Source organism: Hakea prostrata, chromosome 2, assembly GCF_041222555.1.
Source record: "Hakea prostrata isolate BN-2017 chromosome 2, UWA_Hpros_2, whole genome shotgun sequence".
In the NCBI taxonomy this organism is placed as follows: domain Eukaryota; kingdom Viridiplantae; phylum Streptophyta; class Magnoliopsida; order Proteales; family Proteaceae; genus Hakea; species Hakea prostrata.
Window position 1 is genome coordinate 21,014,812 of NC_142601.1, and position 72,089 is coordinate 21,086,900.

The 72,089-nt window shown below is 40.3% G+C and overlaps 3 non-coding genes across 3 annotated transcripts; all 3 read right to left on the bottom strand.

Annotated features, from left to right (window-relative positions):
- Window positions 1-28,514: 28,514 nt before the first annotated feature.
- LOC149024013 (signal recognition particle RNA) lies at window positions 28,515-28,815 on the bottom strand. Its single transcript, XR_016171960.1, has one exon.
- Window positions 28,816-46,673: 17,858 nt separating this feature from the next.
- Window positions 46,674-46,976, bottom strand: LOC149024014 (signal recognition particle RNA). The gene has a single exon (XR_016171979.1).
- A 7,527-nt stretch (window positions 46,977-54,503) lies between these two features.
- LOC149024015 (signal recognition particle RNA) lies at window positions 54,504-54,805 on the bottom strand. The gene has a single exon (XR_016171965.1).
- Between the last annotated feature and the right edge of the window lie 17,284 nt (window positions 54,806-72,089).

Genomic DNA, 72,089 nt, shown 5'->3' on the forward strand with positions numbered 1-72,089 from the left:
ATGGGTAAACATTTTGGTGGTCTCTATTACCTGTACTTACCTTCTCCTCCATCTTTTGTTGTCTCTGCTGCCCATGGTAGACATTTTGACCTTTGACATTGGAGATTAGTGCACCCTAGTTTCAGCTCAACGTCTTCTTTCAAGTGTTTGGATTCTAACATTTTATTATCAAATAAATGTACTTGTACTATCTGTCCTTTGGCAAAACACATGCGACTACTGTTTCCTAATAGCTTCATTTATACTTCCTCTTATTTTGAATTGTTACATCTTGATGTTTGGGGACCATATTGCTTAACATCTATGTTTGATGCCCATTATTTTTAATAGTTGTTGACGATTACTCATGAAGTACTTGGATATATTTAACGGCCTCAAAAAATGAGGTGAATCATTTCATTCTTCAAATTTTTGCTATGGTTCAAACTCATTTTAACACTCATATAAAATGCATTCATTCTGATAATTGAAGTTTTTAATGCACCCACCAATCAAGTTTTGGCCTCCCATGGTGTTCTCCACCAATCCAATTGCAATTCCACCCCTCAACAAAATGGAGTTGTAGAACACAAACACCGACATTTATTAAATAGTGCAAGAGCTTTATGTTTCCAAGCTCATTTGCCATTAGAATTTGGGGGCATTGCATTCTTACTGCTTGTTACATCATAAATCATCTTCCCATCCCTGTACTTCATGGTAAAACACATTATGAGGTATTTTTTAATAAGATCCCAACCTTTTCCCATATGGGTGTGTTTGGTTGTTTGTGTTTTGCTAAGAGCATGACTCGATTACATAAATTTGATAATAGGGCCTCTCCTTGAATTTTTATTGGATATCCCTATGGAAGAAAAGGTTATGACATCTTTGATCTGTTGTCCAAAAAGATACTAGTCAGTTGTGATGTTATTTTTCTTTATTCTTTCGTATCTTCCACATCTCCTGTTGGTTCCCCTGTGTAACCCTAACCCATTCCAGAAACTGCAATTGAAACCGATAGTATTTTCCACACTCTACCAATGGAACCTAGTCAACCCACACTTCCTATTTCCCCACCACCCATTGTTCTTAGTGATAGTCTGAAGCGATCACAATGGCCCCCAAGGTATTTACATGATTATGATTGTGCATTACCCCCATCCCAATCATCTTCATCCTATCATGGTTCAGGTACACCACACCCTTGTTTAATTTTTTACATTATTCCCATTTCTCCCCACCCCATGTTGCTTTCCTAACTTCACTTTCAGCTATTGTTGAACCTACAACATTTGTTAAATCAATAAAAAGCCAACAATGGCTGATGTTATGCAATTTGAAATTGTAGCCCTATCCAATAACATCAGTAGCTCACTTATTCCATTACCACATGGCAAAAAGCCCATTGTCTCTAAATGGGTTTATCACATTAAATAGAATTCCAGTGGCACCATTGAGTGTTACAAAACTCGTTTGGTGGCCAAAAGATACAATCAAATTGAAGGTGCAGATTATCATAACACATTTTGCCACACCCCATCTAGCCAGTTTCGGACATACCCCAATATTTGTGGGGGTGATAACACTAAAGGATCAATTTTACAGCCAATCCATAACAATACAATACCATATAACATAATCCAAGATCAATAGAATTAAAGTATCAAATAATAAAGTTATTACATAATCATAATCAAAGTTAATGAATTCGAAATCAGAGTGTAAAATAAAGAAATTGTTTAACAGCGAAAGTCTGAGTATTGTTATCAAAGAAAGTTAAGAGTCTAAGTAACCCCTGCTTAACAAACAACTACAAAATGTAACTAATCATGACTAAGGCAACTACTTCCTCCAACGACATCTCCAAAGCCTCAGAAGGGTTGGACTCGTAAGCACAGTCCAAGCAAGGACATAACTCTCAATGTACCTCTGTGTCCTCCCCCGCTGGTTCCTCATAGGACTCTATCAATGGGCTCCAGGAAAAAGGAGTCTTTATAACCTGTAGTAGAATCTAAGAGAAAATATATATAAATGAACGAGTTCCTTAGAATTCAATGAGATTAACATAATCATAAATCGCGCATCCGTCACACACATAAATATGTCATATAATATAATGAGATAATAAATTAATATGCAAGCATGATCCTAGATTCTAACAAATGTAGTCTCCATGGTAAACAAACATTAAGTCACAACATTAGCCTCCTCTAGGCAATCTCGTCACTCTTCCTCACGACACTCAAGCCAGTTTTTGGGTTCTTTGCGGCAATGGGATTAAGTCACATCATACTGTGGCTAGGGATTAGGTCAACATTCTCTCACCAACACCATTTTGTCTGAGAACTGACACATGTTAAGGATAAGTCTAGCCCAAATGCAAGGTCAATTATGTCTCGTGCTACATGTGGTCTAGATACCTTTCCTCATGCTTAGTGCCTTTTTGATCTAGTATTTTTCTCCACCTAGGAATTCTATTACTCATGGCATTCAAATTGTCTTTTGGAGTACCGTTCTTTAACCCTATGGTCATCCGCATATATTGGGGCAGATGCCTCTCATATCTCCTCATGGCACTCAAGCCATCTTTTGCATGCCCTATGAGGCCAACCCTGACATATGCAACTCTACCACTACATGATAACAGTGGCATGTACGACGCTCACAAGACCCAGCCACTGCCCATCACAAGTCACTCAACTTTAATACCAGGGTAGTATCACTCATCAAGGTTACTAACCAATACATTTAAACACTTATTGACCATGCACCTAGTGAATCTAAGTGGATGCATAGGCATAAGGAGTTTTGGGTAAATCCACAACTTCGGGTTGGTGTATATACATAATATTCTACCACCAAACTTTCAACACATTACATTCACAATCATCATAAATGAATCGAATAGTAATATAAACATAAACGTCAAATTACCTTTTATTTGTGCAAAGTCTCTCGCAATTCATAAGAAGATATTTGACATTTGAAATAACAAAAAATAGAATCAAGTCAAATACACAATATAGGATAATGTGTTCCTCACCTTTCAATGACAAGAATGATCTCCAAATGTCCAAGAAATCCACAAATTCAAGACTGTAAATAAGATACAAGCAGCTTAAAAAACATAAAGACTAAGTTAGGTTTAAGTTGGGAATCAAAACAAGTGTCATACGAATCCATCTCGGATAGGGGGCGACAAGTCAAGCCTCCCAGGGCATGTCGACCGCCCTTGGATGAGATCAAATTACTCTATTTTGAGCTCTTTTCAAAATCAACTCTTTTGTTTTTTTTTTTTTGGGGGGGGGGGGTTTGGACTTTAATCAAATAGTAGTATTATTCCAAAAACATCTTCCAAACATTCCAATTAGTTCTCAACAAAAAAAAAGCCCCAATTTGATTATCAGAGAGCAGCCCACGGGAATCTCAGAGAGGATGAATTGGGTTCAAATGGAAAAGATAACATGATTCATCACTTAATAGGTTTGGAAAACATAATGGGGAACAAGAATGAGCTTTCAATTCATCCCAACTTCTACAACTACCATCAATATTACAAACATCCATCATAAATACTATGAAAAGTAGTTGGAATGAAGGGTTTCTAGGTCTTTTTACCTTCACATGTAATTATCCTCCCAAATCGTGCTTTGGCATTGCTTCACATGCAAGAATCTCCCTAAATTACAAGGTCTTCTCCTCTCCCACGCTTTTAGCCTCCCATTAGCATTAAAAAATAATAATAATAAAAATAAAAAATAAAATAAAATTCAATTATGAGGTGAGAAAGCAACAAAATAGGGGTTTTTTTTACTCAAATTCTGAAAACTACCCTTTTCTCGGCAGGGGGCTGTTGGTCAAACCAAATCACCCGCCCCAACCAACTAGCCCTATATCTTTCACATGCTAAACCATTTTTGATGGGCTTCAAAGTGTAAAATCCTTTAAACATTTATAGATCAATTGTATACTTTGCCTTGGCATTGGAGTCCTCCAGCATTGGTTTTCGTGCATGCCATAATCTCCTTTTTATGCCTTCTGGATTGACTTTCTTTCTCCTCTTGAAATCAATTAGTGTGACCGGGTCTTCTTCTAGTTCATCCAAGTCCATAAGTTTGATTTTCGAACTTCCGGTCTCAACTCGAATGGTCCAAAGTTGCCTTCTACTTGCACTTTGGGTTTGTAGACCTGAAACGATGGGTTATCGAGTTAGGATTTTAGAGGATTCTATACATTTGCCCTTGTGGTGAAACTTGTAATTGTACTTGTCCTTCTTGCTCTTGCTACTATGTGGCTGGCCTTTACACCAAATGGATGTTCACAATGTGTTCCTCCAAGGAGATCTGGATGAAGAGGTTCACATGGTTCCCCCACCAGGTTATCGTCAAAAGGGGGAGAACCTAGTGTGTCGCCTACATAAGTCTTTATATGGACTCAAATAGACCTCTAGACAATGGTTCACTAAGTTCTCCACTACATTACATGAATTTGGATTCTCTAACCCCAAGTGGACCATTCTTTCTTCACATTGAGACATCAAGAGGATATTGTCTGTTATATGTGGATGACATTGTCATCATTGCTTCTAGCAATACTTTGATTCAATCTGTCCAAGTCATGATTCACCAACATTTTTACATTAAGGACCTTGGTACGTTCAAGTGTTTGGGTATTGAGGTTGCTCATTCTACCAAGGGACTTTATCTTTGTCAAAGGAAATATGTCATAGATATCTTATTTGATCGTGGGTTTATTGGCTCTCATCCCACCGATACACCAATGGAGCAAAATCTTAGATTGACAGATTTAATGGGTGATATTCTTGCTAACCCTAGCACTTATAGACGCTTGGTTGGTCAATTAATCTATCTAACTGTTACTCGGCCTTACATTGTGTATGTGGTAAACATTTTTAGTCAATTCATGGACCAACCAACCTCATTTAGATGTTGCTCATCGACTTCTACGTTATCTTATGGCTACCCCCGGTCGAGGCTTGTTTTTTTTCTATTGATTCAACACTTCACCCTTAAGCATATTGTAATTTAAAATGGGCCACTTGTCTAATGACTTGTCGGTCTACAATTGGCTATTGTACCTTCCTTGGATCTAGCCTTGTTTTGTGGAAGACAAAAAAACAACATACAATATCCCATTCTTCAGATGAGGTTGAATATCAGGAAATGGTTGTTGCCACATGTGAATTCACTTAGTTATCTTACCTATTATGTGACATTAGATTGCCTGTTCTCCATCCAATTCCTTTACGTTGTGACAATCAAGCCGCTCTCCACATTGCTGCAAACCCTGTCTTCCATGAGCGTACAAAGTACATCGAGATCGATTACCATGTTGTATGAGAGAAGCTCCAACTACGTCTTATTCAGCCAGTCAAAATTGCCAAAAGTCAACAAATCTCTGATGTTTTTACTAAATCGCTTGGGCGTGAACACTTTGACCAGCTTATATCCAAGTTGGGTGTTCGAAATCTCCATGCTCCAACTTGGGGGGAGTCTTAGCATGAAAACTCACGTCACTAATCTACCTTATTTGCCCCCCCCCCTCCAATCTGCTAGCTGATTGATGGTAAAAATTAATTTGCTTTATTTGCTCCCTCCAATCTGCCAGCTAATTGATTGATGGTCAAAATATAATTTATATTAGCTAGTTAATTGATTGATTCTACATCTTCCTAATTGACTGTAAATACTTTCTTTGTACATTTCATTTTAGACAGACATTTTTTGTATATCTTGAATATATATACCTCTTAAGGTATTGAAATAAAGTGTGTCAATTTACTATATGTATTCCGCCTCTCTTTATGGTTGATGTTTCCTTATTATCTTCCAAGTTTCTTGGCTTAAATTGTCTTACTTAATGGAATTGCTTTTTAGTTCTTGATATATAAGGAAACATCAACCATAAAGAGAGGCAGAATATTCCACCATGATCTAGAAAAGGATAAGTGACAGGCTCCCTTTGCTAAAAAGTTAGCAAAAATATTGCTATATCTAGGAATAAAATTGAAGTGCACAAAAGTGAAGTCATTAACAATCTTATGAATTTCAAAAACCAAACTATGATTTATCTAATCAAGCAATGAGTTAAAACCTTAGAAAGCAAGCACCACCGGTAGACAATCTGAAACTTGGATGTTTGAGACACCCAAAGATTTGCCTAATAATAGTCCATCTCTAATTGTCAAAAGCTCAATAAGTGTAGTAGAGCTTGCACAACCATTCTTGCAATGGGCAGCAATAAAACCTCCTTTAGCATCCCAAAGTATATGCATCCCTGACCTCCATTGTGAGTCTTGCAATCCCATGCTCCATCGACATAAATTTGGAAATATTCCACTTACTCCAATGGAGCATCCATACTAGGAGTTTGAAGGATTCTGACATGCAAGGGGCTATCAGTGGTGTTATAGATATCTTCACAAAGAGAAGCAAAATGATTCATGGAGTAGAGAACTGAAGCATCAATACCACAAAATAAAGCTTTATTTCTAGTATACCATATACACCAACATAAATCACTCCAAATTTGATTTATTCTATTTATGTCATCACAATCCTTAAATTTTTCTAGAATAAAATTAGTCCAATCATGAAAATGTGAGCCACAAAATTATCCCGTATCAAGCATTAAAGGCAAAAGTTCCCAACATGTTTTTGCATGTGGGCAAAAAAACAAAGGAAAAAAATCCTCTATTGTGCACATCTCCCTGCTGTGCACAGCAGTGTGGCACCACAAATTGACACGTGGCTTATTCTTAATAAACGGCTCAAATTAGAAGGCAGGGTTTTTAGTGAAAGTGACCCATCTTATGACCTGTTTTAACAAAAAAAAACCGTTTATTAGACCCGGTTCTAAATATGGTTGCCCAAGATTTGTTTCCAAGATTCTCCCATCGTTCCCGCAACTCCATCTTCTTCCCTCGATCTTCTTTCCCTCTCATTGTTGGATGTAATTTCTCTTGCAGGTAAGGTCTTCTCCTTTTGATTTACATATGTGGAATCCACTGTAGAAAGGTTCTTCTTCACTGAGAAAATTTTGCCACCAGAAGCGGCTGCAACACTTCCTTTGGATCTTCTTTTGGCCACCCAGATTTTGCAGGTTCTCTTATTTTTTTTGTTCCTGTTCTTGAAGTTCTTCTTCAAATCATGCAGAGATAATAGTGATTCATGAAGTAAGTTGACAATACATTTTGTTAAGATCAATGATACAACACATTCATGAAGCATGTAATCTTTTACTAGAAGAAGGAATTTCAACAATATTATATGAAGATTATGTTGCATGCAAAACTCAATTGAAGGGATGATACATTAAAGAAGATAGAACGAAGCATATTTCACCGAAATTCTTCTTCACTCATGATCTTCAATGAAATGGTGAAATATATGTTCATTGAATTCGTTCAAGTGATAACTTGACAGGTTTATTTACTTAGGCATTGCCTACTCCAAATTTTGAGAAGCTGATATATGATATTAGAGTGTCCGTCTTCAAAGATACTCAATGATGTTTTCATCAGGGGGAGTAAAATACGTGCTGCACTCTTTTTCCCTTTACTATGGTTTTGTCCCACTGGGTTTTCCTGGTAAGGTTTTTAATGAGGCAGCTACCAATACGTATTATTTAGATATGTATACTCTTTTTCCTTCACTAAGATTTTTCCCACAGGGTTTTTTCTTAAAAAGGTTTTAACGAGATTCATTATCTATTGATGGACATCCAAGGGGGAGTGTTATAACTAATATTTATTTATGGATATCCATTACCCCCAAAAAGATTGTACTTCCAATTAAAGATCTCAACTACCTCAGGATGCAATATTGGTGAAGATCACAACCATCTCATTACACAATGTTGGCAGTCAATATTTCCATTCTATGCACCTTCTATCTTGGGTGGCAATCTATCCTTCCATATCAAGATAATCTTATTGTGTGTGAGAATCATATATTGTATTTCTTTGTAGACTCTGGTATTACCATATCAGAGAAGATGCTAGTTCCATTATAAATATGTAATGACTAACTCAATAGAAGTGATGAACTGATCTTGTCTTTCTTCTTTGTATTCTGTATTTTCTCTTTATTTTATAACATTTCCCACATTTTTCTTTCATGATTTCTTAAAGTTTTTCTCCCACATTTTGACCTTTTATGCTTTATTTCAATATATATATATATATATATATATGTTATCTATATTTTAGTTCTTCTATTAATTTAACTAAATTTTTAATGTCATCCCACGTTAGAATGTAATAAAATAATTTAAAGGTGGGACCCACAGTGGGTCCCACATCGGCCCACATAATATGTATGGTAAAAAGACATTAACGCTCGTTCAACGGAGAGAGGTGATCCATATTCATTATTCGCCCCCCTAAATGTTTAATCCTAGCTTCACCCTTGCTTGCATGTATAAGTTGCCAAAAGAAAACTTTAAATTTAGGAATAGAGAGCTGCGAGAAAAACTTCCACCAAGCAGTAAATGCATTACTCAAGTAGGGATGCTTAGACAAAACCAACGCTTGACTAGCTAGCTTTAGATGTGAAAATTCCAGAGGATTACATATCAAATTTCCAAAAATCACTAGTTGTAGTAAGAGAGATAGAGGTAGTTAGATTAGCAATGGCAAATTCGAAGCAATTATTAATATCTAAAGTCAAGGCATGCTTGTTGTCCACCATCTCAGCAACATTGGTATCCCTAGGTAGAAGATCAAAGTTAATCTCACCAATCTTATAATTCGAAATACATACCCAGGGATCAAACCAGAGTGACATATCTTTGTGATCCCCCAAATATATGAAAACCATTTTTGCAAACTAAGGTACAAAGGAGCATAAGCTTCTCCAAGTCTTTGATCTAAGGCTTTTGGGTAATTTGAGGATTAAATAAGGAGGTGGATGGAAAATATTTAGCTTTAAGAATCTGACACCACATAGCATAGGGACTTATTAGAAGCCACCATCCCTGCTTCAGGAGTAAAGCTTTGTTAAAATTCTCCATCTTCCTAAACCCGAGACCTCCCAACTATTTGGGTAAGCAAGACTTATCCCAGGCAATGAGAGACAACATCTTGAGGAGGACCCTACCAAAAACATTGATAAATCCTATCCAGTTGTGCAAACAATTTTGGAGAAAGCAAGACAATTCATATGATACAAGTGGAGGGATTGGATTAGAACACCTCTTCCTGCACATGACAGGGACTTGGATTTCCATGTCGGGAGCTCCCTATGCATCTTAGCAAGTAATGGTTTGAGATCCTTAGATTTGGCTCTAGAAGGTTTCTAAATAAACAACATTCTTGTTCATCTCTTTAAACCCCAAGAGCTGAAGGAGTCCAGTCCTGTCTGCAAGAGCCACATTCCCACTAAAAAATGCCTCACTATTCTCCGAATTGATGACTTGGCTAGTAAGGTTAGAAAACAGTTGAATCACTACTTTCACAGCTAGGACATCCTCCTTATTGGCTTGACAAAAAAGGACAAAGTCATCAATGAAGAAGAGATGAGTAACCTTAGGGGCCCTCCTAGATACCTTAATGCCTTTAAAGAGATTCAATGATCTATATTCAACCAACAACCTAAAGAAGAGTTCCATCATTAGTAGAAATAAGTAAGGGCGGGGGGGGGGGGGTAGCCTTACCTAAGGCCATTGCTTCTAGTAAAACCCAACAACTTAATAGAGAAAGACAGTGGAAATTAGATGTTCCTGTCACAAGAGTGCAATATCTATGAGGGAACTAGATGTTGGATTTACTTATAATCAAACACTATAATAAAATGTATGGGTTGATCCACCGAAATACTAAACATATTTAAGGTAGAACAATCTAGAAATTAGGGTTCCTCATTGTTTTAAAATAAAAAAATTTAGGAAAAATTTTAGAGACACCCAAGAAAATTGGGAGCATAAATACCCTAAGACTATGCCAAATTGGCAGCGACTCTCCCCAAAGTGTTTTTTAAGTTTGTACCATAGTATACTCTGTTTAGCAAATTTTGTTTAGTCATAGTTAGATAATTTCATAATCCATATCTTGCACTTAATCTTTTGTGACTTTACAAAGTTCTCTTTTAAAAAACGAATTTTAAGTTTCATTTTCTTTCTTCCTCCGTTCATTATTTTATATTATAAGATATAAGATATGGAATAATACAACTAAGGGTTTATTCATCATTTCCTTTCGCTCATTAATGGTTCTAACAAAAAAGGTGGCCACTAGTATAGTTTTGGCATGTCTATGCTTTTAGCCAATTGTCTTGGTGTCTCGCTCTCTCGCTTATCTTCTTCTTTTTCTTAAAGGTCAGATCCATAGGAGTATTTTGATTCCTCTTAGTACCTTAATTTAAGCTTTTCTTGTCAGTTATCAATTCAAAAGGTAAAGTTTGGTTACACTATTACTTGAGATGGCCATCAAATTAGACATGAGCAATGCACTTGACAAATTGGAATGGAACTCTATAGAAAAAACTTTGAAAAGTTTTGGCTTTCCAAAAAAATGGACCAGGTGAATCATATTTTATATCTCTTTTACTAACCTCTCTATTCCTTTAATTTGTAGCTTCTCATGGACTTAAAATTCACAAGCAGGGGTGGTGGCCAAGTTATCCTGAGGTCGAGAGTTCGAGCCTCTCTCACCCCATTTTTTTATTTAAATTAGCAGTAATTTTCAACAGAAGCAATTTACTATTTGTTCTAATCTTGTTCTTTGAGAATAGGGTTTCAATTGGTATGGTACCAACTTTGAATATTACACCAAAAAAAAAAAAAAAAACTTTGAATACAAAAAATCAAAACCGTATACAACACCGCGGTATGCGATAAATCTGTTTAAACATGGTATCTAGTGTGATACAATTTTGGTATTTGTTATTAGTTCATTAAAATCCTAATGAAATTTCTATCAAACAATTGATAAAATATGATATTAACAAAGACATAATAAGTAATCTAATAAATAGAGACAAAACAAGTAAATCTAATAAATAGAGGCAAAACAAGTAAATCTAAGAAGAGGAGTGAAGGATGAAATGAAAAACTGTCACTTTTGTTATTAGTTCATTAAAATCCTAATGAAATTTCTATCAAACAATTGATAAAATATGATATTAACAAAGACATAATAAGTAAATCTAATAAATAGAGACAAAACAAGTAAATCTAATAAATAGAGGCAAAACAAGTAAATCTAAGAAGAGGAGTGAAGGATGAAATGAAAAATTGAAACAGGGAATTAGGGATAGGGTAAAAAGGTAAAGTATTTTAATTGTAAAATTACATTTTATATCTCTCAATTTGGTATGGTACCAATTCGGTACGGTTTCGGTACATAACGACGGTAGTCACGGTATGAGTACCTAAAACCAGAACCGTACCAAAGAAATTCAGTTTCAGTGCGTACAGTACTGAATTTTGAACGGTACAAGACGGTGCAGTTTTAGATGGCGCGGTTTGATACGGTTAAACAGTTTCGATACGCAATTGACACTCTCTCTCTCTCTCTCTCTCTCTCTCTCTCTCTCTCTCTCTCTCTCTCTCTCTCTCTCTCTCTCTCTCTCTCTCTCTCTCTCTCTCTCTCTCTCTCTCTCTCTCTCTCTCTCTCTCTCTCTCTCTCTCTCTCTCTCTCTCTCTCTCTCTCTCTCTCTCTCTCTCTCTCTCTCTCTCTCTCTCTCTCTCTCTCTCTCTCTCTCTCTCTCTCTCTCTCTCTCTCTCTCTCTCTCTCTCTCTCTCTCTCTCTCTCTCTCTCTCTCTCTCTCTCTCTCTCTCTCTCTCTCTCTCTCTCTCTCTCTCTCTCTCTCTGCATAAATGGATAACTTCATCTCTTGCTTCAACTAACAACTAACACCCCACTAACCTAGTTGAGTTTTTTTAACCAAATAGTAATTAGTTCAATTTCACAAGGGACTTTTAATTTTTTTGGTACAAAGGGGCTCTATTAACCAGGGGATAGGGATATTAATATGCTTTAGCAAGAGTCAAACTCACGACCTCTTCACTAAGAGGTGTTGGTTTCTCCACTAGAACAGCTCTGCATTGGCAATTTCAGTAGTCCAGTCCGAATAGGGTTTCTTTTGGGTTCCATTAATTACATCATTTTTTTAGCCCAAGCTAACTATTGTTCATATGAAATTGTCAGCTGTTAGATGTCCAATTTAATCATTCTTTTTTTTTTTTTTTTTTGAAGCTGGCGAGTTGATCTTATGTAGGGGAGGGAGAATATATTACTAATATATGTGCCGTTGGATGGGTGCAAACCCAAGACCTCTCCATGAGAGTTTGGATTGTTAACCACTCAACTAACCTACCATTGGCGAATTCAATTCAATTCAATCATTCTTGTTAGAATGTAATTTCAAAATAGCATGAGATGAGATGGCACTTTTCAGATGCATTATAATATTACTTTCTTTAATATTTAATTTACCTATACCATTGGAAGATTACAATGAATAGAGTCTCTCAAGATACACGAGAACTCAACAATAATTGTATAAGATTTTATCATATAGAAGTAAACCCTAAATTATAGAGAACTGCAGAGAACATTTAGTCCTTCATTTTGTAAAGCTAGAAGGAATGGTCTAGATTGAACAACAACTATATGGGTTAGGATCTATCATCTATCCTTGTGACATTTTAAATTATCAAAAGTAAAATTAGCTGCTAATTTAGGGGAGTCTATCTTGTTAATATTCAAAGGTGACCTTCGCTCCTGAATGAGTGATGGAGGTGACATTTGGATAGAATTATCACCATCCTGTTATACATCCAGAGACAATACTTTTCCTTCTTTCCTTCCTCTCCTATTCTTTCACTTGAAGACTAGAGACAAATTGAAATATGCAAAATCTTTGTTTCCCTAAAATTATAATAACTTATTATATGGTTTTCTTGGAAAAAAAATCGTCTGTTGTGCACATCTCTCTACAATGCACAGCAGCGCGGCAGCAATGAGTGACACGTGGAAAATCCAAATTGAATGGCTAAGATTAAAATCTCTCTAAAACTAGGGTTAAATATTGTAGATGATTGAGGGATCTGCACGCACACCAGAACTATTGTTGTAATCACAATACTCCTTTAGTGCTGAAACGTACATGAAGTACTTTCTTTAAGGTATTTAGACACCCCGAATTGTGCAATACGGGTTCTAAAAGTATCTTCACCCCAAGATCAGTCAGCCCAAACCTTTAAGGTTGCACCCCAGAAAGGTTTATTCAAGGTATAATCAGGTGATGTTCACTCTTAACAGAATAAGAGGGAGAGAGAGAGAGAGAGAAAGAGGAGGAGGAATTTTGTATGTCAAGAATGAGCACGAAATTGAGTTTATATAGAGCCCCAAAGGCTGTGAGGGTTCCTTTCAGCTCAACTCTCTTCAGCAAGGTACCTCCAGCTGACCTCCCTACAGGAGAGTGCCACTCAAATGGCATCTCCACATATTCACCCATAGTGGGCTTTCCAGCATGGGTTTAATAGCCCAAGTCCCAAGTCCCAAGTCATATATATAATCGTGGCAGGTTCACTATAGGGTTCAGGCAAATTAATAATACCTGGGCTCTTACTATATATAAACCATATAATCAGATCCTCTCAACCCGATGTGGGACTAAATAAAACCATGGATAAAAGACACAATTAAAATAAATAAAATATTTATATAAAGTTTTAAATATATTTACAACGTTAAATGGATCTAGTCTTCTACCCGCCATAAAAACCCGATTAAAACCTCTCTGTGTGCTCATCACTCGCTTCTCTTCTCTCTCTCGCATTGACAGGGTTTCACCAGAATCCTATTCTTCTCATTGGCTTCGAAGACCTTCAAGAGGAACTGAGAAAGAAGCAGTACCAGCTAAATACAATAATGTTGTTGAGAAAGCTTCGATCTGCAAGTTCGAAGGTGGTGTATGAAGGTAGAAACTCTTATTCCTTCAAATTCAAGGATAACAGCAACGATCTCCTCAAAATTTCTCTCTCCTTGCTCATCTTCTTTCTCATTGGGTTCCTTCTTCTCTACTTCTGCTTCTTCCCTTCCAATTCCAACACTCAAAGAATCATCCACACTGTTACTCATGGAAAAAAGCGATAGACTCTCTTACAAACACAGTAAAATATTTCTGTATAGTCGAGACCCCCGAATTCGTCCATTAAAGCAAGACAGTGTAGAGACAGTAAAATTATCGATCCATGGAACTCGATGAACACTAGAACTTACACGTTTCAATTGTCCAAATTCAAACCCTGAATTTATAGTATCCGTCATTCCACAATAAAAATCCACAGCGGATGAATTTCTGTAATGTACAGCACCTGAATTTCTCAGTGAAAGCAAGAGTTCAAAGGTAGAAACAGAGTAACATTGTTGGTTCGTGTAACTTCCACAACATAATCTCAGACCTGAACAGAATTATAATCACAAGTAGGCGGTGGAGGCAGATTTAAATCAGGAATCTCACTGAGAAAAAATTCAGTTCCTGTCTGCGATGGAAGTGTGCAAGTGTTTGTGTACGATCTGCCGGCAAGATTTAATCTTGACCTACTCAGTGACTGCCAGCACCTGAATGTCTACACCGATATCTGCCCTCACGTCCCAACCGCAAACAGGGGACTCGTTAGCCTCTACCCAACTTGGTTCTCAAATGGTCTTCCATTGCTTCGGCTTCATCTTCCTCAAAATCAAAGAGTCATCATCACCCACACCACAAGGGAATGTGAGAGCAAACCTCCCCACCGGAGACATCCTTGATCACATGCCATGGGAATTCACTGAAGAGTTCTTCCCAACATTCATGAAAAGACTCGGGTTTCTTTTTTAGGTAAAAAGACCCGGTTGAATTTTTATAAAATGGGTTTAGATCCAATAATTTAGGGGTTTTTAATCTCAACCGCATGTTTCGCATTTTCCACGTGCCACTCATTGCTGCCGCACTGCTGTGCACTGCAGAGAGATGTGCACAACAGACGATTTTTTCCCGGTTTTCTTTTGCACAAAGATCTTGTAATACCATCTTCATTTGATGACAACTCACATCACTAATCTACCCTATTTGCCCCCTCCAATTGGCTTTCCTTTGCACAAAGATCTTGTAATACCATCTTTATTTGATGAAAACTCACATCACTAATCTACCCTATTTGCCCCCTTCAATCTGCTAGCCAATTGATTGATAGTCAAAAATAATCTACTTTATTTGTTCCCTCCAATCTGTTAGCTAATTAATTGATGGTAAAAATATCATTTATGTTAGCTAACTGATTGATTAATTCTACACCTTTTTAATTGATTGTTAATACCTTTTTTTTGTACATTTCATTTTAGGTAGACATTTTTTGTATTTTGCATTTCATTTTAGGTAGGCATTTTTTGTATATCTTGTATATATACCTCTTAAGGTATTGCAATAAATGTGCCAATTTATGACCCAATATGCAAGTTTACGGTTTGAAATGTGACTAGTTAAAAAAGTCGTTCAAAGACTGCCATTCATAAGGCTTTTAAAAAGGGGTTTACAGGAGGGGTCCGGTGCTCGCTTAGTGGCAAAGAGGTTCACTCAACAATATGGGCTTGATTATGAGGAGACGTTCAGTTTAAACACCTCGACACTGGCATGGCACATTTCCCTATCTTTCTTTAAATTATGACTTCAAGATGATCTGAACTGTTCAAGATGAAATTACTTTTCGGCAGTGGTCAATGATGAAAAACTAGGTGCATTCGAGTAGAATTCTTCAGTGCTGCCGCACACCATACAAACTATGGTTTAGATCAAAATTTGTGGTCGAGAAAAAATATCGAACACTTGTTTCACTTCGTTTCGAATAAATGAGTTTCTTTTTGGTAGAATTTAACTGCGAAATGAGTTTTGATCTTGACTATAGGCTGCAATGCGCAACACCCAAGCAAAATCCGCAATTAAGACCTAAATACTATATGTAGTATATTTATTTTCACAATAACAACAAAAATACTTTTCCAGAACATATGTAGGACACTAATGAGTGTAAAAAGGTGACTATTCGATTGAGAAAACCAAATTTTGTTGGATTTTGTTTTAAAAATATATAATATAATATAATATACTATTTAGATAAGTTTCAAAATCATTAAAACTCTATCTCCCTAGTTTTGTTTTAGGACTCTTGTTTCTATAGGACTCTTCTGGATGTATATTAGGTAATTTAATTTACCCTATATGTTTAGTCCCACATCGGATGGAGCTAATGATTATATGATTATATAATCATATATAGCTCATAAGTGGGGTGTATGCTAGTAGAGAGCTATGTGTGGATCACACGCATGCAACGAGCTGGACCAAGTTGGGCGTGGTTGCGGTAGTGGTCCGTAGACCCTAGTCTAACCAAGCCATGGGGCACTATAATATTATATAAATATGTCTATAATGGGACTTGGGACTTGGGACTTGGGGTCGTGGGTCATGGATCTAGAAAACCTGATTTTGGGTTTTGCAGTAGGGAGGTGACTGATCATACAGTCACAACCCTTTGCAGGTGACCTTACGTACATGTGCAGCCCTCTGAAGGTGTCCATACGAGTCAGTAAATAGATGTTAAGCTCTGAACAAGATTCTATTTCGTTTTTGGTGAAAAACAGAATCTCAAAAATCTAGTGTTAGAAAATTCCTTCTTTTGTTTTCTTCATTCGGTGCTGTGTATTACCTTCGGATCTCCTTTGCAAGTAGACTCTGTTGGAGTGCTGCCTTCGGATTTAGGAGTTATTGTATCTTGGAGGTAAGAACGTCAAGGTCAAACCCAGGAGGATAAAGGGGGCGTTCAAATACCTTAAAGAAAAGTACGGTTCGTACACCTCAACTCACCCTGTGAAAGTTCGTGCTGTTTTCCTTTCGCTCATTCTACTACATTAGGGTAAGTGATTCTGACATAAAGAATACGTTATATATTTATTTCTTTTGATTCTGTAATTGGTCTGTCTGTACTGTGCCTCTGGTCTTCTGGTTCTAACAAATTTGGCACCAACTTGGATAGGGAAAACCACATAGCTCAACTTCCAACTTGGATAGGGAAAACCAAATTTGGCACCTCCTAATCCAACCCAACAAGAGTTGAACCAACATTCAATCAGCTTGATGCCCGGCTTGGTTACAAACTCATGCTATAAGGAGGCAACCATTTTGAAAGTTTTTCGATGTGGGACTCAAGAGCCAAACAAAATGGTAGGGCCTTTGTTGCTAGATTCCGCAATAGTATTTGCTTGCCTTAGGATAAACATGAACTAAATTATTTGAAAATCATCACGCAGATTGCAAGGAAGCAATGTGTGCACTTAATAGAAGCCAAATAACCTGGAATGCTTAAGCATTGGGTTGGTTGATGGGGTTTTTAAACTTTCTTCATGTTTTCAGTCTTTGTATTGTTGTTATATTAATAGGAGCGATAACCATGCATCAGATTGCTTAGCTAAAAGGTCTACTGTTTGAAATTTCTAAAGTTTGGTGGTTGTCCCCACCACCTTTCCTCGTAGATCCAACTTTTTCAGCTTTTAGCCATCTCACCTTAGAAAGATTAATATAAATGTTTATTAAAAATTACAGATTGCATGTTTTAGTGGGACTTAAATTCTGGATTGCACACTTTAGTATTTTAAATTACAGATTGCATGTTTTAATAATCATAAGTTGCCTAACATTCCATCTATGATTTTGTTAAGTCATGAGAAAAATGACCATATTACCCTCATAAAGTCAAATAACATGGATACCATTTTAAAACCCTCTCATACCCAACCTTTTTGGTAGGTGACAGGAATACTCTCTTCACTCATATTCTACCCATACCTCTCATATTTGGAATTTCTTAAGTTTGGTGGTTGTTCCCACCATCTTTCCTTGTAGATCCAACTTTTTCGGCCTTTAGGCATCTTACATTAGAGAGCTTAATATAAATGATTATTTGACCAAAAAGAAATTATCACTCATCTCCTCTATATCCTAAGAATGAATAGAAGCTCGGATGGGGGAGGTGGGGGTCCAGAGAGCTGCTTCATCGTATCAATGACCTCTTTGTTGTCTGACGCGATTCACAATTCTCTGTAACCATTGCGATTTGCATACACCATCATTGCATGACAAATAACAAGGGTGTCACCTTGAATTGTACTTGCAAATGAACAAAGAACTGTGTTTGTTTATTTCTTATATTAAGACTTGTGTTTGTTTATTTCTTATATTGATCATACAAATACAATATGGGTTATACCATTTCTTGCATTTATATGGTGGTGTGAGGTGGGAATTCAAACTATAGAAATACTCCTTTATCAAATAAAATAGACTTTACATAAGTTGATCCCTTCTGGAAATTAAATACCACGCTTATTTTTGAACACGAGTAAATATTAATTATTATTGCTATTTTTTCTTTTGTTAGAATAGGTAAGCATTTATTTCATTCCATTGATAATAATGGAACATGTAAGGACAAAGAGAAGTAGACCTATTCCATGCCCAATAATTATCGGTATGCAATGGGTTGGTCCCTTTTTTATGAGTATAATAAGTATTTTGTTCTTGGAAGTAATGTATTTTGATTAAGTTATTAATATGGGTAAATATCACTTACCTCCCCTCTTAGTTGGACAAATAGCACTTACACCCCCTCTTAGTTGGATAATATCACTTACCTCCCCTCTTACCTAGCAAATATATCAAACACCTCCCCTCTGTTAACTTTCTCGGTTAATTTAACTTTTATCGTAAATATTTTTCTAAAACCCCAAACTACCCTTGGCTAAAAATATTTTTTATTTTAAATCATAAATTACCGTAATCACCTTAACAGTTAAAATACTAAATTACAGCTTGGTCCGCTTAGCAAGGTTCTGGTATAGAAACCTTGTGGATGCAAAAAATCCCCGCTGGGAGACTCATCCACCACAGCCAGGTGTGCGACCCGGGTCGAACACCGGATTAGTCAAGGCAAAGCCTTGGAATCCGGGGTTGGCAACCAAAAAAAAAAAGGTAATTTTTAAAAACCAAAACACCTAAGTTAAAACCCAAATTATCTTTAATTATTAAAAGCCCAACATACCTTTTTTGTTTTTAAATAATTTATCAAACAATTAAAAAACCCAAAATAGTAGTACGTGTTTAATTTTATCAACATACCTTTTTTATTTTAATTGCATTTTTAATTTTACTTGATAGTAGTAAGTGTTTTTTTAATTATTTGATAATTTGAAAAAAAGAAAAAAAAAAAAAAAGGTATGTTGGGCTTTTAAAAATTAAAGATAATTTAGGTTTTAACTATAAATTTAGGTTTTAACTTTGGTGCTTTGGTTTTTAATAATTATTTTAAGTGAGGTTAATTTAGTATTTTAATTGATAGGGTGATTATGTTAATTTAGGGTTTAAAATAAAATATATTAGCCAAGGGTAGTTTGGGTTTTAGAACAATATTTAACAGTAAAAGTTTAATTTAACCGAGAAAGTTAACAAAGGGGAGGTGTTTAATATATTTGCTAGGTAAGAGGGGAGATAAATGATATTATCCAACTAAGAGGGGGTGTAAGTGCTATTTGTCCAGCTAAGAGGGGAGGTAAGTGATATTTACCCTATTAATATTAAATTAGGAGAAAATGTTAAATTAAGATAAATTTTAGTGCAAGTTTTTATTTCTCCCTTATACTTAGAGTCTATCTACTAAAATTTCCCTACTCTAACTTTCACATCTGATTCTCCCATAAAATTGGTGATCCCTAGTTTGAAGGGTCAAAAACAATAGATGAAGGGGAAGAAGAGAATGACTAAGGGAGGGGGAAGGTAGGTGATGAGGAAAGAATAAATAAACCAGAATCAGTTCGGTTTAAACCCAGTTCGATCAAAACGATTAGACCAGTTCGGTCCAAACTTAATCCGACCAGATCGGACCAAGTTAGACCGACCAAGTCAAGGTCGGTTGGATAAATATAAAGTTGAATACGAGAGGTAAGCCGCCGAAAAACCCCAGAACAACCACGGCCCCCCCACCGGGTGGCGCGGGGGGGGGGGGGGGGGGGGGGGGGGGGGGCGGGTCGCCCCCTCACACACACACAGAGAGGGGGGAAAGGGGAAAGGGGGAGGGGGGCAGGGGGGGGGGGCCGCTGTCTTTTTCTTTTTTTTTTTTTTTTTTTTTTTTTTTTTCTTTTTTTGTTTGGTTGGGTTGTTAGGCGGGCGGGGGGGGGGCGCCCCCCCCCCCCCCCCCGCGGCCCTCGCGCGGGGGGTTGGCCCCGGGGGGGGGGGGGCGGGGTTGGGGCGCACCGGAGGGGACAAGTAGGGTGGGCTAGATGTTTGTGGATGTTGGTAATACATCAAAAGTAATTCAATTCAATTAATTGATGGGGAAAAAATTCCTTACCTGGATTCGCTTTCCCTTACTTGAAGTATTCGCAGCGGAAGTCTAGATCCACGTTCTCGTTCCACCACCAAAGATTTACCGGCAAGATTCCACAATCATTGGGAAAGGGAATAATATCCACAACCCAAATGCCGTGGATGAATGGAATGAAGATCAAAAACTAGGAAAGAAAAATTTCTAAGCCTGCGATTCTAAGAGAGAGGGAGAGAGAGATGGAGCCGCCGTTTCTCAGAGATTCGCTCGTGCGAATGAATCACTCAGTTACTTACTCACTAATGCGGTGGTTACCAAAATATATAACCCTATTTTGTAACCGCCCTAATAGTGAGTTTCCAATATTGCCCTTGGGCATTTAATTTATTAATCAAATTAATAAATTCCAACAGCTCCCACTTGCACAAGGGCAAGTGTTAATCTTTCAATGTGTCCCGCACACACTTGTATATCCCAGATATACACATTCAATCTCTCTCGCTATGTATCCCGGATACATAGACCTCTTGTGTCCCGCACACACATGCATATCCCGGATATACATATATATTGATCTCTTCACTATGTATCCCAGATACATAGACCACCCGTGTCCCGTACACTAATATCCACAAGTCATACCGGCAAAATGGGTTGTGCGACCGGTGATATACCCGCACACGCGTGAGCCCCAAACTAGAAACCTTCCCGCAAGGCCGTAATGGCACATCACTCATAGAAACAAATCAAATAAGCATTAGTATAACACAGTGTCCTAGGTTTATTCAAACTCACCGTACTAAAGGTATCTCGATCCTCTCGAGAGATCACCTTCTTGTCCTTAAAATGTTCACTACCGTAACACATACAGCTTGGCGCCAAGAAACACTTTTTAGGGTGCAGTTGAATCAAACCTTTCCTTTCGCCTCTGCACCATCACTACACTTAGGATTGACTCCTTTCCCGGTAGTGCCCCTTTAGGTCGAATCAATCATGACCATAGGTAACACCCCAAAGTAGCCACATCAACCCTTCGTTTCATGATGTCGTCGAAAGTCACTAAGAACACTAATGGACCATAAGGTCCAGGACTCACACAATGAGAGGAGCAGGGATCCATCCTCTCATTTCCAATGATCGCTAAGCACACATAGTATGATATATGTGCTATGGTGGAGCATTCTATATACAATAGAACGTATGTCCATCTCAACACCATACAGGTCTTAGTCTAGTCGCAACCTCTTGCGCCTAACCCGAGTTTCTTTATTGTCGCCACCCTAGCGCCACATAAAGTACTCGCACTGCTCCTATAGGCAACATGAATAGTGGGAACATTCATGTCGATTCTCTTCACAATAGAGAAACTCATCTTGATTCCAAATCAAGGCGACATCATGATTATGAATTGACCTACACAAAGTCATTCACAATCTGTCTCATCTCTCGCCGCCTCCAAGGCGCCGAGGCGAATGCTCGTGTGAGTGAGCCATTCTCTTGCCTATTGACATATCTTGTTTTATGCTAGCAAAACACAATCACACAGAAAGTGAATAAAAAAAATGCTGGAATGAACTCATATTACTCATTAATAAGAAAGTCTCAGTACAAAAATAAGTCACAATCTACGCAAGCCCAAGGATTTTACATGAGAAATAAAAACATCCTTGGCTATAGGTTTGGTAAGAGGGTCAGCTACCATCAAACTAGTAGATATGTGCTTAAGTACAACTTTCTTCCTTGATGTAATGTCTCTAACAAAGTGATATCTCAACTGTATATGTTTGGTCTTCCCATGATACTTGGGGTCCTTGACATAGCTAAGAGCTGCCGTACTATCACAAGAGACAAGGGCAGCCTCTTTGGATGTCATCACAATCCCAAGATGTCGAAGGAATCTCCTCAACCAAACAGCCTCTTGAACCGCAGCTGAGCATGCCACATACTCGCTTCCATGGTCGAGAGGGATATACAAGCCTGCTTCTTGCTACACCACGAAATGGCCCCGCCATTCAGCAAGAAAGCATATCCGGAGGTTGATTTGCGCTCATCGATGTCTCCAGCCCAATCGGCATCACTATAGCCAACTAACCGCAAATCCGATCCTTGGTAACACAACATGTAGTTACTCGTTCCTCCGAGATATCTCAATATCCTCTTGACTCGTTTCCAAAGTTGCTCTATGCCCGGGTTTGATTGGTACCGACTAACCAAACCCACCGCATAACAAATATCCGGCCTAGTACACATCATAGCGTACATAAGGCTACCCACCGCACCGGAATATGGAACTCTTTCCATCTTGGTTTTCTCCTCTGGAGTCTTAGGACCCATATCAAGGCTCAAATGCAAACCCTTCTCCACTGGAGTATCAATTGGTTTGCAGTTGTGCATCTGGTATCTCGTCAAGACATTGTCAATATAGGTCTCTTGAGATAAACCCAAAGAATCTCTTTTGCCTATTTCTGACAATCTTGACACCAAGCACATAGCTTGCTTCACCCATGTCCTTCATATCAAATACGGAGGACAACCATTTCTTAATGGTTTCCAATAGCTCCTTGCTATTGCTAGCCATAAGTATGTCATCTACGTACAAAGTGTCGTAATGACATAATTATTATCGATCTCTTGGTGTAAACACAAAGTGGTCTTCCTCAAGCATGGAAAAACCATTTTCCATCATAGCTTGGTGGAAGCGCACATTCCACTGTCTAGATGCTTGCTTTAAGCCATATATGGACTTCTTAAGCTTGCACACTTTGCGCTCAAGTCCATGTGCTTCAAAGCCTTGAGGTTGATCCATATAGATCTCTTCCTCAAGTTCTCCATTGAGAAAAGCAGTTTTTACATCCATCCGATAAAGCTCCAAGTCCAACCGAGCAACAATGGCTAGTATGAGGCGAATTGAGGCAAACCTAACCACAGGGGAAAAAGTTTCCTCATAATCAACGCCCTCTCGTTGGGTGTAGCCCTTAGCCACTAAACGAGCCTTGAATCTCTCAATAGATCCATCCGCCTTTCTTTTGATCTTGAGAACCCACTTGTTCCCAATCGCCTTTCGGCTCCGGCGGCAAGTCAACCAAGTCCCGCACATGATTAACTTTCATCGACTCCAACTCTTCCTTTATTGCTTTTAACCATTCCTTTGAGCTTGACCCCGCAAGAGCTTCCTGCACGCTCTTTGGTTCATGCTCATCGACTGAAATCATCTCACAATCGATCTCTTCAGGAGTTACCATGTAGGCTTCATCCTCTATGTCGAAACGTCGACGAGGAACTAGCCCGCGCCCACTACGGCGCAAGTGCATGTCGATTGCTCACCGTCTAAGGTAGCTATCACATCTGCACTCCCACTCCCACTAGGATCTTCCGGATGAACCCCAAGTTCATTATCCAGAAATCTGAATCCCCGGAGTGACAAGACCACTATCTTGTATCTCAAAGAATTCCGATGATTCTTTGTTAACTCCCGAAAGAGATGGAAAATCATTCTCCAAGAATGTTGCATCCCTAGACTCAAGTTCCGTTCTCCTCTCACTCTCATCTAGTCCAATGAAGACATGGCCCTTTGAGGGTTCGTAAATATCTCACAAAGATACACTTTCTTCCTCTCGGGTCCAAGCTTTCCATATTGGTGAGAAGTAGAGTGAACATATGCCGCACATCCCCATGCGCGCAAGTAACTCAAATCTGCTTCCTTCCGGTCCACAACTCATATGGTGTGGAAGGAACCGATTTGGTTGGAACTCGTTGAGGATATAGGCCGCAGTCAAGAAAGCATCTCCCCAATAAGAGATGGGTAGATTTGCCCGCGCCATCATGGATCTCACCATGTCTAGCAAGGTTCTATTCCTCCTCTCAAAGAACCCCATTTTGCTGTGGAGTCCCCGGAATAGTAAGTTGTCTAGATATCCCCTTTTCATCACATAACCCTTTGAACATATCGGAGAGATACTCTCTTCCTCTATCCGTTCTAAGAGTTTTAATCCTTTTATCTAATCGATTCTCAACCAAGCTCATGAATTTCTTAAAACATTCCAGAGCTTCCGACTTATGAGAAATTAGATAAATGTGACCATACCTTGTATAGTCATCTATGAATGTGATGAAATAAGACTGTCCTTTTCTAGTATGCACATTCATGGGTCCACACACATCCGAATGGATAAGTTCTAAAGGAAGAGAGGCTCTCAAAGCCTTTTTAAATGGTTTTCTAGTTGCTTTTCCCGCTAGACATGACTCACAAAGTTGGCAAATCAGATAGTGAACCTTGGCCTAAGAGACCTTCTCTTGCCAACCCGTTCATCCTATCTAAGCCAATATGTCCTAGTCTAGCATGCCACAAATTAGAATCAATACACACAAGATTTTGGCAAACAAAAGCATTACTAGAATTAAATGAATAATCAATTGTATCCAATACAATGAAACCATTATCAAGAAAACCATAACCATAAACCGTATCACCCAGATACAAAACCAAAGAATTGTTTTCAAATACAACTCTAAAACCATGTCTTAAAAGATAAATAATAGAAACAAGATTTCGCCGAATGTCCGGAGCATACAACACATCATGGAGTAACAACGTCCGGCCACCTCGCAAAACTAATTTGCATGTGCCTATGCCATGAACCTCCACGCTTGAGCTGTTCCCCATCGTTATTCTTTTGCTTCCTCTTGGAATACGACGGTATTCCACGAAGCTCGAGCGTTCCCTTGTTATGTGTTCTGTCGCACTCGAATCAACAATCCACAAAGGATTTAGTTCAGCAAGCATAGTAGAACTTGTTACATAACAAGATGAGGTATAACACACAAGACATACCTCTTGCTCAAGTGCAATCACGAGCAAAATGACCAAAGGCTTTCGCACTTGAAGCAAATCAAAGCTGATTTCTTCTTGCCAAAGCACTAGTCCCCCTTGAACGCTTGGGCCCACTCTTGTTTTTGTTCCCACCCCGGTTACTTTGCTTGGACCGCCGAGGTTGAGCTTTCTCTCTTGCGCTTGAAGCCCGCACCTTTACTAGTGCTAGCTTCAGCAGCAAATACATCGGTTGAGGGGTATCGGCCAACATCCGATCCTCATCAAGCTCAAGGTGCTTGGCAGCTTGATCGAAAGTCTTGACCTCATCAGCATGAGTCAAGAAGATCTTCATATGCTCCCAAGTCTTTGGCAATGACCTGATGACTGCGGAGACTTGCTCCTCATCGCCTTCTCGGCGCCCACATGCGCTCAACTCACTAATCATGTTAGACATGATGGTTATATGCCGCCTCATGGTGTGACCCCGGCGCATCTTATAACCGTCAAAAGTGAGTCCGAGCTGGCGGCCTCTTGTGGTGGAAGTCCCTCCATACTGGAACTTCACAGCCTCCCACAAAGACTTTGCAGTCCTATGCTTCTCATAACGAAGCATCAGGTCATCCCTCATGGAGCTCAGGATTGTAATCCTGGCTACCCGGTCTTTCCTCTTCCAAGCATTGTATATATCAAGGTCCCTGCGATGCTGTGCAAGGGGTACCTTCCTCGGTGGGTTCATGGTCCTGGTTTATGGTCTCCAGCATATCCTCGCTCTTCCAGGAGATATTGCACCTTTCGGTGCCAGAGGTCATAATTCCTCTCATTCAGCTTATCTCCTTTAGTGAGGTCAACAACAATGCTCTTGGTAGCAGCCATTTTTTCTAGAGATATTACATACAAGAATGAGTTCAATAAATCTAGCATAAAACACAACTCATGCAACAACAAATCACACTAGCATAGTCAACCTATGGGATAAGCACTTAAACCAAAAGAGATGCTAAAAAACATTCAATCAAATTCTCATGCAAACCCACATAGACTTATACACTAGCTTCATTCTGTGCAAGAAACATGATTGATAGACCCATAAATAAAAAATAGTTTTATTAAAATAAAACATGCAATCATGTTAAAGCTATGAGGTGGTTCACACGTAACACTTCTACCTCATTAGCTCCCACTAGGCCCCAATAGGCCCTCAATGCCCAAACATCACACAGATTGTTGGGCCATTGGTGTCCAAAGAAGTTAGAAACACATTCTCGAATCGGGACAGACCAATATCCAAAAAAATCCATCTCCCGCACGGATCGCCGTCCGCCCGCACGGAATTCCGTCTGCTTTTTATGCCCAGGACGGATGACCGCCTCCCCAGTCGGAAATTCCGTCCGGCATTCTCGTGACCAGACGGATGACCGATCTCCGATCGTCTCCCGCACGGAAATTCCGTCTCGGGTCACCGTGACCACTCGATAATAGACGGACGACCGTCTCGGTCGACGGTCATCCGTCTGGTCCACAAAGGACCAAAAAACGGCGATTTTTCAATTTTTCTTGAACGAAATTTTTTTACAAAAAACGGTAAAACACGTTTTTTCACTCAAAAAATCATCCAAAAACACATGAAAAAATCCAACAATAAATTTTTAAACAAAAAATTATCATCATGGATTATCAATTCATGCAAATCTTCATTAGGGAAATTCACAAGGATCTCCCACTCGGATCCGAATCAAAATTAAAGGTTTCCAAAAACCCTATCAATTCTCCCATGGGTTTCGTATTAAACCCTTGATCCTCCCATTGGATCCATACAATAAAAATAAACAATGGGGAGGAACAATAAACCGTGGGAACCAATGGCTCGATGCCAATGTTGGTAATACATCAAAAGTAATTCAATTCAATTAATTGATGGGGAAAAAATTCCTTACCTGGATTCGCTTTCCCTTACTTGAAGTATTCGCAACGGAAGTCTAGATCCACGTTCTCGTTCCACCACCAAAGATTTACCGGCGAGATTCCACAATCACAGGGAAAGGGAATAATATCCACAACCCAAATGCCGTGGATTAATGGAATGAAGATCAAATACTAGGAAAGAAGAATTTCTAAGCCTGCGATTCTAAGAGAGAGGGAGAGAGAGATGGAGCCGCCGTTTCTCAGAGATTCGCTCGTGCGAATGAATCACTCAGTTACTTACTCACTAATGCGGTGGTTACCAAAATATATAACCCTATTTTGTAACCGCCCTAATAGTGAGTTTCCAATATTGCCCTTGGGCATTTAATTTATTAATCAAATTAATAAATTCCAAAAAAAACAAAAAAAAAAAACACGTGCTGGGGGAGAAAAAAAACCACCAAACAAAAGGAAAAAAGGAGGGAGGATTAAGCCCACCCAAAAAGGAACCATACCTATGATAGTCGGGGTTTGGTTTAGGTTGAGACAAAGTTTGGCATTGGGTTAGAGGCTGGGAGTGGGCTAAGGTGATAGGGAATGAGGGGGATTAAGAGAGGGTGGGTAGTTAGTGATAAGGCCTAAGAAAGTGGTTGTGAGGTTTAAGGGATGGGCTCAAACGGGGTGAAGGTGGGGGCCCCATTAGGGTGAGAAGGTTGGATGATTCTTGAGTTAAAGGGGGGGGGGTGTTGGTGGCGGGGACCAATTGAGAAGATTGAGTGCTTGAAGTAAGTGGTTTGGAGGGATAGAGATACGATCTGGATGAAGCAAGGAGGTAGGGGGTAGAGGAAGTTAGTAAATTGTTTATCGCAAAAGAGGTACGCAAGCTAGGGACGGTTGAGCATATAGGACTGGGACCTAGGATGGAAGGCAGGGAAGGATTACAAGAGCTAGTCATATGTGTTAACTTAGGCAAGAGGGTTTCCATATTAGGCATGGAGGAGGAACAAGGTATAGCTTTAATGAAAGAGGGATTTTCTCCACTTAGTAAGGCTAGAGCACAACAATAGCATTGGCGACGACAACACTATTGATTCAGCAGGAGGGGTTGGAAATTCCAGGGAGGCATCAAGACAATGATTGGCGTTGATGCAGTGGCAACAACATTATCGAAGAAAAACATGACAACAAAGAGCCTTCAAGCCTAATATTGGGAATAACAGTTGCCAAAAAGGGGTTTGGTATCTTACCAATGACAATTGTGATGTTTCATGGTGCAAGCGTCGATTTGAAGCTTTTCGAAGATGTATGGAATTAACCATGGTTATACGGCTAGTGAGGGTGTGGAATTAATCATTGCAACATTTGTAGCTAAAAAGCAGGTATCAGGTCAAATAGAGGGGCGGCCTTTTTCTACATGTCATGAATTAAGAAGAGATGCAAAAAAGGTGATTGTTTGATTGGGACCATCTCTTGGGGCACCTGGGTTGATGGTACGTCGATTTTTATCCTTCCACCATCAAGAGCGGGAGGTTCTCGCTGCTCTGTGAAGCCAGCCTGGCGCATTACCCTCCACTTTAGGAACCATGAAGCCTAGGCCTTCGCCCAAGCTACAAAGTTCAACTCCTAACTTGGAGCGGGCAAACCGGTTGTTGCACCTACCAACCCAACCCGACAAGAGTTGAACCAACATTCAATCACCTTAATGCCCCACATGGTTACAAGCTCACGCTACTGAGCTCGGCTATTGATGATTGTAGAGCTTAGATTTGTAAAGAGGCAAACATTTTGTGAGTTTTTCGATGTGGGACTAAAAAGCAAAGCATGTGAATTAGAAATTACCTTGTAAATGATGAATTTGGAAATTTGAACAAGAATATTTTACATGAATATATATTTTTTTTTTATGACTCACTCGGGACAAGAATATTTTATCGTTTACTCGATTGGACTTGAAAGTTATTTCTAAACAATAGCCATTTTTTCTGTTCACGATTCCCTAGATTTTTTTGTATGCTTTTACTTTGGACTTCACCATGAACTTATCAAAAAGGTTTCTGATTTTTTTTTTCTTATCCAGTTTTATTTTCTTCCTTGTCTTTTGAGTATTTTATTCTTTTCTCAATTGGATTTTTTTTTTTGGGTAGATTCTCAATTGGATTTAGTCGTTACTATTTTTCCAATTCATGATTGTTAAAATTCTTTTTTCCTTTTGGACTTTGACATGAACGCTGGGGAAGGGGATTTTTTTTTTTTTTTTTTTCAATAAAAATCTTCTTTGTGTTTTAGATGTAATATGGCTTATAATTTTTTTCTCCCATACCTCTTCACCTCACATTTAAGAGGGATTCACCTATGAGTTTTTTTAGTTCACTTTATCAATGCTCAGACCGGAGGGGAGCTATCCTAGGCCAAGGAGGCCATGGCTTGCCTCTCCCCTTATTTTTGAAATTTGCCTATAGATAAACCCTTTTGTTCCCCTTACTATATGTGAAATACCAATATTTTGTTCTTGGAAGTAATTACATTTTGATTAAGTTATTAATATTAGATTAGGGAAAAATGTGAAATGAAGATAAATTTTACAGCAAGTTTTTATTTCTCCTTTATACTTAGTATATTTACTAAAATTTCCCTACTCTAACTTTCACATCTGATCTCCCTAAAAAACCAAACTTCCACCTCTACTTCTCCCTTGCTATTTTTAAATTCCCAACTTCCCCTATATTTTTTTAACCTAGTCAATTTTTCTCTTTCAACTTAAATTTATTACTTGAACCACTGAAGTATCCTTTTCTTTTTTGGGTAAATATCATTTACCTTCCCTCTTAGCTGGACAAATAGTACTTACACCCCCTCTTAGTTGGATAATATCACTTACCTCCCCTCTTACCTGGCAAATATATCAAACACCTCTCCTCTGTTAACTTTCTCGGTTAAATTTAACTTTTATCGTTAAATATTTATCTAAAACTCCACACTGCTGTTGGCTAAAAATATTTTTTATTTTAAACCTAAATTATTGTAATCACCCTTGCAGTTAAAATACTAAATTACCCTAAATTAAAATCATTGTTAAGAACCAAAACGCTATAGTTAAAACCCAGATTATCTTTAATTATTAAAAGCCCAACATACAAAAATTTATCAAACAATTAAAAAAAACCCAAAATAGTAGTATGTGTTTAATTTTATCAACATACCCTTTTTTTAGTTTTAATTGCATTTTTTATTTAGTTGATAGTAGTACGTTTTTTTAATTGTTTGATAAAATTAAAAAAAGAAAAATGGTATGTTGGGCTTTTAATAATTAAATATAATTTGGATTTTAACTATAGTGTTTTGGTTTTTAATAATTATTTTAATTGAGGGTAATTTAGTATTTTAACTATTTGGGTGATTACGGTAATTTATGGTTTAAAATAAAAAATATTTTTAGCTAAGGGTAGTTTGGAGTTTTAGAAAAATATTTAACGGTAAAAGTTAAACTTAACCGAGAAAGTTAACAAATGGGAGGTGTTTGATATATCTGCCAGGTAAGAGGGGAGGTAAGTGATATTTTCCCTTCTTTTTTTTGTATGAAACTGAAAAGCTTCATTCATGAACTGGACAAAAAATACAGACACAATAAATAAAAGAAAGAAATACAAAAGATAAATGCATGAAAACACAAGGTTCGATCCGAACCAGGGAATGGAAAGTGACCAAATGTCATACATGCAATAGACAAGGTCATCCAGGCTAAGGAATGGGTTGAGCCCAATCCCTTAGAAAAGTGGTTGTAACAACCACAACAACAATTAAGCACAAGGAACACGACATACATATCCTCCATCGCAAACGCTCAAAGAGGCGACACTTTTGTGGCATAGACATGCCACAAAGGCGGAGAGATAACACGCCTCAAGGGCGGAGAGATAACATGCCTCAAGGGCGGAAACAACAGCCACGGCCAAGACACACCGGCGGCGACCAGCAACACGAAACTCTCGCAGTAGCAAAGCTTCCAGATCCACGGGAGATACTTCCAGCTCTGGCATAAAACCTTCAAAGATGCAGAATGCACTACCGAATTTCGCATCTACCTGGACCTCTTTTTTTTTTTGTCCTTCTCTAAACCGTTCACGGGAGAGAGGGAGGTGAGGGAGTAGAACAGGGGTGGGGGTGGAGATGGACAAGACAAACAGAGAGGCGGAAAGATCAGACAAGGGTGTCCCACCAATTGGAGAAAAATAGAAATTAGAGAGAGAGAGAGAGAGAGAGAGAGAGAAAAAAAAAAAAAGAGGGGGGGGGGGGGGGGGGGGGGGGGGGGGGGGGGGGGGGAGAGCCGAATAGAATGGGAAACTGTGAGTTTTTTTTTTTTTTTTTCCTCTCTAAACCGGTCACATGAGAGAGGGAGAGAGGGAGGTGAGGCAGCAAAACAGGGGTGGGGCTGGAGATGGAGAAGGCAAACAGAGAGGCGGCCAAGTATCCTACAACTTCTAAAATGCTGAAATCAACTTCCATCAAAGTAAAATAAAACAAAATTTTCTTAAAAAAAAAAGAACTGAAATAAAACATTGAGCCTACAACTTTTAAGACATTGATAATGGACTACTTAAGGAAAGAACATTACAAGCAAGATATAGTTTTTTGATTTATATAAATAGTCCAGCTTGCTTGAACAAGTTCAATAACAACATGAGATTAATTAGAAATTTCATACGAAAAATTATCTCAATATATGCTGCTTCTAATGTTTAATTCTTGAAGTTCTCCATTATCAATATCTTGAGAGTCGTAAGTATAAATTGATTTCAGCCTCTCTTTTTTTTCTTCCTTTTTCCTGTTCCTCTTTTTAAGAAGTTGATTTTATTATTAAGAAGATGATGATAGTTTGGCGGCACAAGTAGTAAATTTGAACTAGATAATATGAACCGATTGAAGTTGAAAGTAAAAAAAAAAAAAAGTTGGATTAGGAAAATATAGGGTTAACTTGGATAGTTAAACATATCAAAGGAGGAGAGGTGAGAGTTTAGTTTATTGGGGGAACCAGATGTGAAAGTTTGAGTAAGGGAATTTTCGTCAATAGAGTTGAAGTAGAGAGGAATGGCATAAATTCGCTCTAAATTTTAAAATCCTTCTTCTCCCTTTTTGGAAATTGTTAGTTCTATATTAAGGGGTGCAGACTATTACATATACTACTAGGAGCATCAAACTTGTGACTTCAACCTCTTCATTAAGAGGTGCCGGTCATTATCAACCTAGCAATCCTTCGAATAAAATCCTTCTTTTTCTTATGACTCTGCCAAGTCAAAAACACTTCAACTCTGAATTAAAAATAGAAGGTTGTGGCACTAAAAACTGGTACATGGAGCCAACATCCAATGAATGGTTTGGATCCGTGCCACATGTCCAAATTCCTCATACACGCCCTGTCACATCCACCCAGCTGGTACCCTATCTGGCATACCCGGGAATGTGATCCATAGTCTAAGGATCAAGAATTGAGCGACCATGCCTCCCACATATACGATAACACAATCATGAACAATAATAATCAAGGTAAAAGCAACAAATAATAGATATCAAGAATAAGATAAGATCAACTAATCAAAGTACAGAAATATAAAATACCAAGTGTATAAGTGTAATCATGAGAATGAGAAAAATGAGTAAAAGTCACTCTCTCAAAGCAGCGGAAAGATAGTAAAACCAAGTTAAGTTACAATCCATGTGTTAAAGAGTAACTCCAAGAAAGTTAATTACATATCCAAAGTGTTCAACAATAATCCAGGGAAATGGGGCACTAGACAAGGGTTTCTTCTATTCTAATGATTGTCTCTTCATAGGTGTGGACAAAGAAAGCCCAGCACGGTCACTCCCTCAGAATAGTGGGGCAAACCCTGGAACGTAGAATAATTCTCTTCGGCACCATAACTTTGATCTTCACCGTAGCTACCACCCGGAGGGTAGTATGAGGAATCAAAGTCCGTCTCGTAGAGTGTGCCATAAGAGTCTTCAATACCTGCAGAAAAATCTAACAACATTTGCACAAAAGGAATGAGTTCAAAAGAGCTCAGCAATGCAGTTATTCCATAATTTAAAATCATACAAATACAGATCATAACATAATGCAATGTGATATGAGACATATGATGCAAATATGATTCTAACTCTAGGAATGCTAGTCTCTATGGTAGACATGCTTTAAGCCATAGCACCATACTTCTTTGGGTCGTCAGTCACTCTCCCTCAACCAATTCCGTATCTTGGGACCACCGTGGTAATTGGGTGAAGTCCTCTCAAACCATGGTAGGGGATTCGGTCACCGCTCTCTCACATCAGCATTTGGTATAAGTATTGGCACATGTCGCGGTAAAGCCTAGCCCAATGCAAGTCATCTACTCAGTCGTATCAACTCAGATCCAGATACGTCCATTCCTCGCCCCAGGCGGTCCTTTACGGTATCCTTCACACTATAATCAGCGTAATCCCGGATTACGTACTCATCAACCCTATTGGTCATCCACAAATAGTAAACGGGAAGCTCTCACGTCCTCTCACAGGTTGGTTACCAGTCTTGAGCACCTGTGAGCCCAAGTCTAGCTATTTACAACCCTACCAATAAATGGCCCCTTTCGAGTATCCGTAGCATGGTTCATATCCTCTCCCGGGTTGGTTACCGGTCTTGATCGCCCATCCAACCATACACTACCACGGGTCGTTCGGTCTAAATGCCCTTCTGATTCAGGTCTGACAAGACAAGGACAATCCTAGCCACACCACTAGACAATCCTATGTATGTCATCCAATAACCCAAGAAAGTGTCGATAGGCACCTTCAGAGAACATCCCATACTATTCCCTTCGATGCCCAAGGACAGAAGCGTCAATAGGACACTCCCCAATCCCAAGTTATACCTAGGCAATCGCATACCCAAGTCCATCATATCTCATACAATTGATACATCATCATGATACAAGTTAAATCATAATATTGAATTGATCCATCATGAATATAAATACAAGAATAATAAACCATTCTAACAAGAGTATAAGAAATCACAATACTACTGTTCTAAAACAAGTATAGGAGTCCTGTAATAATCAAAAGCAATTAAAAGACTATGTTCATTAAGTACAAGCACCAAACATAAGTTCATGGCCTAAGTGTTTATGGAAATAACCATCCTTACCTTAGGTTGAGTTGATGATGAATCAAGAATTACCAAGGAATGATCCAAAAGTAGTGTTAAGACCCTAAACAAACATAAATAAAAGGTTAGAAAAGAAATCAAGAAGATCGGATGTCGAACGGGTCAAAACTGGATGAGGTTGCTGTCAGCAACAAGTTTGGTCGATGGTCCTTGGTCGATGGCATCGACCAAAATGTCTTCGGGACAGAATAGTGGGTTTTGGGGATTTTGGTCCGAAATTGGTCTTCCGGGGTTCGGATAGATCCGGAACTTGGAGGGATGCTTAAGAACAGTAAGAGGATGCTACAAATCAAGGAATTAACATAACCTAATGGTCTAAATAGAATGCGCCAAATTGAGCTATTAAGTTCAAGAGGCAAGCATCATAGCATGAGTTGAAATTGATTGCATTGACATTGAAAGGGCATGCATTAGCTAAGGAAACTTATAGGAATTTAATTAGGATCATATGCTAGTGATAAACATGTATATAGCACACTATATACCTCAGTTTTGTACAAGAAGGCATGAAGTTAAGGAGAAAATCAAAGAATGTATATGCAAGGCTTGAAATAGGGGCATAGCATCAATAGACAAGTGAGAGGATCATAGGTTAAGCAAGAATGGACACTTGGAGTGATGGTTGCAAGGTTGTAGCACCATCTCCAAGGTCTTAACAGAAAAAGAGGGATAGAAAAAATTAGAATAGAGAGTGGAACTGATGAATCATACCTTGTAGTTGTAGATGGAGACAAGGAACAATGATTAACAATGAGTTTTGGTGGGATCTTCTTCACAAATGCCTAGGAGTTGCTTTGGGAAGCTCTCCCCACGTTCTCATGAGTGATAATGATTGCAATAGGGCTCAAAACACGAGGCTAGTATAAATAGAATGGAGAATATTCTAAGAATCATTAACTTGTCTGTTTGGGGAACTTTGGTCGATGGTCCTTGGTCGATGGCATCGACCAAAGAGGATCGACCAAAATGTGATTCAATAGAAAAATCAGGTTTTGATCAGCAACTTCGGACAGGGATTTGGAGGGCTATACAAGGTCCAATTGAATGGGGTTTTCTTCTATAATTCAATCAAGAAGTCTAGTTTTGGGGAATACCTTCGGATTGTGCACGGGAGTCTATTAGGTACTTCAACTAAATCATTCTTCTCCGATGTGCAGACTTCCACTAAACACCGACAATGTACTCAAGTAAGGGGTATCATCATCAATGTCCATGGGCTCGATCTCCGACTTATAATTATCAATCAAAAGGGTCCATAAGTCTCTTCTACCACCGATTTGGGTCTTCAGACTAAAAAACAACAGTGGATCCGGGTTAGGATAGGGTTTGATTTTACATTCTCCCCCCCTTAAAAGAAATTTCGTCCTCGAAATTGAAAGCGTATCTGTGCTTCCAAAAAGATGAGGAAAATTTTCCTTCATGTCTTCTTCCTTCTCCCAAGAAGCTTCTTCTGGTGTGTGGTTCTTCCATCGAATCTTCACCAAAGGAATGGTCGATTCCGCAACTGCTTGTCCTTTCTGTCTAGGATCTCGGCTGGTCTTTCATCGTAAGAAAGATCAACACTAAGTCCTTCGGGTGCTTGCTATAGTATGTGTTCCGGGTTCTCTATGTACTTTCGAAGCATTGAAACACGAAACACATTGTGAACTCTAGCAAGAGATGGGGGCAAGGCCAAGCGGTATGCTACAGGTCCAACCTTTTCCAAAATCTCAAAAGGTCCAATGAAGCGAGGGCTAAGCTTCCCTTTCACATTGAATCTCGTCACCCCTTTCATAGGTGACATTTTGAGGAAAACTTTCTCTCCAATTGGAAATTCTAAGTCGGTTCTTCTCTTGTCGGCATAAGATTTCTGTCTAGACTACGCAGACTTGATCCTTTCTCTAATCATGTCAACCATATCACTTGTAGCTTCAATCATCTCTGGACCCAAGACTTTTCTTTCACATGTCTCAGTCCAATACAAAGGCGTCCAACAAGTGTTACCATACAAAGCTTTAAATGGAGCCATGCCTATTGTTGCTTGATAATTGTTGTTATAGTCAAACTCAACTAAAGCTAAGTGTTCATCCCAATTTCCACCCATGTCTACCACACAAGATCTAAGCATGTCTTCCAATATATGAATTGTCCGCTCAGATTTTCCATCAGACTGTGGATGATGAGCTATACTCAGATTCAATTGGGTTCCCAAGGCTTTCTGCAAACCATTCCAAAACCTTGAGGTGAACCTAGGATCACGGTCAGAAACAATACTCACAGACACTCAGTGTAGACGAACTACATTGTCTACATAAAGCCTAGCTAGCTTATCCAAAGTGTAAGTGATCTTCATAGGCATAAAATGGGCTGATTTGGTCAACCTATCAACAATCACCCACACAGTGTCATTTCTTTTACTTGTTCAGGGCAAGCTTGTCACGAAATCCAATGAGATATCTTCCCACTTCCAACTAGGAATAGGAAGGGGCTGAAGTAATCCAGACGGAGGTTGGCGAACGGCTTTCACACGTTGACAAGTCTCACACTTGGCAACAAAATCTTCAACGTCAGCTTTCAAACCATTCACCAAAAATGTTCCCTTAAGTCCTTGTACATCTTGGTACTTCCAGGGTGTACTATAAAGATGGACTGGTGTGCTTCTTTCAATATTTCCTTCTTGATTTCATCAATAGCAGGCACATAGAGTCTACCTCTAAACGATAAGGTACCATCCATAGATGTACTAAAAGCAGGGTCCATTTTTGAATTCAAGGCAATCTTCTCAATCTTCTCTTTCAACTCTTGATCAGAACTTTGCAAAGCAACAATTTTGTCTCTAAGGGTGGATCTTGCAGTCATGGCATAAAGAACAAAATCCAAACCCTTAGGAACCACTTCCAAACCGAATCTTTCCATCCATGACAACAAAGGCCGACTCAAAGCATTCAAGTCTAAATCCTTCCTTTGGCTTTTCCTACTAAGAGCATCCGCAACTACATTTTCTTTACCTGGGTGGTACTGGATGTCACAATCATAGTCAGAGACCAATTCTAACCATCTTCTTTTTCTCATGTTCAGCTCCTTCTGGGTGAAGAAGTACTTCAAACTCTTATGATCCGTGAAGATGGCGATCTTCTCACCGTACGGAGTCCCAATCAAGCAAGACCCGGCTCGTCGAGGGGGGTCCGCGACGCCGGGCTGCCCTACCTCCGTGCTCACCGCCCCCCGCTGGCCGGGCCCCCGCTCGTATAGTCAAAACCGGAGCGCTTGTCAATCTAACCTTTAGCACTTTGAAATTCTTCTCGCAAGCTTAGGTCCACACAAACTTCTCTTCTTTTCTAGTTAGCTTAGTCATAGGAGCAGCCAACCTAGAAAAATTTTCAATAAATCTTCTATAGTATCCCTCCAATCCAAGGAAACTTCTTATCTCAGTTACGGTCTTCGGTCTTTCCCAATCAGCAACTGTTTGCACCTTCTCAGAATCCACACAAATACCTTCGGCTAAAACAACAGGGCCGAGAAATACTACCCTTGAGAGCCAAAAGTCACACTTGCTAAACATAGCATAGAGTTTCTTTTCCTTCATCCTTTGCAATGTGAAGTTCAGGTGCTTCGCATGCTCTTTCTCATTCATTGAGTAGATCAAGATGTCGTCAATGAAAACGATTACAAATTTATCGAGGACATCATGAAATACTCGGTTCATGAGGTCCATGAACACGGCAGGAGCATTAGTTAAGCCGAAAGGCATAACTCTAAATTCATAATGTCCATACCTTGTTCTAAACGCCGTCTTACAGATATCACTTGACTTCACTTTCAACTGATGATATCCCGATCTCAAATCAATCTTCGAGAATACAGCCGCTCCTTTCAACTAATCGAAAAGATCATCAATCCGAGGCAGTGGGTATCTATTCTTTATCGTCAGTTTGTTCAACTCCCGGTAATCAATGCACAGACGCATGCTACCGTCCTTCTTCTTTACAAACAAGACTGGAGCTCCCAAGGCGATACACTTGGCTGCACAAAACCTCTCTCTAAGAGCTTATTCAATTGTGTTTGCAACTCTTCTAGTTCGGTTGGTGCCATTCTGTACAGAGCTTTAGATACCGGAGCCGCTCCAGGAGTTAAGCCTATGGAAAACTCAATTTCCCTATCAGGGGGCAAACCTGACAAGTCATCTAGAAATACATTAGCAAAATCACCAGCAACTCTGACTTCTTCAACTCTCTTCCCTTCTTTGACCTTGCTTCCAGGTGAAGCACTTTCCACTAAAGCATGGACTTGCATTAAAGCGGTCAAGGTCTTCTTGCTAATTCTTCCCTTCTCTCCTTGGAACTCGAAAACTAAATTCTCTTCCACTCAAAACTGGATCTTCTTTGAAGAGCACAAGATTATGGCATTATAGAATGTCAACCAATCGATTCCCAAGATCACATCAAAGTCTCTCATGTCAAACAACACTAGATTTGCCTTCAGGTTCTTTCCACAAATTAATACAGGACAATCTTCTAACACTTTATCTAGTTTAACAGCAGACCCAACAGGGGTACTAATTAACAAACAACTAGATAAACACCGAGGTGTGAGGTTAGTCTTCAAAACAAAAGTAGATGATATTAATGAAAGGGATGCACCCATATCAAACAAAACAAATGTTGGAAAAGAAGCAACCAACAATGTACCTGTGACAACATCATGGCAAGGATCATGTTCAGCACCAGATATGCTGAATACTCTGCCAGAGGAAGGGGCAGGGGCAGGAATAGGAGCACTCTTCATGACTGGAGCATAAGGTTGGGCTGGTTTCTTTGGGCAAAAGCGGGCATAATGGCCTGTCTGCTTGCAGAGGAAGCAAGTGGAATCTCTCTGTCCAACAGGAGCTGCAATAGGGGGAAGTCTTTGAAATGCAGGCCTAGGATTCACCATCCCAGGTCTAGGTGGATGTGTAACTCCCGAAGGTCTGACTCCACTGGATTGACCATGATGGCCCACAGGAAAAGAACTAGAACTCTGGCCAAAATTCCTCGGCTGAAAGGCAGGAGCAGGGTAAGGAGCAGGTCTAGCAAAGCGCCAATCAATGCGGTCTACAAAGCCAGGGGGCCTAGCTTGCCAGGGTCTCTGAACTCGAGCATTTTCCTTCTCATTTTCTTCAAGCTTCTTCGAGTTTTGGACAACCTGAGCATAACCCTCCAGAGGCAAGACTGTGAGGTATGCCTTAATGGAAGGCCGCAAACCCTTGAAAAACTTTTTCGCCTTAGCATCATCGGACTTGATGGATTCGGGGGCGAAGAAGAAAAGTTCTTCAAATTTTTGCCGATACTCAAGCACAAACAAGGGACCTTGCACTAAAGCCATGAACTCGGCCTCCTTGGCATCTTTTACGGCTTCTGGAAAGTAGTTCTTGCAAAATGCTTCCTTAAACTTCTCCCAGGAGACAACACCGGCATTAAGATTCTCGAGGATGGGCCTGGTAGAGGTCCACCATGCATCAGCTTCATGCTGAAGCTTCTGCTCTGCAAACAACACTTTCTGAGCATCAAAACATTGCAAATGTTTGAAGGGTTTCTCCAATTCTCGAAGCCACTTGTTTGGAAAGAGAGTGTCCTTTGTTACTCCAGTCAAAGAAGGCACTTGTAACTTTAGGAAGCTTTCCATCAAACGGGTGTGGGGTGTCTCGATGAATCTTTCCACAAGAGGGGCTGCGGCACTAGAAGTCCCAACTCCGGCACAGTTCTCATTGTGAAGGGTAGCAAAACCAGCCATCATCTGGTTAAATTGGGCAGCTTGTTGTTGCATCATGTTGGTCATGACGCTGGCGATATCTCTAAAACTTCCGATATCGGGGGCACCAGGAATGCCATTCGTGGTGTGGCTATCTTCCTGCGTTTGCTGGTCAGAGCCCCCAGCAGGTGTTTCCTTTGTTTCCGGTGCTATTTGACCCAACGAAATGGTTTCTAAGAAGGACCATTTTGCAAGAATCAAAGATAAGGACACCAAAATTCAAATATGTCAAAACAACTTGATCAAAGATTAGGATACTCAAATCATGGTTAGAACTATCAACATAGTAAGCAAATAAGTCAACATTGGTCAAAAACCAAGGAAATCAATTCACAAATCAAAATTTTCCAAAAACAGCCCAAGGCAGCAAAATGACTTATTTTGGTCGATGCTCCTTGATCGATGGTATCGACCAAAATGATTCTGCGCGAAAAATCAGATTTAAAGGGCCCACTTCTCGTTTCATTTTCATTTCTCACACTACAATTTCGAGTTTGGCTCTGGGGAAAACGACTCTCTAGGGTTTCTAAGGATTCCAAGGCTTGATTCAAGGCTCCATCAACACTTGCAAGTCTCCTTTGATCATCTATACAAGTAAGCTCTCTTTCTTCTTCTCTTTTCTTGAAACTTTCATTTACCATTGATGTGTTTCTCTTAAAAACTGAACAATGCTTGTTGCTAAGGGTTAGGATCATGCATAGGGGTGTTTAGAAACATGTTCCCATTAGTTTCCAAGCAAGATTAAGCTTAAAACACACGATTGCAAACACTTTGGTTCCAAAATCACTATTCATCTCACAAAAATCCAACTTTACAAAAACTTGTTCCATTTTCAAACCAAAATGAATTTTAACATGAAACAAATTTCTACATGACTGATTCACTATGGGGAAGGTGTTCCCACTTTCCGTTCGGTCAAATTCCAATTTTCAAAATTTCACAAACGCAAGCCCAAAGAGGGATTTTCTCTCTCCTACTTGCTGAATTTTCACTTTGAAGATGCCAAAATGATGGATTTTCACCAAACAAAGTGTTCCAGCATGTTTATCCAGGTCTTATGCACATGTTAGAATGATCGATTCAAAATTTTACCAAGGTCAAAATTTTCCAAAAATTTACGAAAATGCCCTTCATTTAGCAATTACACACTGGGACTAATCCAAATGAAATTCTTTCTTTGTTTCAACAGATCCACTATGCCTAGAGGAGGGCGACGGGTTGATAGAGGTCGAGGACACGTTCCCCGGTCGGAGGTTACGGACGAGGAGCATTTCACCACTCCCATGGCTGAGTTTCTACATGAGTACTACTTCCATGACATACCGATTGAGCACGGACGGTTGGTTGTTGTGGATGACCTAGAGACGTTTCACATACGAGAGAGACTGGAGGCTATGGATTGGCTTCATTTGTACACTACAGCATATCCGGTCTATCCAAATCTCGTCAGGTACTTCTATAGTAACCTGACTTACCATATCGAGGATGACCCACGAGATGGTTCTAGGATCGTCATGGACTCTATGGTTGGGGGCAGGGAGATCAGTTTCACTACTAGGACACTGGCTCGCATCTTGGATGTCCCGATTGTACGAGATTCCCGTTGGTGGATTCCCGCCGGTACAAACATCACTGAGGCTCTTCTTCCATATGAGACATACGAGGTATCCATGACTCTATGGGATGACATTAACTACTATATGCCCTGGAGTGGTACCGTGATGCGTCCTTCAGCTCGGGTTATCGCTCGCATTGTCGAGCGAAACATCCTTCAGAAGGCAGGGCACCACAGCAAGGTGTCGGCGATGGAGGCATTGGTTATCTACAGCATGTACACTGGAGTGCAGATAGACTTAGCATACATCATGCAGAACGTCATGATTGATCGGATTGAGTTTCCTAGGGTAGGAACTTGGCTTTCGGTTGACTCTTGACCCATATTTTTGAGCACTTTGATGTGGACATGGAGGATACACAAGTGATTCAGGGCCGAGACATAGGTGAGGACATCGGCTCATGGTTGATTAGGAAGATGGGACTCCATGATGCCGCCAGATCAGAGGATGAGGATGACATCGATGAGGCATCAGAGGATGATGACTCAGAGGATGAGGATACCGATGATGATGATGGTGAAGATAGTGGTGATGAGGACGATGATGAGCATGGGGATGATGATGATCAGGGTCAGAATGAGATTCCGAGGCACGAGGAGATTCCTACTCCATGATTCTCTGAGGTCGGAGGTCCCTCTCACACAACTTCTGAGGCTCCAAGTGTGGCTTCTCATCAGTCATCGATTCATTCCATACTTGAGAGGATCGAGGCTCGTCAGAAGGCTATAGAGGCTGGATAGAGGAGGATGGAGTTATACATGTGCACCCTAGTTGAGAGGTTTGCACGACTGGAGGAGGAGTTCAGATCTAGGAGAGATCAGACAGATCGTCGGAGTCGATCACCTAGATAGATAGTACTAGGAATTTCCTTTTATGCTTTCTTAGATGTATTTCTTTTCAGACTTGTAAAACTCTCTTATGTGATTAATGAAGTTCATTTATTTTGTTTATATTATTGTGTCTTATTCAAAATTCAATTTGTGCTTCATTAATTTGGTTGCTAGCCCAGGTTATCTATTATTCACCTCTAAGAGCACTAGAGTCACTTTTGGATCTGTGACTCAGAATGTTCCATCATCGTTTTTGTGGTCAGGGTTCCACTTGATCTTGGACTCTGATACCAATCTGTCACATTCACCCAGCCAGTACCCTATCTGGCATACCCGGGAATGTGATCCACAGTCCAAGGATCAAGAATCGAGGGACCATGCCTCCCATATACGCGATAACACAATCATGAACAATAATAATCAAGGTAAAAGCAACAAATAATAGATATCAAGAATAAGATAAGATAAACTAATCAGAGTACAGAAATATATAATACCAAGTGTATAAGTGTAATCATGAGAATGAGAAAATGAGAAAAAGTCACTCTCTAAAAGCAGCGGAAAGATATTAAAATCAAGTTAAGTTACAATCCATGTTTAAAGAGGAACTCCAAGAAAGTTAATTACATATCCAAAGTGTTCAACAATAATCTAGGGAAATGGGGCACTAGACAAGGGTTTCTTCTATCCTAATGATCGTCAATTCATAGGTGTGGACGAAGAAAGCCCAGCATGGCCGCTCCCTCACAATAGTGGGGCTAACCCTGGAACGTAGAATAATCCTCTTCGGCACCATAACTTTGACCTTCACCGTAGCTACCACCCGGAGGGTAGTATAAGGAATCAAAGTCTGTCTCGTAGAGTGTGCCATCAGAGTCTTCAATACCTGCGGGAAAATCAAACAAAATTTGCACGAAATGAATGAATTAAAAAGAACTCAGCAAGGCAGTTATTCCATAATTTAAAATCATACAAATACAGATCATAACATACTGTAATGTGATATGAGACATATGATGCAAATATGATTCTAACTCTAGGAATGCTAGTCTCTATGGTAGACATGCTTTAAGCCATAGCACCATACTTCTTTGGGTCGTCAGTCACTCTCCCTCAACCAATTCCGTATTTTGGGACTACCGTGGTAATTGGGTAAAGTCCTCTCAAACCATGGTAGGGGATTTTTTCACCGCTCTCTCACATCACCATTTGGTATAAGTATTGGCGCATGTCGAGGTAAAGCCTAGCCCAATGCAAGTCATCTACTCAGTCATATCAACTCCTTTCTAGATACATCCATTCCTTGCCCCAGGCAATCCTTTCCAGTATCCTTCACAATAGAGTCAGCGTAATCCCGGATTACGGACTCATCAACCCTATTGGTCATCCACAAATAGTAAACGGGAAGCTCTCACATCCTTTCAAGGGTTGGTTACCGGTCTTGAGCGCCCGTGAGCCCAACTCTAGCTATTTGCAACCCTACCAATAAATGGCCCCTTTCGGGTATCCGTAGCATGGTTCATGTCCTCTCCTGGGTTGGTTACCGGTCTTGAGCGCCCATCCAACCATACACTACCACGGGTTGTTTGGTCTCAATGCCCTTCCGATTCGGGTCTGACACGACAAGGACAATCCTAAGCACACAACTAGACAATCCTATGTATGTCATCCAATAACCCGGAAAAGTGTCGATAGACACCTTCGGAGAACATCCCATACTATTCCCTCCGATGCCCAAGGACAGAAGCGTCAATAGGACACTCCCCAATCCCAAGTTATACCTAGGCAATCGCATACCCAAGTCCATCATATCTCATACAATTGATACATCATCATGATACAAGTTAAATCATAATATTGAATTGATCCATCATGAATATAAATACAAGAATAATAAACCATTCTAACAAGAGTATAAGAAATCACAATACTACTGTTCTTAAACATGTCTAGCAGTCCTATAATAATCAAAAGTAATTAAAAGACTAGGTTCATTAAGTACAAACACCAAACATAAGTTCATGACCTAAGCGTTTATGGAAATAACCATCCTTACCTTAGGTTGAGTTGATGATCAATCAAGAATTAACAAGGAATGATCCAAAAGTAGTGTTAAGACCCTAAACAAACATAAGTAAGAGGTTAGAGAAGAAATCAAGAAGATCGGATGTCAAGCGGGTCAAAACTGGCTAAGGTTGCTATCAGCAACAAGTTTGGTTGATGGTCCTTGGTCGATGGCATCGACCAAAATGTCTTCGGGACAGAATAGTGGGTTTTGGGGATTTTTTTCCGAAATTGGTCTTCCGGGGTACGGATAGATATGGAACTTGGAGGGATGCTTAAGAACAGTAAGAGGACACTACAAATCAAGGAATTTACATAATCTAATGGTCTAAATAGAAAGCCCCAAATTGAGCTATTAAGTTCAAGAGGCAAGCATCATAGCATGAGTTGAAATTGATTGCATTGACATTCAAAGGGCATGCATTAGCTAAGGAAACTTAAAGGAATTTGATTAGGATCATATGCTAGTGATAAACATGTACATAGCACACTATATTTTGTACAAGAAGGCATGAAGTTAAGGAGAAAATCAAAGAATGTATATGCAAGGCTTGAAATGGGGGCATAGCATCAATAGACAAGTGAGAGGATCATAGGTTAAGCAAGAGTGGACACTTGGAGTAATGGTTGCAAGGTTGCAGCACCATCTCCAAGGTCTCAACAGCAAAAGAGGGATAGAATAGAATAGAATAGAATAGAATGGAGAGTGGAAGTGATGAATCATACCTTTTAGTTGTAGACGGAGACAAGGAACAATGATTAACAATGAGTTTTGGTGGGATCTTCTTCACAAATGCCTAGGAGTTGCTTTGGGAAGCTCTCCCCCACGTTCTCAGGAGTGATAATGATTGCAATAGGGCTCAAAACATGAGGCTAGTATAAATAGAATAGTTAATATTCCAAGAATCATTAACTTGTCTGTCTGGGGAACTTTGGTTGATGGTCCTTGGTCGATGGCATCGACCAAAGAGGATCGACCAAAATGTGACTCAACAAAAAAATCAGGTTTTGATCAGCAACTTCGGACAGAGATTTGGAGGGCTATACAAGGTCAAATTGAATTGGGTTTTCTTCTATAATTCAATCAAGAAGTCTAGTTTCGGGGAATACCTTTGGATTGTGCACGGGAGTCAATTAGGTACTTCAACTAAATCATTCTTCTCCGATGCGCAGATTTCCACTAAACACCGACAATGTACTCAAGTAAGGGGTATCATCGTCAATTTCCATGGGCTCGGTCTCCGACTCATAATTATCAATCAAAAGGGTCCATAAGTCTCTTCTACCACCGCTTCGGGTCTTCAGACCTAAAAACAACAGTGTATCCGGGTTAGCGTCAGGGTTAGGATAGGGTTCAATTTTACCTGCCCTCTTGAAATTTCACATGATTCATTCTCTTCTCTAACATGGGCCCATTGATGAGTATAAAAAGGTGATCGCTTAATTGGGATCATCTCTTGGGTACTATGGATTGAAGATACAGTGGTTTGTTATCCTTCCATCATCAAGAGCGGGAGGTTCTCACTGCTCTATGAAACCAGCCTAACACATTACCCTCCATCCCACATGTTCAAACTCCTCATACAAGTGTCTAGGGAAACCCTTCTGGAATTTCACATGATTCATCCTCTTCTATAACATGGGCCCATTGATGAGTTTAAAAAGGTGATTGTTCAATTGGGATCATCTTTTGGGGTACTACGGATTGAAGGTGCATTAGCTTGTTATCGTTCCACTGTCAAGAGCGGGAGGTTCTCACTACTCTGTGAAACCAGCTTGACCCATTACCCTCCATCCTACATGTCCAAACTCCTCATATACGTATCTAGGGAAACCCTTCTGGAATTTCACATGATTCATCCTTTTCTTTAACATGGGCCCATTGATGAGTTTAAGAAGGTGATCGTTCAATTGAGATAATCTCTTGGGGTACTATGGATTGAAGGTGCATTGGCTTATTATCCTTCCACCATCAAGAGTGGGAGGTTCTCTCTGCTCTGAGAAACCAGTCTGACACATTGCCCTCCATCCCACATGTCCAAATTCCTAATACACGTATCTGGCGAAACCTTACTTGGATTTCACATGATTCATCCTCTTCTATAACATGGGTTCATTGATGAGTATAAAAAGGTGATTGTTTAGTTGGGATCATCTCTTGGGGTACTGCGGGTTGAAGGTATATTGTCTTGTTATCCTTCCACCGTCAAGAGCGGGAGGTTCTTGCTGCTTTATGAAACCAACTTGACGCCTTACCCTCCACATTAGGAACCACAAAATTTATGCTTTCCCTCAAGCCACATAGCTCAACTCCCGATTTGGACCAAACATACCAATTTTTGTACCTTCAAACTCGACTTAACAAGGGTTGAGTCAACGTTCAGCCACTTTGAAGCCCCGCTTGGTTACAAGCTCATGTTACAAAGCTCCACAATTGATGGTTGTAAAGCTTAGATCTATGAAGAGGCAAACATTTTGAAAGTTTTACGATGTAGGACTAAAGATAAAGGCATAGGAATTAGAAATTAGTTTTTAAACGTTGACTGAAGAGTAAAGCATGGAAGATGATTATTTTATCTTTAAAATTAGCTTCTAAATCATGACTCTCAGACATAAATATTTTATTCTCTCTTGATGAATAAATGAATTCATTGACCAAAAAAGGGAAAAAGGGGGGGGGGGAGAGAGAAGGGAAGCCCGCTAAAACAAAGAAAATACATGCTCTATAAAAGGCAATAAGTTTCTCTTGCAACCATCATAGAGAGTGTATACTTTGAACTAAAGGAAAATTTTAAAATTCGGTAAAATAATCTTAGTTTTTCTCTCCCTTCTTTTTCTTCTTCTTTGTTAGAGATTTGAAATCATCAAGAAAATATCCATAGCTTAAAAATGCCACTTGGTAATACAATTCATTCTCCCTGCAACCATCATCGGTCCAAGACACAAAAGGTAGGGGTTTCAATCACAGATGTAACAACCCCCGTAATTCTAACCCCGGGATCTATATTGCGGGTCCGATAACCCCGAACGCGCTCTAGCTAGATATAACTTGTGGAGTATCCACGATTGAAGTCCATTATCCGTCCCCCGAGTCCCATCCATGGATATGGATTCTGAGCTGAAGACGGCCTGGACTTGGTTCTTGCGGGGGGGGGTGGGGGGGGCAAACCCAAGGACTGGGGAAGGGGGCCCCCCCTCGGTTCGGGGGTTTTTTAAGATTTTCCAAACCAAAGTAAAAACTCCCCACATGTTGTATAGGGTTAGGTTTGAGTTGGGGATCAACCCATTGAGCTAAGCACCCAAGTCCTGAAAAGGTGCGGTTTTTTTTTGGTGATTTGCGTTGAGGGTGTTTTTCTTAAGGCGGTTGATTGACCTATCAACCGCCCCAAGCAACCGCCAGGTCTACTTGCGGGATTTTTACCCTAATTCACCCCAATCCCATATATAGCAAACCTCGACATTGTTGGGAAATGCCATGTCAGCATTTGCCACATCAGCCTCTATTGGTTTTGATGATAATAAGCATGAATTACTAATGGCTATATTGAGTTATGATGTTTTAGTTCAAGATGAGAACAAGTGGACCAACTCCAAGTCAAAGCCATATGCAAGTCAAAGCCAAGATCATGCCAAGATAGACATAAAGATGGACATGGAGTCTAAGTCTAGATGACCATGCCAAGATGGACATGAAGACCGTTGCACAAAATCAAGTCGAAGATCAAGACTTAGGTTGGATTAGGGCTTAGGACACTCTCGCATACACATTCATGTAAATGCATCAATTATATGTAATTCATATTACTAGAGTGACCTAGGACATGTTAGTGAGGTGTACAATGCTTAGGATTGACCAAAAAGTCCAAAAACCCAAGCCATGTCCCAGCCCCAACTTAAGTCAAAAGAAAATAGAGTTCAAACGGACAGCCCGTCCGGGGGAGATCGGATGTCCGATCCATTGATAACTCGTTTCTCGAAGAAAACAACGAGGGGCTAGACGGATACGGATGTCCGTCCGACCGCCAGTCCGGCCGATGACCGAGTACTACCGGCTGGTTTACAAGAGAATATCCTCTGCTGAAGTTTGCAACGGATACTTTTGAGACCAGATGACCGTCCCCCACCGGACGTCCGTCTAGGCTGAAAAACGGGAGGACAAAAATGTGTTCGTTTTCTATCCGTGGGGTTGGGGGGGTTGGGTTTTGGCACCCAAAGGTGCTCTATATAAACCCAATTCACCTCATTTGAGAGGAAGAACCCCCACACTTGATCACCCCCCACTCCCCAAGTGATCCTAAAGCTCTCAAATTGCAAGAAAGCCTTGTGCTTTGCCTTTCACCTTCTCCCCAACCTTGAAGAACATAAAAAAGGAAAAAAAGTACGCTGGTGTGTGCTTGGGGTCAAGCTATGAGGTGATTGAAGGCTTTGGTGGTGCATGCATTTCATATCTTGAGCATACAACTCTTATTGCATCACACACACACAAGAGGTAAAGTGTCACACCTCTTGTTAAGGTAACATCCTTCTCTTGTAACTGTTTTCAATTCTAGTCTAGGTAGATTAGAATTGGTTTTGGGTACTCTTGCCCGTGAACAAAGATTGGTTGGGTGCTCTTGCCCGTGAACAAAGATTGTAAAGGGTGCTCTTGCCCCGTAACAAAGATTGTAAAGGGTTTGATCTCTACCCATTGTATTGAAAGAGAATCACTAGTGGAATACTCTCTTAAGGCCAAGAGAGGAGTGGACGTAGACTTGCAAAGTCGAACCACTATAAAATACTTGTCTTGTGGTTGATTGTATTGTTTAATTTCATTTGAATTTTCAATTTACTTTGTATTTCTGCACAAACCGAAAAATTGGGACAATCCACTAGTTGCAACCTAATCACCCCCCCTCTAGGTTGCACCAACATACATTTTTACGCATTGTTCTATTCGAGATTTTTGATGTGGACAGTTAGGAGGCAGAGAACACGTGCTGAAAGGTGAGAGAAGTGTAGTTTGTGAAGAAAATCCAATCCTTTGTCAGATTTGCAAGTCAAGCGGAGGTAAGTGATCCCACGCTCTGTATATTCTTTCCTCATCCCTTTGAATGGTGTGGATCTACTTCCCCTTGGCTTGATGGTTAGTTAATTGTGTTGATTCTATTCCCCATCAGTGATTTTGATTAGATCCTATTCAAAAATGGATCCTTGCATTCGAATTAAGGATAGATTTAATTGAAGGAGATGATTTAAATATTGAATCATTATAATTTTAGGGTCTTGTTTCGTGCTTGTGTTGTAGGCTCCTTAAGGACGAAATTCAGATTTAAATCTTCCCGAAATCGGATTAAAATTAGGAGATCAAAAGTTGAAATTTCGGACTTAGAAGTAGTCTGTAACAGGGGCGGTTGCTTGACCCAGCCAACTGCCCCAAGCGACACGCTCGGTCACAGTAGCTTTGTGAAGTTGGTCTTTGCTCTGATTTGACTCATGTCTTCTATATATTTTTGCATCTCTATATTTAGGTGATCGCTGAGGTTCTCTGGAATTGTTGTGGGTGAGGTCTACTTGCATTTTAGTAAGCTTTTACATATTTACAGGTAAGGACACATTCTTATATATGCGACGATATGTTTTATGATGAACTGTATAATCCTTACGTGTATCATTGCTCTTATAACTTGTTATAGTTGTATATTTCCTTACTTAGTAGTTGAATATATGCTACAGATGATATTTATGTGTAGTTTATTACTTTGTGATATAGAATGAATGGTTATGCTATAATGGTTGATGAAATGATGTAATTATGATGGAAGGGTATCCATTGCTTGGGATATCAAAGGGTTGTGGTATGGGACACATGCTAACTAATGCCCAGCACTACTATGATTGTTGGTTGACATATCTAGGGAGTCTAGATTGCATGGCTAGGTACCCATACATGCTACTACTATTTCGGTAGGGGAATCGAAGCCGAATGACCTGTGATAATAGTAACGTGACTCTGTTTCATCCTACAATGGTAACCAGTCCACGCAGAGATTCAGTAGTCCATTGTTGATCATGCATTGGTAGGGTTGCATATGTTAGGGTTTGGGCTTATGGATATCCAAGGATCGGCCGGGAGTCGTGAGGGGTGATGAGAGCATCCGCCCCAAAAATATGTGGATGACCATAAGGTTAGGGAATGGAGTCCAACAGCAGTAGCCAGTCTATGAGGGTTCTCATTCCTAAGTAGGGGAAAAAACTGAACAGAGTTGGTTGGTGCCATAGGGGAAGTATCTGGACTACATGTAGTATGTTACCATATGACCTTGCATTGGATTAGAAACTCCGACATGCACTAGTACTTATGCCAATGGTCGTGGTAAGAGAGTGTTGACCTAAACCCTAGCCATGGTTGATTGTTGAGGACTGAACCCTTTTTCTTAGGATCCTAAAAGAGGTAACCAGTCTGTAAAGGATTATAATGACTAAACCTACCTAGAGGAGGGCTGGTGTTATATCTTAGAGAATGTCAATCATTTAGAGACTTGCATAGTTAGATTCTAGATGCATTAATATATTTGCATAAAATTCATTACATATATGGCAAATAACATTCATTACATATATGCTTACTTTGATCTATTATCGATATGTGTGTGAGAAGTGTTTTCCTTACTGAGTTCATCCGAACTCATTCCTTTTTTTTGTATGTTACATTATATTATATTATACAGATGGGTTTACCGAATCAGGAGAGGTTCCGTATGACTAGAGCAACTCCTGTGAAGAGAATATGGTACCACCAATGGGAGAGGGAGATGTATGTCATGAAACTTCCTATGGATGGATGGAGTGCGCTTATAGCACTCATTGACGACAGAAGGAGACAGATCGCTCAGCAATTTGAGAAGTCTTTGGAGCAAAGTTGAAGAACTCCCTATATTGTTAAAACTGAAGCAAAGGCTATATTCATTACATATATGCATAGTTAGATTCTAGATGCATTCATATATTTGCATAACATTCATTACATATATGCTTACTTGGATATGTTGTCGATATGTATGTGAGAAGTGTTTTCCTTACTGAGTTTGTCAGAACTCATTCCTTTTCTTTGTATGTTACATTATATTATATAGATGGGTTTACCTAATCAGGTGAGGTTCGGTATGATTGGAGCAACTCCTATGAAGAGAATGTGGTATCGTCAATGGGAAACGGAGATGCATGTCATGAAACCTCCTGCGGATGGATGGAGTGCGCTTATAGCACCCAGTGACGACAAATCGCTCAGGATTTTGAGAAGGCTTTGTAGCAAAGCTAGAGAATTCCCTATATTGCTAAAACTGAAGCAAAGGCTATAGCCCAGCAGCGAGTTACTAGAATAAAACTACTTTAGTTTATTTATTGCTTCCACTGAACTCGATAAATTTTGGAACTTGATTTCTTTCATTCTTCTTTTTTATTCATTTCTTTGGAGTATTTTGGACTCCTGTAATCCTTTTTAATTAATTATTCGAACTTGTTATTGCTTATGATTATTATTACTTGCATTTATTATTGATGATAAAACTGAGGATCCTGTGACGGATCGCACCCACAGATTGTCTGGCGGAACTGATACGAGCAGGTGGGGTGTGACAACAGAAGCCTCCAAGGTTTTCCTTGTCGCACAATGGGGAGAGGTCCATTTTACTTAAAAGATAGGTTGCCCACAATCAAAGGAGACAAGTGGATGAGACATGATGGGGTTATTTAGGCTCTTAAGAAAAATTGGTGATCCCTAGTTCGAAGGGTCAAAAACAGTAGATGAAGGGGAAGAAGAGAATGGCTGAGGGAGGGGGAAGGTAGGAATGGGTAGGGTGGGCCAGATGTCTAGGGAGAAATATAGGCTTGGGTTGGAGGGATTAGAAAGGGCTTAGGTGAAGTGGGAAAAGGGAGTGAGGATTTAGGCCCACTTAAGAGGGAATCATACCTATGATAGTCGGGGTTTGGTTTAGGTTGAGACAATGTTTGGCATTGGGTTAGAGGCTGGGAGTGGGCTAAGGTTATAGGGAAGGAGGGGGATTAAGAGAGGGTGGGTAGTTAGTGATAAGGCCTAAGAAAGTGGTTGTGGGGTTTAAGGGATGGGCTTAAATGGGGTGAAGGTGGGGGGCCCATTAGGGAGAGAAGGTTGGATAATTCTTGAGTTAGAGGGGGGAGGTGTTGGTGGTGGGGACCAAGTGAGGAGATCGAGTGGTGAAGTAAGTGGTTTGGAGGTATAGAGGTAGGATCTGGATGAAGTAAGGAGGTAAGGGGTAGAGGAGGTTAGTAAATTGTTTATTGCAAAAGAGGTACACAAGCTAGGTAGGGTTGAGCATATAGGACTAGGACCTAGGATGGAAGGAAGGGAAGGATTACAAGAGCTAGTAGTATGTGTTAACTTAGGCAAGAGGGTTTCCATATTAGGCATGGAGGAGGAACAAGGGATAGCTTTAATGAAAGAGGTGTTTTCCCCACTCAGTAAGGCTAGAGTACAACAATAGCATTGGCGACGACAACACTATTGATTCTCCTGGAGGGCTTTGGAATTCCAAGGAGGCATCAAGACAGTGGATTTTTGGATTTTTTATTAATTCCTTTAATTTTTGGATTTTTTATATTAATTTCCTTCATTTTTCCCACTTTTTTCTCTTCTAACATGTGAAATGTCACTATTTGCCCCCCCCCAAAATATTGAGAACAATTTTTAAATGTAAAATAATGAGTATAAAAGTCATCTGTAGTTAAAAACTAACTCCTCAATTCCTATTTATTCTCCCCACTTTACTCTCTCTCATCTTTTCTTCCTATTTATTCTCATCTCTTCTATAAACGTGGATTAAAGGAAATTTTTGAAAAAAAAATCTTATTAGATATTCAAAATGTCATTTATAATTAGAAACTTACTCCTCAATCCCTATTTATTCTCTCATATCTCCTCTCTCCTCTCTCCTCTTTTTTTCTTATTTATTCTTTTTTATTTCTTTCTTCCTATTTATTCTTCCTTTTTATAAGCGTGGGTTAAAGAAAATTTGGGAAAAACATGTTCCCCACAATTAGAAACGCTTTTTCTTTCTCAATTTATTTATTGTCTCTTTTTTCATTTATTTTTTGTTATTCTTTATTTGATTTTATATTCTTTGTTTCTTTATTTTGTTTACAATTTTTGCTATTTGATTTTATACTATAAATAAAATAATAAAATGTCTTTAGTTAATAAGGTAACTAAGTACCATTGGTTTTGCATCTCTTACCTTAAAAAAAAATTTGGTTTGCATCTGACTTTTTAGGATTGAAGCCTAAATAGGTATAGGTAAATTTGCATCAATACAAAATAGATAAACTATTTGGTTTTTTTATACAGATATAGGTAAATTTGGTGAATTATTTACCTATATCTTGTTGAAAAAAAATATCATTATCAATAATTTACCTATTTTTATCAAATATGTGTGGGCCCCACAAAATATATGTGAGTCTATTCCTTAATACAATAAAATAATTCTTAGGTGGGACCCCCAATGAGTCTTATAAGGACCCACACAATATGTGTGGCGAAAAACCATTGATGTTTCCTCAATCTGGACTTCCATTCTTCCCCCCCCCCCCACAATATTGAATCCTGGTTCCGCCCCTGAGTGGCAACAACATTATCGAGGGAAAAAGTGACAACAAGGAGCCTTCAAGTCCAATATTGGGAATAACAGATTGCAAATGAGGGGTTTGATATCTTACCAATGACAATTGTGATGTTTGATGGTGCAAGCTTCGATTTGAAGCTTTTAGAAGATGTATGGAATTAACCATGGTTATAGGGCTAGGGAGGATGTGGAATTAATCATCACAACATCTGTAGCTAAAAAGCAGGTATTTGGTCAAATGGAGGGGCGGCCTTTTTCTACATGTCATGAATTAAGAAGAGATGCAGAGGCTTAACATGGATGTATATCATTGTTGAGTATAAAAAAGGTGATTGTTTGATTGGGACCATCTCTTGGGGCACCTGGGCTGAAGGTACATCGATTTGTTATCCTTCCACCGTCAAGAGCGAGAGGTTCTCACTGCTCTGTGAAGCCAGCCTGGTGCATTACCCTCCACTTTAGGAACCATGAAGCCTAGGCCTTCGCCCAAGCTACAAAGCTCAAGTCCCAACTTGGAGAGGGCAAACCAGCTGATGCACCTATCAACCCAACCCAACAAGAGTTGAACCAACATTCAATCACCTAAATGCCCCACATGGTTACAAGCTCACGCTACTGAGCTCGGCAATAGATGATTGTAGAGCTTAGATTTATGAAGAGGCAAACATTTCGGGAGTTTTTCAATGTGGGACTAAAAACCAAAGCATGTGAATTAAAAATTACTTTCTAGATGATGACTTTGGAAATTGGAATATGAATATTTTACCTTTTTTAATGACTCACTGGGACAAGAATATTTTATTCTTTACTCGATTGGACTTGAAAGTTGTTTCTAACTATGTTCACGATTCTCTAGATTTTATTATTATTATTATTATTTTCTACTTTTACTTTAGACTTCCCCATGAACTTATCAAAAAGGTTTCTGATCTTATTTTTCTTATCGAGTTTTATCTTCTTCCTTTTCTTTTGAGTATTTTATTTTTTTTCTATTTGGTTTATTAGTTACTATTTTTCCGATTCATGATTGTTAAAATTCTGTTTTGCTTTGTGATTTAGATACAATATAACTTATAATTTTTCTCCCATACCTCTCCACCATACATTTAGGAGGGATTCACCTATGAGTTTTTTTAGTTCACTTTATCAATGCTCAGACTGGAGTGGAGCTTTTCTAGGCCAAGGTGGCCATGGCCTGCCCTCTCTCCTAATTTTTGAAATTTGCCTATAGATAGACCCTTTTGTTCTTCTTACTATATGTGAAATACCAATATTTGCCCTTAATCCTGAATTTTTTAAACTTTCCTAGAAAGACCCCTCTAGACCTCTTTTAATGTGTAAAACAGTAACACTTGCCCCCCTCTCTTCTGCCCTTGATTTTTAAAATTTTCCCTTGAGAGACTGACTCACTTTTCATGTCTAAAATATGTACAAACACTTGACCCTCTTCTCATGTGGTTTCATTATCTATCCCTCCAATATTAAATCTTGACTCTACCTCGATATCAAAGGTGAACTCTCCTTCTAAATGTATGGTGGAAAAGAATGAAGGAAGGACAATCTTTAACCATATCAAGATAATGTTGCAAGGTATAGTCCACTTTATCAATGCTTAGAGATGGACTTTCTCTTGAATGTGTGATGAAAGACTCTAAGGGAAGCACAATCCTCTACCCATCAAGATAGAGAATCTAGACTTGGGACAAATCTGGTCCTCCATGGGTTGTGGGACCCATCTTTGGTATATGCGGCCGACATCCCATGAACGATTTGGGTTTGTTCCCTCCCGTGAAAGCTCCTTACACATTGGAACTATTCAATTCAATAACTTGGTAATGTATAACGTTTTCAGATTCTCCCTGAATTACATTGGCTAAGGAGCTTCTGGATTCCTCATTCCTTCTCCAAAAGCTTCTGAAAGCAAACTCTCCTTGTTGGCACAAATCTCCCAGAACCTTCTCAATTTCAGAAAGAGTGAGCTCACAACTTTGATAGGAATTGAAAGGAAACCCTCTTGTCCTAACTATCAAAAGATCTCCTTGGACACTCAACAGTTCAGATATGTATGAAACTCCATCTCTCCCCTGAGTGTTTTCTCCTTTCTTTCTCTTTCCAATTGTCTTTAAAGCAAATCTTTTTGAGATTACCACCAGTTTGCAAGGAAGTCTGAGCGAGAAGAAAGATGATCGCAAGGATGAAACAGGGGGCAACAACAAGAGATGACAATGCAATCAGCAGCAAGCATGTTTGGATCCTCCATGATACAACTGGGATTGTTTGGTGGAGAATAGAGGAAGATGGTTAATAGGAATTGTTTCTTGTATAGGGATTATTCCTTTCACCTCTGTAGAGGATTTGGGTAGTGTGAAGCAAGAACAATCTTGGTATTACTTGTACTATTACATTACCCCAAAATCTGAAATCTATCTTTAAAGCTAACAAATAAGTTTTCATACTGTACTCCAATCCTCTATGAAAAAGAAATGAAAAGAAAAAAATATATATTTATACACCCCTGGAATTGCAAATGAATAATTTTATACTCTTTAAAATTTATTATATTAGAAACGTCTACATGTCCCTAATCCCATTACTTTAGAACGGAAAAAGACATATTTATCTTTGCTAAATCTTTTTACATGAGTTGGAAAATGAAGATATATTCTTTACCAAAAAAAAGAAAATGAAGATATATTTAAAAATAAGTCATGGTTGCTCTTCACCCTCCCCTTTTCTGTGTTCTTTTCCCTTGAAATTCAAAATCAGCTTGAAGCTAAAAGAGGATAGTTTGGAAATTTGAAAAATTAATATACTGATTCATCATTTGAAACTCATTATTCTAATAGCAAAGGTGCATTTGATATATAATGTGAAATATAAGAAGTGCAAGCGGGGTAGATGTAATGGAACTAATTTTAGCAGGCATAAATTTAATAGTTTACAAACTTAAAGAATACGTTTGTAATTTTAGGAAAAAGGTAACATTACAGTGGGAAAAACTTTCTTTGCATACTCCCTTGTAGTCGACCATCGTGTTCATTCTTTCCCTTCATTCATATCTAGTCTCCTTTTTTTGTGTAAATACGTATTTTTCATTTTAAGAGCTTGCATTTTGTTGGGAAAAACGGTCACTGTCATGCTTGTTTTTGAATAATGGAGATATACATCAAGAACTAAATGTAAAATAATATGTATTATAACAGTAACGCATCCAAACAAATGAATATATCACAATGCAATACATTTTTAACATAGAAAACTCTTACAATGTGAAGGGAAAAATACCATGGTACCATGGCCAAGTAAAATTTTCATCATGAATTAGATTTTTTTTTGTATAAATTCACATTCTCCATTTTGTCTATCCAAAAGAAGTTATATAAGAATTTATTTTTGGTAAAAATATGAAAATTTATTTGGTTACTTTTTGATGCGTCCAAAATCTGCTCAGCCCTTAGATCTCCTCATGATGTCCTGCAAAACGAAAGCGTCAGATGTGGCCCGACCGCTGGGGTCGGGAGTCCACCTCCGAAGGCTAAGTCAGTTGATGAACTTAATCACAAACGGCTCTGCTAGAAGCGCAGAGCTAAGGAATGAAGAACTGGGAAAGGTGATCTAGATAGCAGATCGCTGATAGTTTAGGTCTATCAGTATGTATTTGAGCCTGAATAGTATTCTTTTCGATCCCCTCACCTTGTATGGTAGTGAGGTTTATATAGAGTGTACCTTTGAATCTCCTTCGTTGGATGCACTTGAGCCTTCTTCGGGTAGTTGTTGGATCTTAACAGTTAGATCCGTTGAGCAATAGACTTCTACTAGTTTGGACTAGTAGAGGACTCCTGAGATAACCTTTAGGTTATGTGATGATTATCCCTTCGATAATGATTATCCGCAGCCGTCAATTCGAGTCGGCCATCATTAGGGTGATTACCCTAATCCATAAGTAGGATTAGGGCGCGCTTGCAGCCGAATAAGCTTTCTTCTTCAACAAGCCATCTTCCGGATCCGGTTCGCTCGGGAGTGAGTCGGTTCTCTCCGTCTCGACCGGGGTCGAGGGTCGGACCAGGTATGAACCCGGTCTGATCATAATCTCTCCGTATCACGAGCCCCCCAGACCAAGCGTTCGGTCGATCCCAAGGGCTTGGTTTTTAACTGGGTTCGTCGTCAGGTGATAATCTCTGCGTGCTTCATTAAATGTCATATCACATTTAATGCGGAGGTCACTTTTCTCCGAGCGTTGTGAGTGTAAGGCCACATATCTCCTTGCAGTTGATCTTTCGTGGCTCACGTCATCCAAGCGACGGTTTCCGAACGCCTATTTCGGATTCATGAGTTCAAACTTTTCAAAACGTCTTTCAATCTTGATCGCTGATTTTGAATCAATCTCGATCGTTCAGATTCCCGAACACTCGTGCGGGAGTTTTAAAAGCGGTTCGTTGTCTTCATAGGTTTCATTCTTCCTGTCTGGAATTTGAACCTTTGTTGTATGCTTCGCGCCTTCTTGCTCTCAAGCTTTCGCCTCACTGAATCAGTAAGTTTACTGGTCTTTTTCTTTTTGTAGTTTACTGAAACAAGTAATGGCGGACGATAGGGCTTCTCTGGTACCCAGTGTTGGTAATAACAGTGAGGCTTTTGCTTCTCCTGCTCCCGAACAGTCGGATAGTGATAACAAAACCCTAACTGTCCTCTAGCGCGAGTTCGCTGAAGTTTCTCAAAAAGGTTTAGAAAGAAAAACCAAAACTTCTCCTGTCCTTCTCGAGTCTGGATCTTCCAAGATTGTCGAGTCTTCTAGGCAGCCTCAAACTTCCGGGTCCGATGGTGGACCTGGCTCTGTTCCCTCCATTTATAATGAGGAAACCCTTCTTTCAGCTGTCCAAGATTTTGATTTTCCTTCCTCTTATCCGGTTAGGGCTCCCCACCCTGATGAGAGGGTTGATTCATCCCTTTCGGGTGAATTTTCTCCCGTATATAGATGCACTTTGGAAAGCGGGGTTCGCTTTTCCTTTTTTAATCCTTTGTTCTCCGCAGTTCTGAATCATTGGGACATTTGTCCCGGAATGCTCCTCCCCAATAGCTAGCGTCTCATCGTTGGCTTCTTGGGTTTATGTTTTGAACTTGGCATTACGCCATCTCTTTCTCTCTTTGTACATTTTCATGTTCTTTCTATCTCCCATCCTCCCGGATGGGTTTTTCTGTCCAAACGCAATAAGGCTGAACTTGATTGGAGGGGCAACATCCTTGTCAAAGGAACTTGCCCTTCTAACCACAAAAGATGGCGCGAACGATACTTTTTCTGTCGAGCGCCTCCATCAGATCTTAACTTCCCAACCACCTGGAGGAGGTGTACTTCTTCTTCCGAGAATAACCGAGGCCTTCCCTTATCCAGAGAAGACGAGGCGGCCGTCAGGAAGATCAAATCCATTCCATGGTATCAAGAGATACATGAACTTGAAGTGGAGTATAACTCCATCCTTCAGTACTGGGGCTTGGCTCATTGTGAGCTTCTAACCACCATCCTTTCATTTGACTGAAGTGATATGTCTTTAATTCCGACTCTTGTCATTCTTCTTTGCAGTGCCTCCAAGAATGAACCCTGAAAGCCTGCGGGTGAAGGCCGCTAGGGCCGTTGTGACAGCCGAGCAACGATTGCCCAGAGCCTTGACCGTAGATCAAGAGGCTTCTATTCCCTCTCCCGACCCCTCTTATAGGGGTATCAGGAATATCAGGCCCGTGGCTGATGCTTCGAGTAAAGGGAAGAAACCGATGGTGGAGAGGTCTAATGTCTCTTCCTCCACCCGAACCAAGAGGAGGCATGACACAATTGATGCTCCCTCCAATAAAAAATCCAAAGCTTCAACGGATGGTGAGGAAGTCTTCACCCCCCAGTAGACCCTGAAGCTGACCGACAGGGTGACTCGGGACCCTGAGAAAGCTGCAGAATGGAGCTCCCTCAGTCTTGCTCCTTCTGATCGCCAGGAATTTGAAGCCCTGGATGACACCTCCCTTGTTAGTCAATCTACAAGGTACCGGTCTTCTTGCTTACTTATTTTTTCATAATTTCTTATGACTTCTTCTGATATTTTCCGCCTTCCCAAGAATGTTGTCTTGAGCTTTTATCAACACATGGAAGCATTGAGCCGGGTTGGTCACTCCAGCTCCTTGCTGCAAACCTGTGAAGAGAATTTGGCCAAAGCCAATTCTGAAATAGACCAGCTGACTGCAGCTGCCGTGGAGCTGCAGAAAAAGCATGAGGAAGAAGTGATCTCCCTCAAGGAGGCCCTCGAAGCTTCGAAGATTCATGCCGCTGCTGCCGAGCGCGAGGCCAGGAAGCAAAAAGCAGCTGCCACGTTGTTTGGTGACAGGCTTGAATTCAAAAGTTGGGAGCTCGAAGAACATCTGAAGTTGGTGATCCCTAGCAAGCCCGAGCATATAAAGCCAGAGCTTCGGAAGGAGTGTGTTCGAAAATACCTGAACAGCGTACCTTTCTCCGAGCTGCTAGGTATCTACAACCTTCAAGCTTATCGCTTGGGGCAGAACGACGTTTGGGAGCGAATCCTCGGATCAATCCCTGCCTTCGACACTGCTCCCTTTCGTGAGGTGTGCCACAAAGAGGTCTTCGGGAAAGTTGGTATGGATCTCCCAGACTGGGCTCAGGAAGAAGATGATCCTTTTCCAGCTGACCCTCAATATGAGGCATACCTGGCCGACGAGCCGGCACTTCCAGAGGAGAAATCACAAGCCGAGTCTCAAGTTGCTGCTGTGAGAGAACTCAGCCGATGCCATTCTTGAGGAAGGCTCTTCTCATGATCTGAGAAAAGTCCTCCCGACCCGGGGTCCCTCGGGCAACAATGAAGAAAAGGCTTAGGGAGTTATCTTTTTGTAAAGATTTACCCTCTATTTAATGAATAGACATTTCTTTTTCATGTTGGCCTTTATATTTCCCCGTCTCCTGCCGAAATCTTGGCTTGAATATCAAAGTATTAATGATAAAACTCATCACTTAACTTTACATTCCTCGCCGAATAATAATCTTGTAGAAATATTGTGAAGATGCGTTTCGGGAAGATGCATTAATCTTCTCCACTACTTCATTTATTGCAAAGTCTGCACGTTTCCCTTCTGCGAAATTCAAACATTTTCTTGCTTTTGTATACCATTCACTGTTTCCCATGAATCGGAAATACATCCATTATTTTAATGGCGGTGCGACAATTGGAGGTATCTCTGCATCAGGTGCTCGTTTCCACATGTTTCCATGTGGCATCCCTCCGACCGTTGATCTTGCTTTCTGTGGATTTCGAAGCGTCATTTCGATCTAGGTCGTCGGTTGTCCTTAGCCTTCAACCGTCGTCTTAATACCTGAGGTTATTTAAAGCCTTCGTGGGTACTCTCCATCTATCCTGCCTTCTGCAAGTTAGATTTGCTAAAGTGTTAAAGCGACCTTTCGTCCTTCGACCTGCTTCCATATTCCTCGTACTCCAACAATAGCTCTATCAACTTCTGAACAAGTGAGTTTCTTGATTACTCATCTCTTTCCCCACCTCCCCCCCCCCCTGAGTAAACTGCACAGTAGTTATACTTGGGGTTTAGTTATTTGGTTTTGTCGGAAGTGATAAAAAACTAGGGTTTTCCCTCTTGTTGTTGTCGTTTAATATCTGTACTGATACGGCTTGTTTGTTTGCATAGTGGCTCCCAAGATCAACCCGAACTTTATCAGAAAATCTTGCAAGAAAATCGTTCCGTCGGTGGTGGTTGGGGCCAGTGCGGTGGTTTCAGCTAGTGAATCCTCCAAGCGTAAGGCGACTGCTGCTGGTGAATCTTCAAGTCAGATTCCCATAGTTTCTATTGATGCCGTCCCTGCGCCTCCTTTGCCCGAAGTGATCACTCGTCTTACCCAAGAAGATCTTGATCACTCCGTTGCCGATGGTGCTGCCGACACCCCTGCTGGTGAGACTGTTGGTGCACCCCCGAAAGAGACTCTTCGGGCATCTGAGGCAACTATGTTGGCGTCTGATGAAGGTGTGGTCCCAGCAGGTGTTGCTCCTATTTCCCATTCTAATGCTTGTTTGGCATCCTCCTCCTCTCCTTCCGAGTTGGAGGATTTTGCCACTAGGAAGCGCCGTCGGTTGACAAGTGATGCAGCTCATCCTTCTCTTGGTGTAGCTCATCCTTTCATCCTTCGCCTGAATTAGTGTCAAACGAGTTTGACAGAGTGTTGGAATGGCGTACTACTGCTCGAATGACTTCTGCGAGCGCAGTTCTTTCCAAACTTCCAGATAAAGTCTTTACAAAGTCACTGGTGATGTAAGTCTTTCTTCATTATCCTCCCGATTCTGAAAAATTACTTTTCTGCTCCTCGTTAACTCGGAAGTTGTTTGTAGGAGTCTTGCTGGTAACTTCCACAACCAAGTGGAAGTAGTTACTAGGCTCAGTAGGTTGAGCAATGAAGTTTCTAGGCTTCGGGAAATCTCCGAAGCTAAAGATGTTGAGATTGCTCGCCTTCGGAATCTAGCTTGGGAGGTGGCAGGAGAAAAAAATACGATGATTGGTCGTCTTCGGTCGGACTTGGATGATGCCAGGGAGAAGATCCGGCGACTGGAGCGAACAGTTGGAAAGTTAGGAGCAAAAAGATCTGAAACGTTACCTGAAAGGCAAGCTGTCGTTCCTTTGCCCGAATCCCTTCCAACTGATGTTCGCAGAGCCTGCGTCTTCAAGTATTTACACAGTAAGCCTTTTGTTGATATGCTGAATGCTTATAACTTGCGGGCGTCTTGGGATGGTGAGAACGAAGTATGGGAATCAATATTAAGGAAGGATCCTCATTTTGATACGACTCCCTACAGTGTTGTTTGCCATCCTGAAGTGTTTACCGACCTGGGTATTCCTCCTCCCGACTGGACCAAGGATAAGATTGATCCTCCACCTTCCGATCCAGATATTATGCATTATCTGGAAGATTCTCCTGTTTATTCTCCCTTGGAAGAAGTCAATTATGACGAGCTTGTCCTGAATGCGAGTTTGGTCGAGGACCATGGTTCTTCTGGACAAGCTGGACAAAGAGTATGAAATTGCGGAGGATTTTATGCATACCGAAATATTTTTTGTAATCCTCACTTCTTCTCTTCTTTTCCTTGAATCCCCACCAATGGTTGACTCATATGTTTGTTCTAGCAAAGTCGCGTCGATCTTGTATAACTTCTTAACAGTCACCTATGATGACTTTCTTTTTTGACCGAAGATTGTATCCAGCTCTTGTAATTGTTTTGATACTGGCCTCTTTGGATCTTTTGAAGAAATAAGAAATTAACTTTATCTTGAACTTTGCTAGCCACTTGAATCGCTGTTGCATTAGGTCTTAGTTGTTTGAAACAATGCCTTTACTTAAGGATTTCCGGAGAAATACAATAAGTCTGAGAAGGAACTCACTCGGGTTTTAAACCGATGCCTTTACTTAAGGATTTCCGGAGAAATACAATAAGTCTGAGAAGGAACTCATTCGGGTTTTAAACCGATGCCTTTACTTAAGGATAATTCAAAAATTCAATAAGTCTTGAAGGAACTTACTCGGGTTTCAAACCGACGCCTTGCAAAAGGAACTCACTCGGATTTTCATCCGATGCCTCGACTTAAGAAAGTCCGAAAAATTTTCATAAGTGTTGAAGGACCCACACGAATTTTCATCCGATGCCTTATAGTTGGATCTTGTTCTTGAATGTGGTGTATGATGCCCCCCAATCAAAAGATACTTTGTTGAAAGCCAAAAATTGCATTGATTGAGATGCCTAGCATTCCACGAATGATCCAACTCTTTCTGGGTGTTGATGTTCTTCAGCCTGTAAGCTCCTGAACCGATCGGTTTCACAACCATATAAGGTCCTTCCCAGGAAGGGTCCAATTTTCTTTGGTGACGCGGGTCGGAAGCTAAGGTGTTTCTCAACACCAAATCTCCGGCTAAGTACCGACGATTCTTCACTTGAATATTATAATGAGACGCTATCCTTCTTTGATAATGTTGAGTTCGTGCTATTGCCTTTGCCCGAACTTCATCCAACAAATCAAGACTATCAAGCAGTCCTTGTTCATTTGCTTTTTCCTCGAACTCATGATCCCGTAATGTCCCCGCCATTATCTCCACTGGTGCCAATGCTTCGGATCCATATGCCAACCTGAATGGAGTTTCAACTGTGGGTGTTCGAACCGTAGTTCTATAAGCCCATAGTACATTATGAAGTTCTTCGACCCAAGAAGCTTTGTCAGCTTCGAGTCTTCTCTTTATTCCTTCCAGTAGCGTTCGGTTAGTAACCTCTACCTGTCCATTGCTTTTGGGGTATGCCACTGAGGACATACGATGCTCGATCATATATGTTCCACGAGAATTGCTCAAATTGTGGACAGTCGAACCGAGTACCATGGTCGGTGACAATAATCTTTGGAATCCCAAAGCGATATATGATTGATTCAAGCACAAATTTCTCCACTTTTTTCTCAGTAATTGCCGCCGCAGCACGGCTTCTACCCATTTTGTGAAGTAATCAATTGCTACTATCGATATTCCCATCTGCCCGATGCCTTGGTGAATTTGCCCATGATATCAATTCCCCACATCGCAAAGGGAATGGGATTTAGAATTGAAGTCATAGTTTCCGCCGGGCGCTTCGATCTCAGTAGCATGAATTTGACAGCTTACCACATCGACGAACATATTCCATAGCAGCCTCTTGGACCTTAGGCCAATATAACCCAAGTCTCGAATTTTGTGAGCCGGGGCTCGTCCACCCATGTGAGCTCCACAAATTCCTTCATGAACCTCAGCCAAAGCTGATTTTGCTCCTTCGGGGCCTATACATCTCATAAGGGGTCCAAGCATAAGATCTTTTGTATAGTCTCCCATTCCGAATGACAAATCTAGCTGATCGAATCTTGATCAACCTTGCCTCTACTGGATCCTCAGGTAATTTGTCATCCCTTAGATACTCGATTATCGGATCCATCTAGCAACGTTCTGCTTCAATATAAGAAATTTCTTTCTCATGATAACTTGGAAAAGTTATCTCTTCAATGTAGACCGAAGGGTCTAGATTCTTTTCCTTGGCATTGGCTAGTCGGGATAGCTCATCTGCCACTGAATTTTCATTCCTCGAAATCTGAGATATCTTCAAATTCCGAAATTGGTTTTGAAATGCCTGCACTATCTCTTGATATGTCTGCAAGCATGGTTCTTTAATACCATACTCCCCCTGGACTTGGTTGACTATAAGTTGAGAGTCACTATAAATAGTAACATCTGCAATAGATAATGCTTTTGACAACCGAAGTCCTCGCTATCGAGCCTCATATTCGCTTCGTTATTACTTGCTTCAAATGCGAATCTCAAAGCATATCGAATAATAAATCCTGCTGGACTCTTTAATAGAATTCCAGCTCCTGCTCCATCTTTATTACTCGAACCATCCACATATACCTCCCAAGTGGTTGGTGTAATGGGATCCTCAATGGTGGGTTCCACCGGTGCTGTAGTTTCTACTACAAAGTCGGCTAATGCCCGAGCCTTGATTGCGAGTTCGGGCTTAAAGCTCACTTGGAACTCGCTGAGTTCAACCGACCAGGACACCATCCTTCCGGACAAATCAGGTTTGTTAAGAACTTTACTAAGAGGAAAAGTTGTAAATACCTCAATTGGATGAGCTCGAAAATATGGCCTTAGCTTCCTGGCGGCCATCATGAGAGCCGAGCCCGCTTCTCAATCTGTGAATATCTTGTCTCCGCATCTAGCAACACGTGGCTTACATAGTAAATCGGCCACTGTGTTTTTATCTTTTCCCGAACAAGTAATGCACCGACCGACCGAAAGGGACGTCGCTAGATATAGCTGTAATATTTCTCCCTTCTCTCTGTCCGGACAGGATCGGTGGTTGTCCAAGTGCTTCTTTTAATTCATCGAAAGCTTTCTGGCACTCTTCAGTCCACTTTGCTTCCTTACTGCCCTTCAGGTCTTTAAGTGCCTTGAAGAAAGGCAAACATTTTTCTCCAGACTTGGAGATGAATCGATTTAAAGCAGCAACTCTCCCTGTTAAACATTGCACATCCCGAACAGTTTTGGGAGCCTCCATATCAATCAGAGCTTGTATTTTGGCAGGATTAGCCTCAATTCCCCTTTGTGATACCATGAAGCCCAAGAATTTACCCGAGGAGACTCCAAAGGCACATTTTTCTGGGTTTAGCTTCATTTGATGTTTCCGCAATACTGAGAATAACTCAGTCAAATCTGTAATGTGATTTGCTTTTGTAAAGCTTTTCACTAGCATGTCGTCAACATAAGCTTTAACATTCTTTCCTATCAGCTCTTTGAAAATCTTGTTGACGGCCCTCTGATATGTTGCTCCTGCATTCTTCAGGCCAAAAGGCATGACCTTGTAATAATAGCTCTCACGGTCAATCATGAAAGCCGTATACTTCTCATCCTCCTTATTCATAAGGATCTGATTATACCCTGAGTAGGCATCCATGAAACTTAAAGTTTCATATCCTATAGTCGCATCTATCAAGAGGTCAATCCGAGGCAACAGGTAGCAATCTTTTGGGCAAGCTTTGTTAAGATCTTTGTAGTCTGTACACATCCTCCACTTCCCATTCGTCTTTTTTACCATTACCACGTTGGCCAACCAAGTTGGGCACTCAATTGGTTCTATGAAACCAGAATTCTTAAGTTTTTCAACTTCGCTTCGAACGGCTTCATATTTTTCAATGGAGAAATTTCTTCTTTTCGTATCATCCGGTTTCGCCTTAGGGTCTATCCGAGTTTGTGCTCTGCAATGGCCCGATCGATTCCGGGCATGTCCTCAAGACCATGCAAATACATCTTTATTCTGCTGAAGAAATAACTTCAACTCATCTTTAAATTCTTCCAGCTGTTCAGACCCGATATAAGTAATCTTTTTCTCATCCTTGGTACACAGCTGGATTTGTTCCAGCTTCTCCACTGGTTCGGGTCTTTGCATCTCTGTCTCTTCCCGATCATCTCGAACTTCTATGGGGAGGGCAGTCACCTTCCTCGGGCCCTCCTTGTCTTTTAAATAGGCAACATAACATTGCCGAGAGATCTTCTGGTCAGAGGAGACTTGACCAATTCCCATATCAGTCGGGAATTTTATCTTCAGGTGCTTTGTCGAAACAATAGCACCTATCTTGGATAAAGATGGTCGCCCGAGGATCATATTATAAGCTGGCAGTTCCCGAACCACCAAAAAATTGATTCAGACAGTTGTTTCCTTAGGAAAACTTCCAATGGATAAATCCAACTAGACCGATCCTTCCGCCACTGCAGATGACCCTGCAAAACCATATAGATGTGTGGATGAAGGTTTCATCAAGTCCTGATCCACCTTCAATTTTTGATACAACAACAACAACAACAACAATAAGCCTTTTCCCAACTAAATGGGGTCGGCTACATGGATTCTTGCCCTCCAATCGGTTCTGTTCAAGGCCATGCTAGATACAAGGCCTAAGCTATACATATCCTTTCTCACCACTTCTCCTAAGGTTATCTTAGGTCTACCCCTAGCTCTTCTAGTTCCTTCAATATGGATTATATCACTTCTCCGAACAGGAGCATTTATAGGTCTCCGTTGAACGTGGCCGTGCCACCTCAAACGACTTTCTCTAAGCTTATCACTTATAGGAGCAACTCCCAGACCAACTCTAATATGATCGTTTCTTATCTTATCCATCCTAGTTTTGCCACTCATCCACCTTAGCATCCTCATTTCTGCTACACTGAGTTTATCTATATGATTCTTCTTAACAGCCCAACACTCTGCACCGTACATCATAGCTGGTCGGACAACAGTCCTATAAAATTTTCCTTTAAGCTTTAATGGAATACGCCGATCACATAAGACCCCGGATGCACCTCTCCACTTCATCCACCCTATTTTAATTCTTTGGGAAACCTCATCTTCTAAATCACCTCTTTTACTTATGATTGAACCTAGGTACCTAAAACAATCACTCTGAGGAATCTCTTTATCGTCAAGTATCACCACTTCATCATCTGCCCGATCATGACTAAAGTTACAAACTAGATATTCTGTCTTCGATCTACTAAGTTTAAAGCCTTTTGATTCCAAAGCTACTCTCCATGATTCTAATTTGGTATTAATCCCCACTTGGGTCTCATCAATCAACACAATATCATCCGCAAAAAGCATACACCAGGGGGCCTCATCTTGAATGTCTTTGGTTAATTCATCCATTACCAGTGCAAATAGATATGGGCTTAAAGTTGACCCTTGATGTAGCCCAACTGTTATCGGGAATTCATTACTTTGTCCCCCCACTGTTCTAACACTAGTCACCGAACCATCATACATATCCTTAACTATATCTACATATTTACTTGCAACACTTCTTTTCTCTAGTACTTGCCAAATTAACGCTCTAGGGACTCTATCATAAGCTTTTTCTAGATCAATAAATACCATATGAAGGTCTTTCCTACATTCTCTATACCTTTCCATAAGTCTCCTAATTAAGTAAATAGCCTCCGTTGTAGATCTTCCCGGCATAAACCCAAATTGGTTCTCCGTAACTATAGTTAAGTGTCTCAACCGGGTTTCAATTATTCTCTCCCATAATTTCATCGTATGGCTCATCAATTTAATGCCTCTATAGTTATTACAACTTTGAATATCTCCTTTATTTTTGTAAATTGGAACCACAACACTTCTCCTCCAATCATCTGGCATTTTCCCTGTGCTCATAATCTTATTAAACAACTTAGTCAACCAAACTAGTCCATGGGTTCCTAAGCTCTTCCATACTTCAATTGGGATTTCATCAGGACCTTGTGTCTTGCCGAGTTTCATCCTCCTTAAAGCTTCTTTTACTTCGGACATCGAAATTCTACGAATATAAGTTCGGACACCGGTGCCTTGGTGAAAAGTGTAATCGTCCGAACCATAAGTGCTTGAAGAATGCTCATTTAGTAAACTAGAGAAATAGGTTTCCCATCTTTTCTTAATATCCTCCTCACAAACTAATACTTTACCATCTCCATTTTTAATACATCTAACATGGTCAAGATCTCTACTCTTCCTATCCCTCATCTTAGCTATCTTATAAATAGATTTTTCCCCTTCCTTTGTGCCCAACTTATTGTATAACTCTTCATACTTCCTTTCCCTTGCTTTTCCCGCAATTTTCTTAGCTTCATTTCTATCTAACCTATACCTTTGAAGATCCTCAACATCCTTAGTTCTTTGCCATGTCTTAAAACTAGCTTTTTTATTCCTAATGGCAGCTTGAACCTCACTATCCCACCACCACGTCTCTCTATAAGAATGGATCTTTCCTTTTGATTCACCTAGAACATCTTTAGCCACTTTCTTAATACACATAGCCATCTCATTCCACATTGCATTGGTATCCCCTTTAAAATCCCATTTTCCTTGTTTGACTACTTCATTAACGAAGGATTTAGAGTACTCTCCTTTCAAATTCCACCATCTTATTCTGGGATAGTTTACCTTGGACCTTTTATATGTTCTTGGGACTAAGCACATATCCAAGACCACAAGTCTATGTTGTGCAGTTAAGCTTTCCCCCGGTATCACCTTGCAATCCTTGCACAACAATCTATCAGTCCTTCTAGTTAGGAAGAAATCTATTTGGCTTCTATGCTGTCCACTTTTGAAAGTAATTAAATGCTCATCTCTCTTTTTGAAGTAAGTATTTATAATAGATAGATCAAAAGCAGTAGCAAAATCCAAAATTGAAATCCCCTCGTCATTCCTTTCTCCAAAACCATAACCTCCATGAACACTCTCATATCCTCTTTGATCTTTTCCAATATGTCCATTTAAATCACCTCCTATGATAATCTTTTCTCCTTGACGAATTCCTTGCAGTAATCCACCCATATTTTCCCAAAATTCTAGCTTTAGACTTTCATCTAGTCCTACTTGAGGTGCATATGCACAAATTATATTTACGAACTCTTTCTCCATTACAAGCTTGATAGCAATAATCCTATCACCCACTCTTTTAACATCCACCACATCATTTTTTAAATCTTTATCCACTATTATACCCACTCCATTTTTATTTGTTTTCTCCCCAGTATACCAAAGTTTAAAGTCATCCAACTCTTTGGCTTTTTTACCCCTCCATCTAGTCTCTTGAATGCAAGCTACATTAATCCTTCTTCTCCTCATAACATCTATCAATTCTAAGCTCTTACCAGTTAGAGATCCTATGTTCCAAGATGCCAATCTAATCCTACGCTTATGCTTATGGACTAGCTTCTTTACCCGCACTCGTCCACGGCGCGGGAACCCTTGCCTACTTATCACCGCATCCGGGCGCCGATGCGACGCGTCGCTTACAGGGGACGCCCTAGCTAACCCTTGCCCACTTATCACTACACCCGGGCCATAGTGTAGCGCGTCGCTTCTTTTGTCGGGGAACGCCCTAGCATAGCTTTTATCATATAAGGTCGAATCCATGAAAAAAAAGGTTTGGCTAGATTTTTCCCGGTGCCGGCTGCCGACCCGACGCACCAACCCTCCTCCTTTACCGCCCGGGCCCCCTTCCCCCCCGCCGCGTTTTTTGGGGGTGGCCGCCCCCCCCCCCCCCCCCCCCCCCCCCCCCCCCCCCCCCCCCCCTCCCCCCCCGCCGCGGCCCCCCCCCTCCCCCCCCCCCCCCCGCTGGGGGCGCCTCCCCCCCCCCCTTTTTTTCCCCCCCCCCCCCCCCCCCCCCCCCTTTTTTTTTTTTTTTTTGCCCGCGGGGGTGCGCGGCCCCCCCCCCCCCGGGGGGGGGGGGGGGGGGCCCCGGGGGCCCCCCCCCCCCCCCCCCCCTTCTTAGATTTCGGAGCCTCCCTTGATCGTTCCGAACTAACCGAACGATCCCTTTTAGGAGAGCAGCCGGCACGTGGCTCCTCCCTTCTTCCGCTAACGAAACCGGATAGATGTCCCCGAGATATTAATCTCTCAATATCCGCCTTCGGATGATGACAATCATTAGTATAATGACCATAGTCCTTGTGGAATCGGCAATACTTTTCTCGATCCTGTTGCTCTCCGGGTTTCAAAAGAATTTTAGGCGGCCACTTTAAAATATTTCTTCTTTTGAGGATATTTAAAATATCAGCCCGAGGAGCATTCAATGGAGTGTACTCACTTTTACCGGGGGACCTTTGGCGCCAAGGCTGAGATTTTCCAACCCGATCACGGACATTTTTCTTTGGCTTCTGCTTCTGCTCAGGAGCCTTCTGTTCCTTATTAGAGACTTTATTATCTCCTTGGCACGCATCTAGAATCTCCATGACTTCAGCCTACTTCTGGCATCTCTGTACCAACTCAGCATAAGTCGCAGGCATATCCTGTAGTAATAACTCCAGGAGTTTCCGATTAGTGAGTCCCGTGAATAGAGCAGTTTTGGCTACTTGTTCATCCAAATTTTCTATCTCCATCGTCACTTTGTTGAATCTTTTCAGAAACTCTCTGATTGATTCGCTCTTTCCTTGTTTGACAGTATACAAGGTTTCTTCCGTTTTCTTGATCTGTATTCCACTCTGGAATCGCCCTATGAATTGGGGCGCCAATTCGTCAAAGTTTACGATCCTTCCAGAGGGGAGGTTTGAAAACCACTTTTGTGCTACTCTAGTAAGTGATGAACCAAAAACCCTGCATAAAATTTCATCAAAATTACCTGAAACTGCCATGGTCTGTTGGTAATAGCCGATGTGAGCTGTTGGATCTTCGGAGCCATCGAATGTTGAAAAGGTAGGCAAACGGAAGTTACGGGGAAACTGATATCCCGCAATTGGCTCGGCAAAGGGAGTCTTCCGAATGACTGAGTAAATATCCTCAGTTATTCTTCCCTTAGCCAACGCCCTAATTTCTCATTGAT